Below are 68,628 nucleotides of genomic sequence, written 5' to 3' on the forward strand. Positions count from 1 at the left end.
GAGTTGCAGCTAGCAAGAAATGTTAAGAGTAACAAGAAGGGTTTCTTCAGACATGTTAGCAACAAGAAGAAAGTCAAGGAAAGTGTGGGCCCCTTCCTGAATGAGGGAGGCAACCTAGTGACAGAGGATGTGGAAAAAGCTAATGTACTCAATGCTTTTTTTGCCTCTGTCTTCACAAACAAGGTCAGCTCCCAGACCTCTGCACTGGGCAGCACAGCATGGGGAGGAGATGACCAGCCCTCTGTGGAGAAAGAAGTGGTTCAGGAATATTTAGAAAAACTGGACAAGCACAAGTCCATGGGTCCGGATGCACTGCATCTGAGGGTGCTAAAGGAGTTGGCAGATGTGATTGCAGAGCCATTGGCCATTATCTTTGAAAACTCATGGCGATCGAAGGTCCTGGATGACTGGAAAAAGGCTAATGTAGTCCCCATCTTTAAAAAAGGGAAGGAGGAGGATCCAGGGAACTACAGGCCAGTCAGCCTCACCTGGAATCAATTCTGAAGCACATAGAGGAGAAGAAAGTGATCAGGAACAGTCAATACGGATTCACCAAGGGCAAGTCATGCCTGACCAACCTGATTGCCTTCTATGATGAAATAGCCGGCTCTGTGGATATGGGGAAGTGGTGGATGTGATATACCTTGACTTTAGCAAAGCTTTTGATACAGTCTCCCACAGTATTCTTGCTAGCAAGTTAAAGAGGTATGGATTGGATGAATGGACTATAATGTGGATAGAAAGCTGGCTAGGTCATCGGGCTCAATGGGTAGTGATCAATGGCTCGATGTCTAGTTGGCAGCCGGTATAAGCATAGTTCCCCAGGGGTCGGTCCTAGGGCCCATTTTGTTCAACATCTTCATTAATGATCTGGATGATGGGATGGATTTTACCTCAGCAAGTTTGCGGATGACATTATCTCTCCCCCCAGCTTAGATACGCTGGAGGGTAGAGATAGGGTCCAGAGCAACTTAGACAAATTGGAGGACTGGGCCAAAAGAAATCTAATGCGGTTCAACAAGGACAAGTGCAGAGTCCTGCACTTAGGACGGAAGAATCCCTTGCACTGCTACGGGCTGGGAACCAACTGGCTAAGTGGCAGTGTCATAAACAGATAGCTAAGGGTTAATGTCTCTTTCACCTGAAGCAACTGACCAGAGGACCAATCAGGAAACTGGATTTTTTCAACTTTGGGTGGAGGGAATTGAGTGTCTGAGTCTTTGTTGTCTGTCTGCCTGCTTTCTCTGAGCTTTGGAGAAGTAGTTTCTACTTTCTAGTCTTCTGTTTCTAAGTGTAAGGACAAAGAGATCAGATAGTAAGTTATATGGTTTCTTTTCTTTGGTATTTGCATGAATATAAGTGCTGGAGTGCTTTGATTTGTATTCTTTTGAATAAGGCTGTTTATTCAATATTCTTTTAAGCAATCGACCCTGTATTGTATCATCTTAATACAGAGAGACCATTTGTATGTATTTTTCTTTCTTTTTATATAAAACTTTCTTTTAAGACCTGTTGGAGTTTTTTCTTTACTTCAGGGAAATTGAGTCTGTACTCACCAGGGAATTGGTGGGAGGAAGAAATCAGGGGGGGAGATCTGTGTGTGTTGGATTTGCTAGCCTGATTTTGCATTCCCTCTGGGGGAATAGGAAAGTACTTTTTGTTTCCAGGATTGGGAACAGAGAGGGAGATTCACTCTGTTTGGATTCACAGAGCTTGTGTCTGTGTATCTCTCCAGGAGCACCTGGAGGGGGGAAGGGAAAAAGGATTATTTCCCTTTGTTGTGAGACTCAAGGGATTTGGGTCTTGGGGTCCCCAGGGAAGGTTTTTCAGGGGGACCAGAGTGCCCCAAAACACTCTAATTTTTTGGGTGGTGGCAGCAAGTACCAGGTCCAAGCTGGTAACTAAGCTTGGAGGTTTTCATGCTAACCCCCATATTTTGGACGCTAAGGTCCAAATCTGGGACTAAGGTTATGATATGGTGTAGCAGCGGGTGGGATCCAGACAGAATCCAGAAGCCAGTAGGAATATTATATTTTTCTTTTCTCTGCTAAGGGCTTTTTAGCAGAGAGAAACAGTTGGTTTTAAAAGGGAACCAGAGAGAATTTTTTTTTCTGCTCTCTCTGGCAGTTTGTGGCTTGCATGTTAAGCGAGAAGCCATTAAGAGACTGTTGAGGGTCTTTTGTCACACAATAGCACTCCCATTGAGAGTCATTACCAGCACTATATGAATGCAAATAAAGTGGTTTTTCAGGTTTACTTAACATTGAAAATTAGCTAAAGGCACTGTTGCTAGGCAGACTTCAGGAGGCAGCAGAGAACCTGCAATTCAGAAGATAAACACCGGAGGGCACCCCAACACAAGAAAACAGGAACCATGACTTCTAAGGCAAAAATTGAGGCCGAAGAACAAATCAAAGAAGCTGAACACAGGCGACAGATGGAGATGAAAGAAAGAGAAGAACAAATCAAAGAGGCAGCACACAAAAGAAAACTAGAAGAAGAAGAGGTGGCCTACCGAAGGAAACAAGCAGAAGAAGAGGCGGCCCACCGCCGAGAAATGGAAAAACACCAAAAAGAAATGGAAAAACAACAAAAAGAGAATGAAGAGAAGGAAAAACAGAGAAAACATGAACTGGAGTTGGCAAAAGCTGGGCTGCATGTGCCAGCCAACCCTAACAACCCGGCGCCAATTATTGCTCCACAGCACAGGAAATTTCCCACCTACAAGGCAGGTGATGACACCGAGGCCTTCTTGGAAAATTTTGAAAGAGCCTGTCTTGGGTACAGCATTCCCGAAGACCAGTACATGGTAGAATTGAGGTCACAGCTCAGTGGACCTTTAGCAGAGGTGGCAGCTGAAATGCCTAAGCAGCAAATGAATGACTATAAACTTTTTCAAACCAAGGCCAGATACAGAATGGGGATAACCCCAGATCATGCCCGTCGGCGCTTCAGAACCCAAAAGTGGAAACCAGAGGTGTCATTTCCCAAACACGCCTACTACATTGCAAAAAACTATGAGGCCTGGATAACAGGAAACAACATTCAAACCTTGGAAGAACTGCACCTCCTCATACAAATGGAGCAGTTCTTGGATGGTGTTCCTGAAGACATCACACGGTACATACAAGATGGAAATCCCAAAGATATCGCTGAGGTGGGGGAAATTGGAGCCAAATGGATGGAACTGGCAGAAAGCAAGAAAGCTACTGTCAAGGGGAACGATTACCCCAGGGGGCACACAGACCCTAAACCCTACAACCGAGGACAGCCAAAGACCCCACATACCACCCAAGTAAAGCCACAGATACCCTACCTTTCAACCTCACCAGTCTCCAGTTACTCACCTCGGCCCAGTGACCCATCAGATGGAAGATGCTTTAAGTGTAATGAACTGGGACATATCAAGGCCAACTGTCCCAAGAACACCATGCGAGTGCAATTCATTATACCACCATCACCCCAAAGATCCCCAGGCCCGGATGCCTCTCAAATACCCTTGGAGCGAAGGGAAAATTTGAGAGTGGGCGGAAAGAAGGTTACTGCGTGGAGAGACACGGGGGCACAAGTGTCAGCTATCCACCAATCCTTCGTGGACCCCAAATTCATCAACCCAAAGGCCAAAGTTACAATTTACCCCTTCATGTCACAAGCTGTAGACTTGCCTACAGCTCAACTGCCTGTCCAGTACAAAGGCTGGTCAGGAATGTGGACTTTTGCAGTCTATGACAATTATCCTATCCCCATGCTACTGGGGGAAGACTTGGCCAACCAGGTGAGGCGGGCCAAGAGAGTGGGAATGGTTACACGTAGCCAAACCAGGCAAGCTTCCAGACCCATTCCTGTTCCTGAGCCGTCCACAGAGGCCCCGTCTGTGTTACCAGAGACCCAGACAGAGGTAGTGGACCCGGATTCCATGCCTACCACTGAAACAGCCACAGCATCTCCAGTCCCAGGCCCGGAACTGGAACAGCAACCAGCACCAACAAGTGCAACTACATCTTCAAACTCAACGCCAGAGGGCGCCAGCGAGCCAAAACTGGCAGAAGCAACAGACAGCCATACCCAAAAGGCTCAGCCAGAGCCTGAAATACCCTCAGGTGCACCAGCGGAGAGCGGTTCCCCAGCAACGGAAACAACCCCATCACCTACATCGCTTCCAGAGGGACCAAGCCCAAGTCCACAGTCTGAGGAAGAACTGGTGACCCCAGCCTCAAGGGAACAGTTCCAGACTGAGCAGGAAGCAGATGACAGCCTTCAGAAAGCTTGGGCGGCGGCACGGAGCACCCCACCGCCTCTCAGCTCTTCTAATCGATCCCGGTTTGTTATAGACCAAGGACTTTTATACAAGGAAATTCTTTCTGGTGGACACCGGGAAGAATGGCAGCCGCAAAAACAGTTGGTGGTTCCAACTAAGTACCGGGAGAAGCTCTTAAGCTTAGCCCATGATCATCCCAGTGGCCATGCTGGGGTGAACAGAACCAAGGACCGGTTGGGGAAGTCCTTCCACTGGGAGGGAATGGGCAAGGATGTTGCCAAGTATGTCCAGTCTTGTGAGGTATGCCAAAGAATGGGTAAGCCTCAAGACCAGGTCAAGGCCCCTCTCCAGCCACTCCCCATAATTGAGGTCCCATTTCAGCGAGTAGCTGTGGATATTCTGGGCCCTTTCCCAAAAGAGACGCCCAGAGGAAAGCAGTACGTACTGACTTTAGTGGACTTTGCTACCCGATGGCCGGAAGCAGTAGCTCTAGGCAACACCAGGGCTAACACTGTGTGCCTGGCCCTAACAGACATTTTTGCCAGGGTAGGTTGGCCCTCCGACATCCTTACAGATTCAGGGTCTAATTTCCTGGCAGGGACCATGGAAAAACTGTGGGAAACTCGTGGGGTGAATCACTTGGTTGCCACCCCATACCACCATCAAACCAATGGCCTGGTGGAAAGGTTCAATGGAACTTTGGGGGCCATGATATGAAAATTCATCAACGAATTCTCCAATAATTGGGACCTAGTGTTGCAGCAGTTGCTGTTTGCCTACAGGGCTGTACCACATCCCAGTTTAGGGTTTTCACCATTTGAACTTGTGTATGGTCACGAGGTTAAGGGGCCATTACAGTTGGTGAAGCAGCAATGGGAGGGGTTTACGCCTTCTCCAGGAACTAACATTCTGGACTTTGTAAGCAACCTACAAAGCACCCTCCGACACTCTTTAGCCCTTGCTAGAGAGAAACTAAAGGATGCTCAGGAAGAGCAAAAGGCCTGGTATGACAGACATGCCAGAGAACGTTCCTTCAAAGTAGGAGACCAGGTTATGGTCTTAAAGGCGCAACAGGCCCATAAGATGGAAGCATCATGGGAAGGGCCATTCACGGTCCAAGAGCGCCTGGGAGCTGTAAACTACCTCATAGCATTTCCCAATTCCTCACTAAAGCCTAAAGTGTACCATGTTAATTCTCTCAAGCCTTTTTATTCCAGAGACTTACAGGTTTGTCAGTTTACAGTCCACAGAGATGATGCTGAGTGGCCTGATGGTGTCTACTACGACGGGAAAAAAGACGGTGGCGTGGAAGAGGTGAACCTCTCAACCACCCTGGAACGTCTGCAGCGGCAACAAATCAAGGAGCTGTGCACTAGCTTCGCCCCATTGTTCTCAGCCACCCCAGGACGGACTGAACGGGCATACCACTCCATTGATACAGGTAATGCTCACCCAATCAGAACCCCACCCTACCGAGTGTCTCCTCATGCCCAAGCTGCTATAGAACGGGAGATCCAGAACATGCTACAGATGGGTATAATCCGCTCATCTACCAGTGCATGGGCATCTCCAGTGGTTCTGGTACCCAAACCAGATGGGGAAATATGCTTTTGCGTGGACTACCGTAAGCTAAATGCTGTAACTCGTCTGGACAACTATCCAATGCCACGTACCGATGAGCTATTGGAGAAGTTGGGACGTGCCCAGTTCATCTCTACAATAGACTTAACCAAGGGGTACTGGCAAGTACCGCTAGATGAACCTGCCAAGGAGAGGTCAGCATTCGTCACCCATGCGGGGTGTATGAATTCAATGTCCTTCCTTTCGGCCTTCGAAATGCACCCGCCACCTTCCAGAGGCTGGTTGATGGTCTACTAGCTGGACTGGGAGAATTTGCAGTTGCCTACCTCGATGATGTGGCCATTTTTTCAGACTCCTGGCCCGAACACCTACTACACCTGGAAAAGGTCTTTGAGCGCATCAGGCAGGCCGGACTAACTGTTAAGGCCAAAAAGTGTCAAATAGGCCAAAACAGAGTGACTTACCTGGGGCACCAGGTGGGTCGAGGAACCATAAACCCCCTACAGGCCAAAGTGGATGCTATCCAAAAGTGGCCTGTCCCAAGGTCAAAGAAACAGGTCCAATCCTTCTTAGGCTTGGCCGGATACTACAGGTGATTTGTACCACACTACAGCCAAATCGCTGCCCCACTGACCGACCTGACCAAAAAGACCCAGCCAAATGCCGTTAAGTGGACTAATGAGTGTCAAAAGGCCTTTACCCAGCTTAAGGCGATGCTCATGTCTGACCCTGTGCTCAGGGCCCCGGACTTTGACAAGCCATTCCTAGTAACCACAGATGCATCTGAGCGTGGTATAGGAGCAGTGCTCATGCAGGAAGCAACAGATCACAACTTCCATCCTGTCGTGTTTCTCAGCAAGAAATTGTCTGAGAGGGAAAGTCACTGGTCAGTCAGTGAAAAGGAATGCTATGCCATTGTGTACGCCCTGGAAAAGCTACGCCCATATGTTTGGGGACGGCGGTTCCAACTACAAACTGACCATGCTGCACTAAAGTGGCTTCATACTGCCAAGGGGAACAACAAGATACTTCTTCGTTGGAGTTTAGCTCTCCAAGATTTTGATTTTGAAATTCAACACATCACAGGAGCTTCTAACAAAGTTGCTGATGCACTCTCCCGTGAGAGTTTCCCAGAATTCAGTAGTTAAAAAGTGTTTTTAAAATGTAGAAGTCTGTTAGTTATATACTTAGTAGTATATGTAAAGGTGCATGTGTTGTAGTAATCTGTTTATTTTAAAGTTCTAGAAGGAAATCGCCGCCAGTGAGCTTCCCCACTGTCTGCAATTTGGGGGGCGTGTCATAAACAGATAGCTAAGGGTTAATGTCTCTTTCACCTGAAGCACCTGACCAGAGGACCAACCAGGAAACTGGATTTTTTCAACTTTGGGTGGAGGGAATTGAGTGTCTGAGTCTTTGTTGTCTGTCTGCCTGCTTTCTCTGAGCTTTGGAGAAGTAGTTTCTACTTTCTAGTCTTCTGTTTCTAAGTGTAAGGACAAAGAGATCAGATAGTAAGTTATATGGTTTCTTTTCTTTGGTATTTGCATGAATATAAGTGCTGGAGTGCTTTGATTTGTATTCTTTTGAATAAGGCTGTTTATTCAATATTCTTTTAAGCAATCGACCCTGTATTGTATCATCTTAATACAGAGAGACCATTTGTATGTATTTTTCTTTCTTTTTATATAAAGCTTTCTTTTAAGACCTGTTGGAGTTTTTTCTTTACTTCAGGGAAATTGAGTCTGTACTCACCAGGGAATTGGTGGGAGGAAGAAATCAGGGGGGGAGATCTGTGTGTGTTGGATTTGCTAGCCTGATTTTGCATTCCCTCTGGGGGAATAGGAAAGTACTTTTTGTTTCCAGGATTGGGAACAGAGAGGGAGATTCACTCTGTTTGGATTCACAGAGCTTGTGTCTGTGTATCTCTCCAGGAGCACCTGGAGGGGGGAAGGGAAAAAGGATTATTTCCCTTTGTTGTGAGACTCAAGGGATTTGGGTCTTGGGGTCCCCAGGGAAGGTTTTTCAGGGGGACCAGAGTGCCCCAAAACACTCTAATTTTTTGGGTGGTGGCAGCAAGTACCAGGTCCAAGCTGGTAACTAAGCTTGGAGGTTTTCATGCTAACCCCCATATTTTGGACGCTAAGGTCCAAATCTGGGACTAAGGTTATGATAGGGACCTCAATTATGGGGAGTGGCTGGAGAGGGACCTTGACCTGGTCTTGAGGCTTTCCCACTCTTTGGCATACCTCACAAGACCGGACATGCTTGGCAACATCCTTGCCCATCCCCTCCCAGTGGAAGGACTTCCCCAACCGGTCCTTGGTTCTGTTCACCCCAGCATGGCCACTGGGATGATCATGGGCTAAGCTTAAGAGCTTCCCCCGGTACTTAGTTGGAACCACCAACTGTTTTTTGCGGCTGCCATTCTTCCCGGTGTCCACCAGAAAGAATTTCCTTGTATAAAAGTCCTTGGTCTATAACAAACCGGGATCGATTAGAAGAGCTGAGAGGAGGTGGGGTGCTCCGTGCCGCCGCCCAAGCTTTCTGAAGGCTGTTATCCACTTCCTGCTCAGCCTGGAACTGTTCCCTTGAGGCTGGGGTCACCAGTTCTTCCTCAGACTGTGGACTTGGGCTTGGTCCCTCTGGAAGCGATGTAGGTGATGGGGTTGTTTCCGTTGCTGGGGAACCGCTCTCCGCTGGTGCACCTGAGGGTATTTCAGGCTCTGGCTGAGCCTTTTGGGTATGGCTGTCTGTTGCTTCTGCCAGTTCTGGCTCGCTGGCGCCCTCTGGCGTTGAGTTTGAAGATGTGGTTGCACTTGCTGGTGCTGGTTGCTGTTCCAGTTCCGGGCCTGGGACTGGAGGTGTTGTGGCTGTTTCAGTGGTTGGCATGGAATCCGGGTCCACTACCTCTGTCTGGGTCTCTGGTAACCCAGACGGGGCGTCTGTGGACGGTTCAGGAACAGGAATGGGTCTGGAAGCTTGCCTGGTTTGGCTACGTGTAACCATTCCCACTCTCTTGGCCCGCCTCACCTGGTTGGCCAAGTCTTCCCCCAGTAGCATGGGGATAGGATAATTGTCATAGACTGCAAAAGTCCACATTCCTGACCAGCCTTTGTACTGGACAGGCAGTTGAGCTGTAGGCAAGTCTACAGCTTGTGACATGAAGGGGTAAATTGTAACTTTGGCCTTTGGGTTGATGAATTTGGGGTCCACGAAGGATTGGTGGATAGCTGACACTTGTGCCCCCGTGTCTCTCCACGCAGTAACCTTCTTTCCGCCCACTCTCAAATTTTCCCTTCGCTCCAATTGGAGGACTGGGCCAAAAGAAATCTAATGCGGTTCAACAAGGACAAGTGCAGAGTCCTGCACTTAGGACGGAAGAATACCTTGCACTGCTACGGGCTGGGAACCAACTGGCTAAGTGGCAGTTCTGCAGAAAAGGACTTGGAGATTACAGTGGATGAGAAGCCGTATATAAGTCAACAGTGTGCCCTTGTTGCCAAGAAGGCTAATGGCATATTGGGGTGCATTAGTAGGAGCATTGCCAGCAGGTGGAGGAAAACAATTATTTCCCTCTATTTGGCACTGGTGAGGCCACATCTGGAGTATTGCGTCCAGTTTTGGGCCCCTCACTACAGAAAGGATGTGGACAAATTGGAGAGAGTCCAGCAGAGGGCAACAAAAATGATTAGGGGGCTGGAGCACATGACTTATGAGGAGAGGCTGAGGGAACTGGGATTGTTTAGTTTGCAGAAGAGAAGAGTGAGGGGGGATTTCATAGCAGCCTTCAACTACCTGAAGGGGGGTTCCAAAGAGGATGGATCTAGGCTGTTCTTAGTGATGGCAGATGACAGAACAAAAAGCAATGGTCTCAAGTTGCAGTGGGGAGGTCTAGGTTGGATATTAGGAAAAACTATTTCAATAGTGAAGCACTGGAATGGGTTACCTAGGAAGGTGATGGAATCTCCATCTGTAGAGGTTTTTAAGACTCAGCTTGACAAAGCTCTGGCAGAGATGATTTAGTTGGGGTTGGTCCTGCTTTGAGTAGGGGGTTGGACTAGATGACTCCTGAGGTCTCTTCCAACCTCAATCTTCTATGATTCTATGATTTTGTATATTAACTTTCCTACTAACTTGAGAATGTGATAGCATAGTAGTTGAAGTTTCTTTTTGTCCCTTAAGAAATTTTTAACTGTTGTTCCATCTCCTGGCAGCTACGATGTTACTTGAGAAAATTATTTTTTTGTGGAAAAAAATCAAAATTTCCTGAATTTTCAGTTACAAAAACCCTGCCTTTTCCCCCTTCTTTCTCTCCCCCTCCTTTTCCAGTGACAAAATGGAAAAGAGGAAAGAAAGGGAGGGAAAAATTAAAATTAAAACAAATCTATTTTTGGTATCTGAATTTTTAATTTAAGATGGAAAAATAAAAGCTTTACAAATTTCAGTGACCAAGTTTTGTTTCCTAAAAAGGCCATTTTTTGCTGACAACGAATGAAAAATTTCAACCAGCTTGAATTAAAATGTATAAAGTATATAAATCAGGAGTTCTCAAACTGGATGTTGGGACTCCTCGGGGGGTCGCAAGGTTATTATATGAGGGATCGCAAGCTGTCAGCCTCCATCCCAAACCCCACTTTGCCTCTTGCATTTATAATAGTGTTAAATATATTAAAAAGTGTTTTTAATGTATAAACTCAGAGGCTTGCTGTTTGAAAGGGGTCACCAGTACAAAAGTTTGAGGACTACTGATATAAATCAATTAGTGATAACATAATATTAATTATAAAAAGTAACCGAAGGTGGCCACTTTTTAATTTTTGAACTTTTATTTTTACTGTGAGAGTTTTAGATTAAACCTTTAAGATCAAGGTCCTGTTCCTCTACATGGACATAACTGTTTGTAAGAGAAAGGATTTGCTCCAATACGTTTGGTTCAAGAGGATTGTGCTGGATTGCAAATTTCTTCCTCTCTCTCCCCTACCCCCCAATTTCCCTCTATTTTAGTTTACACAAATAGGTTCATTATTAGTGGGTGATTACTGTTTCGCTATACTAATTACACAGCAGAAAATTATTCCAGACTAGACAGAAAAAAAAATGTGCACACCTCTGAGACCATGCCTTCAAATGCTGCCTCATATTTGCCTGAGCTGTATTGTGTTTGTCAAATGTAGGTTGTAAGCTCTTTGGGGATGAGGATGTCCTCATTTTGGTGTCTTGTGCAGTGCCCAGAGCATTGCTGGCGCTTACTAATGAGAACAGTCTGTACAGGGCCAAGCACACGGTTGTGGCTCAGCAAATACAAATTAATTTCTTGTGGTATGGCAAATAAGAGCGTAGGTTCTCCTGAGAGAGGTGGCGGGTGTGTGTGAGTGGGGAGCAGCTATGGGGACAGACGGGCATACCGGCCAAAAGCAGGAATGAATTATGTATACTGTGGCCTCACCCACGTTAAGGGCCAGGGCCAGGGCCTAGGTATATGTTTATACTATGGAAGGTCCCTGCCCACATAGGCAGCAGATTATATGGGCTCGAGGTGACCGAGCACCAGGAATATTCAGGGCTGGGGGCTGTGCTCCAGCAATATTTAGAGCTGGGTCTCTCCCCCCGCCCTGCCTGGATGGGGCTCTGGCCCCTGGGGGTCTTGCCCCTGCCCCGCCATGTCCCTGCCTGAAAGAAAGCGGTGGGTGCCTCTCCTGTGCCTGCTTGTGCTGCCGGTGTAGCACATTCCTATGCGGAGCGGCTCCCAGCAGAACTGCTGTCTAGTGCCCCCATCCCCTAATGGCAGGGCAGGCTGCCCTTACCCTGCCCTTCCGCCCTAGCCCTGAGCCTCTCCAATGCCCCAAATCCCTCATCCCCAGCCAGAGCCCTCATCCCCCTGCACCCTAATCCTCTGCCCCAGCCCTGAGCCCCCTCCTGCATCATGAATCCCTCATCCTCAACCCCACAGCCCTCACCCCTGCACTCCCTCCTATCCCACCCTCTCCCAGACCCTGCACCCCCTCCCCCTTCCCACCCCCGAACTCCCTCCCAGAGCCAGCACCCAGCACCCAAACTCCATCCCAAAGCCTGCACCCCTCCTGCACCCTAATCCCCAGCCCAGGACCTGCACCCCACACCCCCCCAGCCCAAAGCCTTAGGCAGGTGGGGGCAGAGTTTGGGGGCATAGAGTTTGCGGGGGGGGCGGGTTCTGGGCACCACCAAGATGCCACCCATGCCTGCCCAACCCTGCTCACATGTAGCAGGGATCGAGTGGAGCCCCTCACGCAGGGCAGGGGTGGGGAGGAGGAGGCCCATCCCCGGGTTATCTGACCTGGGCTATGGAGACATTTGAGCGGGAAGCAGTTGTGTGGGAGCCCCTGGTGCTCCGGGGGCAAGGGGCGGGGGGGCTCGGGCTGGCCGGCTCCGAGCGCGGCGGTGCGGGGCACGGGGGAGGGGTTAGCGGCGGTCCGCACCCAGGGCTCTGGTGGGCGGGGGCCGGGGAGAATGACTCTTCCCGCGCCCGCCGCCGGGCCAGCAACGTGGCCCCTCTGTCCCCGCCATGGCTGCGCGCTGGGAGCGCCTCTTCGACTCCGTGGGACACTTCGGCAGGTAGCGGGACGGGACCCCAGCGCCGGGCAGGGCAGCGCGGGGCGGGTGTTTTCCCAGGGAAACTGAGTCATCCTGAGCCTGCTCCCGGGCAGCGGGGGAGCTCCTGGGAAGCAGCGGATGCCGGACTCACGGCCGAGGAGGAGCGTGGCGGGTCCCTGCCCTGCTGGCTCCCCGGGGGCTGCCACGCTTCAAAATACCGAGTCAAACCTACCTCGTACCCGCCCGGCGGGCTGCGAGACCCCGCTGCCGCTTGCCGGGGGCGCACCTGCACTCCGCAGGCAAAGGGCGGGCTTGCGGCGTCGTGCATTGGTGGCAGGCAGGTGTTTCCCACGGACGTGTCTAGGGCTCCCGGGGGGAGATGTGCTGTGCTGAGTCCCACCTCACAAAAACACATTATCTGCATCTGGCCCGTAGTCCCAGCTACAGCCCAGCAGCGAGCTAAGAAGCGCTTCCAAGTACGTGCTGATTTTGTTGTTGCTGCTGCTAGTGAGAGCACAAGTTCTGGCATGTGGCTCAGCTCTCGAAGTGCCCCTAGTACCTCCTGGTGAAAGCAGTTACTAGCGCCTTAGAGACAGTTTTCTTAACTACTCTCTTCACAGCGCTTCTCGCACATAATGAGGGAAGAATTTAATAATGAGGCAGCCTGCCAACTAGTCTTGCTCCTACTCAAGTCAATGGCTGTATTTCTTTTGGCATTTGGTAAGAGTTACATTAGGTCAGGTTAGGACCTCACAGGATAAGCCCTAAATTACAAAAACTTAATAATATGTATTCAGCCTGAGCTATGCAAGTTTTCAAAAAGTTACAGCTGGAGAAACAAATAAAGTCCTGGCCTATTAGGATGTATTACCTTCCTCCCCTCCCAGTACACGTAAGTAACCTTTATTATTGTTTTTAGGATTAGCGTCATTGCCTAACAAGAATTGTTTTAACCCCAAATGAGCTCCTTCATCAATTATGAAATGGCTGCTTTAATGGTGTGTTTAATTAGTTTTGATTCATGCATAATAATACAGCTGAGAATCCTTGTTAGCAAATCAAATCTCCTCCTCTGTCAACCTATTTTTATAAGCTCATATAAATCATGTTGTGCTATATATGGTTTAAATAGTTTCTGCACGGTTAGATTCTGAGCAATCCGAACATGACTGATAGTATTTTGGAACTGGTTTGGTTATTTTAAACTCCAGCTCATACAGTAAAGAATGGCCAGCTGTTAATTTAAAAAAAAATCACTTTTAGTTAAAAGCATTAAATTTGCATGGTTAATACTAATCCTTTTTTTTATCTGGCTCCCTTTCAAAATCTACTTTGGTGCCTACAGCCATTCAAATATTGATTCTGTCATGTACATACAAATTGTTGATTTAAACATAAATGAAAATAATTTCAAGCTGGCGTTCAGCATTTCATTTAAAATATTCCAGCAGTTTCTCAATATTTCAAGTCTTTTATTTCCCTCCTGCCCTCCCCCACTTGTTCCACTCATCCCAGTTTTTGTAAAAGTACATTAATTCAAAGTTTTGCTATCACTGAAAAGTCAGATCACGGCCCTGTCCAAAGCCATTTCAAAACAAAATATGTCATTAAGGCTGTAAAAAGATAATTTGTAATACCAATATTAGAAAATTGCAATAATTAAAATAAAACAAATGTTTGAAAAGAAACACGGAGCTAATGTTAAAAAAATTACCTCCTCCCTGTTGCATATATGAATTATAGCAGTATGGTCTGCTGTTATCAAGAAAAGGACTGTGTCCATTCATGTTTGAGTTGTGCCTAGCACAATGGTGCTATGATCCTGATTGGGGCCTTCTGACACTAACTGCAATAAAAAAATAATAATAACCTGGATTCTCCCCTTCTGATGTCTATCAGAAACCAATATTGTGAAGATGAGTACGTTATTGCTGGGGGGATGGGAGTGAAGGTGGGGGAGGTTGTCTCGGGCTCATAAATTCAGGAAAGTTGGTTTAAAAGTTGTTCTCCGGCCTGTATTTGGAGTGTGAAGTCTCTGACCATTATTGGGAAGATAAATGGAGAAGAGTATGGTGTCTGGCTCATCACAGAATGGTGAATTGAGCCAGGTTTAGTCTGGAATAAATATAGAGAGTAATATATGAGCTACCCATACCAAGAGGATGGATGAGTGTCAGGATTCCAGTCTCTGATCTGAACCACTAGTGCAGAGGTGGCCAAACTGCGGCCTGTGAGACCCTCCTGCCCGGCCCCTGAGCTCTTTGCCCGGGAGGCTAGCCCCTGGCCCCTCCCCTGCTGTTCCCCCCTCCCCCGCAGCCTCAGTGTGCCGTGCCACCGTCGCAAATGCCCTGGGCGGCCGGACAGCACAGCTGCAGAGCCATGACTTGACCCGGTGCTCTGTGCTGCGTGGTGGCATGGCTGGGTCCAGCTGGGCAGCGGCTGTAGCGCTGCCAGCCACTGGTGCTCCAGGTAGCACAGTAAGGGGGCAGGGAGCAGGTGGAGTTGGATAGTGGGAAGGGGTGTGCAGGGGTGTGGATAGGGGTCAAGGCAGTCAGAGGGCGGGAAACGGGGACGGTGTTGAATGGCTGCAGGGGACCCGGGGTATGGGCAGTCAGGAAGAGCTTTCCATGAGGTTGTAGGGAAGTCTTGGCTTATACTTTAATTAAAATAGATGAGGAAAAATGCCAAGGGAAAAGGGATCAGGATTTACCCTATTTGTAGATTTCTTCGTGAAATATTTCTACATTTTGTGAAGTATAGGTTTTTTTGAATGGTAATGATCTAAATTCCTGTCTTTCAAACACTTGATTTTAAATCTGACTTCAAATTTTCTAACTTTACATTTTTTGCTTAATAAATTAAATGCTCTAATAGCATTCTTATCAATTAATAGTATAGTTGCTACTTTAATTTAATTTTAACAAAACGTTTGGTTGATGTACTTAACTTTAAAAAAATATTTTTATACTGCTGGTGTGTGGAAACTTGCATTATGTTAGATGGAGTTGCTACAATTTGGAGCAAAGAGAAACCCTGTGCAAGAACTACTCCTGTGTTTATAAATTCAGCAGGAGTCTGTGTTCCTTATAAAAACTACTTTGGATGAGAGAGTCCTACATTGGAGCTCTTCCACATCCAGACCCCCAGGTCTATACTAGTCCATCTAAGTTTTTATATGTGCCCACTGCCCTAACAGCAGTATTTGAGTTCCGTGTGCGAGGCCTTCCCTCTCCTTCCCACTTGTTGGGGCCTTATCTGTCTCCAGCCCATCCATTCCGTGCTAGACTCTCCCTCTCCGTTTCACTCAGAGCTCTTCTAGACTCCTCCTCTCCATGAATAGCCCTATATTCCCTCTCGTAAGTCATAGCTCACAGATCTTGTTGTGGCCGTACCACCCCCTGTGTAAATTATTATGTTCATAGGGCCACAGGGAATTCCCAAGGTTCACAAAAGATTTATCAAATAACAAAAAACCCCAACCATCTCAGAAGTACTCAGACACCATTCCTTCGTAGAGAAAAAGAAGATAATTGTACAGAGTGTATTTTTGATTTTCCAACCTCTCTTATCTCAAAAATGTCATGAAAGTTTACTTCCAGACTTCTTCAAAATACACAATTCTGGCAGATATGAATTCACATGCATAAGAAATTTAAGGACAATTGGGTTCGGTTCACTCAATTTACTGTGGAGGAACAGGTGGTCATAGTCCACTTTCTAACAGAGCTACGCATAACCATAACAATGAAGATACTTCAGTCTTTCTATAATCTATATAATAAGATTCCAGGATTGTCACTGTATTTGTCACTCTGAAGCCTAGAATGCCCATTGAGTCAGCGTGAATCAGTGGAAGCAACTACAAGCACCGTTCAGAGCTCTTTTTTTTCAGTATCACTAGATTGGATCATCACTGGATTTCATGGTCATTACCTTTCAGTTTTTAAGTTCAGCCATTTTGATTTTATGAATTGTATGCTAACATAGGCGTTCAGCTACTGTAAAGCATGTATCTATGCCATGCCAAGAGTCCTAGACCATTGTGACATCAGAGGTAACTCAACCAATCACCACCTTACTCTACAGCTACCTGAACAGCACGTACCCTTCAGTACCTGTGTTCCAGTTATGATTACTATTCCATGTTTCTGTTGTCCCTATAATATCCGATTTCACTTCCTGCACCAGTAGTTCTTGTTCCTCCATTTTGTTATGCCGGCTTCTTGCATTGATGTACCACATCTTATTTGTTTCTGCTTGGCTTCATGCAGATTCCTCACCTAATTTATGTAGTCATTTTACTGCCATCACCACCTACCTGACTGGTACTGTCAGTGGTACTGGCTCTATCTTTCCTTTTGTTGTCCATTCTCCTACCCTCTGTTCCTTTCTCCATTGCTGTACTCCTTTTACTTGATTTTCCTTCCGCTCAATATTAGAATCAGGTGTGAAGATTACATGAGCATCTCCCAACCATCTCCCTCAAAGTCTTAGTTTAAAGCTCTTTTAATCAGTTGTGCTAACCTCCACCCCAGAAGTCTATTTCCCTGTCTACTCAGATAGAGTCCATCCCATTAGAACCATCCTCTGTTTGTGAATGCCTCCCAATGGTTGAATATTCCAAAACCCTCCTTATAGCACTATTGTTTGAGCCATTTGCTGATCATCATAATCTTGTCTTGCCTTTTGTTCTTTTCCTCTAGGGACAGGTATAATCCCATTGAAGATCACCTGAACCTACATTTCTTTAATTGTCTTCCCTAGCCTAGCATAATCTGTCTTAATGCATCCCAGGGAGAATCTCACAGTATCATTTGTTCCATCATGAAGGACAATGAGTGAATTCTTTCCTGCTCCCATTAGGATTGTCTTCAGCCTCATGTCCACATCCTGTATCTGTAATATTGTTCTAGTTTTTTAATCAAAATGTGCAGTAGCAAGTGAAACACTTTACAGAAGTTTAATTATATTATGTCAACAACCATCAACCAAACTTCACATCTTTTTTTTGAGGAGAGTACAAGTTAATTTCACAAGATCTATATTCTATAAGTCCATGTTGATTTACATTAAATACATTACTCTCCTTTTAATTCTTTATTAATCAAGTTCCATATTGGACACTCCATTATCCTGCCTGGGATTAATGTCAGGCCTATGAGTACCTGGGTCATCCCATTTACCCTTTTTAAAAATTGGCACAGTGTTAGCTTGCTCTAAGACTTATTCAAATTCAACATTAATAGTCCAGCAATGCAAGTTATCCGGACCTGCTGATTTTAAAAAGTCTAACTTTATTAGCTTCTGTTTAACATCCCCCGGAGATACTAGTGGAATAGAAAGAGTGTTATCACCATATGATGAGACTACAGAATTTATTTTCCTCCCAAATACAGAACAGAGATATTTATTGAACACTTCCACCTTTTCTGTATTATTACTGATAATTCTTCCATTTTCATCTAGTAATGGAGAAGTAACATTGTCAGGATTCTTTTTGTTCCTAATATGTTTAAGAAACTTTTTATTATCCTAACTCTGCTGGCCATAGATTTCTCTTTGAGTCCCTTGGCTTCCCTTATCAATTTTCTACAATTCCTAACTTCTGATTTCTATTCATTACTATCAACTTCCCCTTTTTTCCATTTGTTATATATTGTGACTTTTTTATAGCTGCTTTCACTTCCCCTCTAAACCAGGTCATTTTTTTCAACAAGTACCATCGCCTTCCTTGATTGTGGAATTGTGGCTTTTTGGGCATCTAGTAAAGAGTTCTTAAATACTTCCCAATTATCAATCACATTTTCCTGATTAAATTCTTCCTCCCAGTTGCTATGGCTCATAATTGTTTTCAGCTTTGTGAAATTGGCCCTGCTAAAGCACTACGTGTATATATTACTGTTCTGAGCTTTATTCTGCATGCACATTATAAATGTGATCAAGTCATAATCACTTGTGCCTAAGCGACCATTAATTTTTACTTCCGTGATCAGTTTCTCTTTATCTGTTAAGACAAGATCTAATAATAGAGATCCAATAGGAGACACATCAGTGCCAAATACAGCGGTAATATAACCTTCTTACTCCTACTTGATATTTCCATTAATACAGCCAAGGGTCACATTAGCCCTTTTCACTGCAGCATTGCTCTGGGAGCTATGTTCAGCTGATTATCCATCATGACCCCCAAGTCCTTGTGAGAGTCACTGTTTCTCAGGATAGAGTCCCCCATTCTGTAAATAAGGCCTATGTTCTTTGTTCCTCAAAGTGTGACTTTAATTTTAATATGGCTAAATGAAAAGTTAAAAATATTTTTTTTTTTGCACTCAGCTTATCAAGTGATCCAGGTCACTCTGTAGCACTTCTGTCAGTCTTCATTATTTACCACTCCCGCAATATTTGTGTCATTTGCAAACATTACCAATGATGATTTTATATCTTCATGCAGGTCAATGATAAAAATGTTAAATAGTGTAGGACTGTGAGCTACGTTTCACAGACTGGTAAGAATCTGTAATTTTTACCAAACCCAAAAGCAGTTCAGGCACATGGGTAATTGGTCAGGCACAACGTTCACTTGAAAAAAGTCACAATGACTGTCAGTACAGAATTAATCATTATTTTGTAATGTACATGATAAGCTGCATCTGCAACATGGGACATGATGCAAATATTATATGAGCATGATGGATTATAACTGGTGCTGTATCTTAAGGGTGAGAAGAACACAGTTTCCCTCAACATTTTGACCTGGTAGCTTCAAGAATTTAGTATTATTTCCTCTGATTTGCAGGGGCTATTCCTGTTTACTTGTACAGAGCTTTGGAAAATGCATATTTATGAACACTAGCACCACATTTCTCTCAGTTGATTGCTTCACACTTTCTAGAAACTAAGTATCTCAAATCAGTGTCCACCTATGGGTTCTAGTTGGGAGTGGATGTGTGACAGAAAAACTTCATCAGTGTATTCCTGTAACATCTTAATTGTGCCAAGTGATAGCATCTGCACAGAACTGTTGCAGCAGCTCATATTTTCATGTCAGAAATCAGTAGGAGCAGTGGAACTTCAGTGATGATTAACTGTTTGTTGTCTAGATGTTTTATAAGATCTATCTGTGTGCATTCATGTGTTTTATTCCTATGGGATACTTATTGTAGGAAAACCTGATTCTCATGCTTGAAGAATTCTTCCAGATTGATTGAGCATATTTGGCATGTGATTTCTGATGTGCTGAAGATACTGTAGTCATGCTGAAGAGCTGCATGTGAGGATCTTCTTTGATGAATAATTCCCCTGAATAAAGGAAACTTGTTTTCTTTTTTTGGTTCTCTGATAGGTTCAAAGCAAGCACCACATCTTTCTGTTATGATATAAATAGCTTCCCAATAGGGGTCCATTAGGAGCTGAGCAGGGCAACTTTGCTCCATGCAGTTCTCTGACTGACCTCCTCTCTGGTGGATGCCTCTTATCTCCCTTTGTTGGTGCCAAATTCACGGCAAACAGGGGAAGAAGGGAAAGGAGACCAGGGGACATGCCATGGTAGGGCACATCTATCTTGTAAGTGGTTTTACTATTTGCACTTGTTCATGTACTTTTGGTTTGGAGGTTTTTTTCCTTGAAGGTTCTGTTGTTACTGATGTTTTGGTGTGGTACTGGCAGCTGATCTGCCTGCCAATAGGTGAATGTTGCACTAATATAATACATGTTTATAAATAGAGTTTTTTATTTCATCAAGAAAATGTATTGTTATCAGTGTTTTGCATCATATAATGTGTATTTGAAATAATAAAGGGAAACACATGATCAGGGACAATAAGAATTACTATGCAAACATTCTTCTTCTGTACAGTTAGCTAAATCAATCCATACTTCAATCACTTCCTTACATTGATCCATACTGTGAATCGGCACCCGCCTACCCCCCATTTGATAAGTGGTCATGTCAATCATAAGTACATTGTATGGCAATCAGTCACCCCCACAAGCACATTCATAAAGGTACTATTCTTCCTTTCCCATTGGGCCACGCAAGTCCATAATATGGGAGCACAATGCATCCTTGACTTCTGTTGACCAGGTGTATCAAGCTTCAGCTGTGACTGGTGCACTTTCTGGCTCAGTGTACTGATTCGGCAGCCTCTCACTGTCATAGGTCCATTCAGAAAGTAATGGCTTACCTCTGGCTTCACAAAGGTTGTGAAGAGCACAGCAAGCCCTAGTCATGCGGACAGCATTAATGACACTCTAATCCAAATTGGTCTGTAGACATTTTCAATGGGATTTCAGTCTGCCAAAAGCACATTCAACAACCATTCTACGTCTGCTGAGAGTGTAATTAAACTTTCTTTTGCCATGTCCTCAGAAATCAGGGTACAGTTTCATAAGCCAAAAGCAAAAGAGGATACATGAGGTCTCCCAGAATATCAAAGGGAACAGTAACTCTGTTTATGACAATATCGTTTGGTGGGAATAGTATCCCAGCCTATCCATGAATATAGACTCCTGACCAGTGAAAAACCCTGGCATCATGGACTTTTATGTCTGCCACCTTGGGGTAAACCACACCTCTGATTGCCTCAGAAACTTCCATCAGTAGCAGTCTGGGGTAGCCAGCTTCCAGATTGTTATAGCAACCGGCTTCTGGACCAGCAAGGCCTCTCTGATGCATGTATCTTTACCTTGGAGGCTTGGGGCAAGCTGCTCACAAAGCTCCAGAAATGTAGCTTTCTTCATGCGAAAGTTCTGGACCCACTGCTGGTCATCCCAGGTCTGCATGACAATGTGATCCCACTGGTCTGTGCTTGTGGCCCTGTGCCAGAAGTGCCAGTCTACGCAGGGGGGCATCAGCAGCTAAACTGAGTGTCATGAGCAGCATCAGCCAGTTCGAGTCTGCCACATCTCTGTCATCGCCTACCTCTCTCCTCTTTTTCCTGCTCAGTCATAAGCTCTGTTGAGTGCCTTTAGTGATTCAGGAAATGCTGCTGCAATGTCCACCAGTGCCTCATGAAGCTCTGCTCATTTCCTGACTTGAGAGTGAAAGAGCCAGCAAGAAAAGCTCTTCAGAAAGTGTCTCCTCCATGTTGCTGGCTCCAATAGCTGCGAGCACACACAGCAGAAAGTCTGCTCAGCAGGATGTATTGTCAGGCTGTTCAAACTTCCTGTAGTGGGCAGGGTGGACTGTCAAATTTTCCCACAGTGCACCACAGTCAAAGGGCTAGAACAGCCACGTTTCAAGAAGATGCTAGGGAGTCTGGGATATGTTTGGTTTGACTGAGATCTGTGTGCTACAGCATTGATGGCAGAGCCCCAGGTTTGAGCCTGGTTTGGAAAATTCTTACCGTAGGGTGAACAATCAGTGCAGATGCTCAAGCCCTGGGGTCGCTAACCGGAATCAGGTGACTCAAGTCCCACTAATCTGGGCTTACATTGCAGTGTAGACATACCCTGTTGCATTCAACGAAGTGGATATTCACCCACGAAAGCTCATGCTCCAAAACGTCTGTTAGTCTATAAGGTGCCACAGGATTCTCTGCTGCTTTGACATACCCTTAGTGCCATCTAGGTCACTTGGCCTTCCCTAGTCATATAGGGGACTAGCTGCAGGGTCCAGGCTCCTCTGTCCCAGCCTGCACCCAAAGCCACCCTCTCAAAGATACCCAGGAATATATTGGGGTCATCCATAGCAGCCCATCTTCCAGGGTCCAGTCCCTGTGCCCAACTGCCATTCCTTACCAAGGGACTCACTATCCTTTGCAGTAACTGCTGCTGAACATTCTCTTGCTCTTTGATGACGCCCTGCAGATTCTTTTGCTGCTGTGCCTACTAGGCAAGCAATGCCTGCCTCTCCAGGTGGTGTGACTGCTGGAAACCTTACAGAGTCTTGTGCATCTCCTCTTGTTTTTTCACTAGCCTTTGCAGGGTCTCCACCAGTGTCGAGGCCACTGAACCCTCCTGCTGGCTATGACCTCAGACAAACCCACCTTGTCTGACAGGGCATCATCCCGCTCCTGTCTCTTTTTTCTAGCCACAGACTGCTCAGAGACCTTCTGGTGAAACACCTTGTGCAATTCATTTTTAGTGTCCTTTGCACCGCCCTTACAGACTTGTGCAGCTCTGTATTTACAATGGCACACACTTAGCCAAGGAGCGGGGGAGACTGAAAGTATCTTCCCCCTTTGAGATCTTTCCTGGCTCCGACTCTGAAAAGCCTGTCAATCTCTCTCCTCCCACCACCCCTCTTTGGTAATGGGCTAAGTAGCTTTTGGGGCTTTCCTCAAACCATCCCAATCTATACAGTAGGCACAGCTTCCCCCTCAGGGATGACTCCTGGGCAATGTAATTGATGATTTAGTGATCAGAGTGCTGGTACAGCTGCGGTTGGCCAGCACTCTCACAGTTGCTGAAGTCACTGAACCCACAAATTAAATGAACAACATGATAGCCATTGAGAAGTCATGCAAGCTTTGCTTTTGGATAGACCCAAGCAATTGAAATTGTGCACTAAAAAGAGCTCTGTACAAATGCCTGCAATTGAACAAATCATGAGATCAACTGCATATGCCTTCCAGAAGGAGCCAGGGAAGTATATCTAAAATTGAACAAAAACAAGATAAAATTGTGATGGACTGCAGTATCATACATGGGAAAACTTGCTCACCTCCCAAAGGCTACAGCCTTGGGATAGACAATTATAGTATTGTTGGGATAGACAATAGTATTATTTCAGATCATGCTCCTAGAGGGGGGCTATTGTACAATCCACTAAAAAAGAGAAAAAACAAGGAAAGAACTCGATATTATACGATACGCTAGTGCAGAACACATAGGTAGTGACACTGAGTAAGAGAGAGATTCTGGAATATGTAAAATGAGATGATACAGTACAATCTTAAAATAGAAAACAGGTTGTAATTTATGGAGATTGCTTTAAATAGCTAGCAATTTAAAGAATAAATTATGAATTGGCTTCCTTGAAAGAGAAGAAACCAAAAGAATGGCTACTCTACATAAGGATACAAAAAGCCAAGAGCAATACAGAATATTAATAAATGTAAGGGGAAGGAAAATTCAGTTTTCTGCGGACTGAAGAGCCAAAGTCACAGTAAAGCTAATCGAAAGATTCTGCTTTAGAAAGGTCAATAAACCTGATAAGATTTTGTCTTAGCTTTCCCATGAACCCACAGGATATTTGTCTAATTGAAAACCAAGGAAGGTATGACAAAAAATCCAATAGCTATTATACCAGCTTTCAGGATTTGAATACTAATTTATATGCATCACAATGTGTAAATCCCTCAGAACAGCTAGAGAAAAACAAAAACACCTTTATTTTTGGAAGAAGATACAGTTAGTTTAGATGAACCAGTGTCTGAAGCTTGAAACAAGAAGTCCAGAACGAGACTGCTAATAAAAAAGAAAAAGCATACTTTTTAGAAGGAATCAATCATTTTATCAAGTAGGGTCTGTACAAAAATACAGGGAAGGGTAAGTTCCCAGAAACTGCAGCATGCTATCGCCACACCATTGCACAAGAAGTAAAAACCAACAGTTGACTGAGGGCCAATTTCCCTTCTGAATGTACACATTAAAATGTTTCCAATGTATCGCCAACAATATTAGAGGCAGTAGTTAAACAACTGATAGATTCATAAAGACCGGACATATTTAATCTCTGGAAAACAGTACTCAGACAATTTATGGTGTGTGTTAAATTCATCTCCTCAGCCTGGATAAAGAAACAGAAATTTGCTCTGAGTGGCCTTTTCTGATGACTTTCTTGAACTATATATTGATTTGGTCTGACAATTAGAAAACAAATATTTTATACTTACCCCCAAAATATAATATATTATTATAATAAAGAGCTCCATTAATAAAGAAATACTCATTAAAAGAGGAAGAAGACAGGGATGTTCACTTTTACCAATTTATTTACCCTAAAAATAGAACCACTTGCAGAGAAAGTTAGTGGTAATGGGAATTTATAGGACATACAAATGAAACCAGAAAGCATAAAATAGCCCTTTATGCTGGTGATACATTTAAATGTTTTACACACCCCATATCCTTAATAACTGTATTTTTACAGAAACTAGGTAATTTTAACCATATATTGGGTTACAAAGTGAATATTCAAAAGACAAAGCTACTGTATTAATGAGGAATGAAACTGAATCAGGTCAAAATTTCATGTCAGTTCTCTCAGACATCTATGGAAATAAAATATTTAGGAATAACTGAATAAATTCACTCTAAAAAACAAATTTTCCTCCTCTTATTAAAATTTCAGGGAGAAGCTAGAATGTGAAATAAACTTAATAAAATTTGTTAGGTAAGTGATAAACTGTATGTATAATCTGGTTTATGTGTGATCTTTACTAGTGTGACGTTGCACTCCATATGATTTTATGAAAATGTGGGAATATAATGTAACTGGAATATGCTTCATGCAAAAGTCTCTTGTAAGATATCATTACAAAGCTTATAATCTACTGAGTGTGGCCATCCTATTAGTATAAATGTATCGCTATTGTATTTGAAACTAGAAATATGAAATATAACTTTGAGGTCCTATTGTAATTATGCAAAGTGTGTGCCATTAATGGTGGTTTGGAATCTTGATGGCTCCCATCAACTAGGACAATTGGTTGTAAATGGCTCTGTTTACTTGCATTAGTCCTGTTAATTTCAAAATAAATGGAAGAACTTTAAAGCTGTGCAGTTTTCTATATTGAATTACATGACAAATATTCTTACATATTAGTAGTATAAGATATAAAATTACTTCATAATGATTTTCAAGTTTATCAAGTGCATGTTAGGTATTTAATGTGGGCCATTGAATATTTGGTTTTATGTTTGATATTTTTCACCTTTTTTATTACAGAGCAAGTGTGTTATAAATAGGCTCGGCAGGATTTGAGTTAAATCATTAGACATCTGTAAATTGGACACTATGACCTGACACACAGAAATAGACAAAAACAAATCCATTGATAATAGTCAATAAGTGCAGCCTCCTCCGCATATAGTGTCCCCCAGGGATCCAGTGTCACTGGTCACACAGGGAGCCCTCTGAAGCCCTGCTGTCATTGCCCTCATTCACCCACTGGCCAGGGGTAAAAGGGCTGTCTCTGGGCATGAGCCATTCAGCAGTGGTGTGGCCAGTGGCTGGTCCTCCTCATTGCAGCCCTGGCTGGGGGGTCTAAGCACCACTGGACAGCACTACAGTCTACCCCACACCTTGCACCCAGGTGTCTCGGGCCCCTTGACCACACTGGGAGCTCCCTGTAGTCTCACTCTCAGCACTGCCCTAACCCTAAGCCCACCACCCCCTTATTTTCCAACAACTGTGAACATTGAAATAGATAAAAGTAGGGAAAAATGCTTAAAACCCATAATTTTGGACAACTGAGAAAATTCAAATAGATACAAATAGAAAAATAATACTTAAAAATAAAAATTGCTCCCTGTCAAAACTACAAAAAAAAATTAATTCTTGCCAAGCCAAGTTACAAAGAAATAAAAGTGAAGTTCAGTCATTATTCATCAGGATTCGGCAACCTTTCAGAAGTGCTGTGCCGAGTCTTCATTTATTCACTCTGATGTATGGTTTTGTGTGCCAGTAATATATTTAAATGTTTTTAGAAGATCTCTTTCTATGTCTATAATGTATAACTAAGCTATTGTTGTATGTAAAGTAAATAAGGTTCTTAAACATTTTAAAAAGCTTAATTTAAAATTTAAATTAAAATGCAGAGCCCATGGGACCAGTGGCCAGGACCCGGGCAGTGTGAGTGCCACTGAAACTCAGCTCACGTGCCGCCTTCGGCATGCGTGCCATAGGTTGCCTACCCCTGTTACACATAATGAGAGAGAGAGAAAACATATTTAAGATGCTTTTAAATATGCTTATTAACAATGTGTGTTTATATATGACATATTGATAAGACTTCACTACAAAGCTACTTTAATAAAACCTATCAATCTGTTCATGTGCCTTACCAAGGAGTATGGGCAGAGAAGTAAGGTAATGTCTTGTGTGCTACTAAGGCTCTGTAACGGAACAGCTGACAGACAGACATAAAAATGCTTATCAGTTAGATCATCATGCTGCAAATGCTGTAGGACAGTATTGGGAGTGAAGTAATATTCAGGCCTGAGTCTATTCTGATAATATGTCAGAGCTCAGCATAAGCAGTGTTGCACATGCTTAAGAAATTGCAAAGTAATCATGGTTAGTGTTGTGTATGTGTAGGAGAGACATAGATTAATCATGTTTGTGAGGACAACTGAAGATACAAGCAATTACAGGGCTGAAAAAGCTGTTTAAGTTAGCACAAAACTTGTACTGACAGAGTGGGAAATTGATAGGAAAACAGGAAGCTAATACATATTCATAAGAAAAGAAAACAAAAGTTATAAATAGTCATGAAAGGTAGAGCCTTTCTTGGGGGTCACACTCAGGCAGCTTCAGATGCTTTCCCCCTTTCAAAGGTCTTTTGGGGTTTTGGTAAGCCTTTGTGGGTGGCAGAGGCTTGTCAGCTTTCCCTCTAAGTTACTCTGTAGGAAGAGTCAGCACAGCAGCTTTCCTCCTGGATGCTGCCCCTTTCTGTGACCACATCTCCTTTTTCTCCTTTCTTCATCCAGGCTCTGCAGGTATGTTTATTTGGTAGAGACTGAGCCCAGAGGAGCTCATTGGTCTTCTCCTGATTGGTATGGAGGTATGCCTCATCACACTCAGCCTCATAAAAGGAAGCTAAAGCTGACTGGTCCTGGAAGTGTATGTGGTGGTGTTCCAGTGAGCTTCCCATGTATAAGTAACTGGTCATTGCTTGCTTTAGTGTTTTTCCTTAGTAAAGATTTGTTACCCTGATCTGCTGAGTGGTGATTCTCAGTCTGCATAATTTGGGTGGCCTAGTACAAAATACTGTGCCATCAATTATAAAAGTCAGCTGATATATGTGTGTATAGGGTAAAGATTGCTTCATGCAGTGAATGCACAAACTGGAAAATGTATAACATAATTAAAGGCAAGGTTGTCCATTAACTTTGTTAAAGGAAACATTGTCCGGTAACAAAACTGAGGGTTACTGTGTAACTTCCATGAGATACCAATCAGTGACCTCGAGTGCACTTTCATCTTTCTCTGTAGCATCTAGATACTTCACATGAATCTGGTGAAGAATGTACAAACTAGCATTGGCAATAAATTTGTAGGATGTTCAAATAAGAGGAGGTGTTTGAAGGAAGAAATCCATTGTGCCTGTTCCTGTGTCAGCTTAACCTATGGAGCTGTGCAGTCATTATCTTTCAGTCAGCCACCAAGAGTCTTGAATGCTGCCGTCTCTTAATGCAGGCCATCCAGCAGAATCCCAAGGGCCTTGGCATGGCCAAATACTGAAATCCTCACTCATGCAAAGCTCATTGACCAGTGAATCATAGAAGTGTAGGACTAGAAGCGGCCTCAGTAGGTCTTCTAGCTCAGTCCCCTGCACTCAAGGCAGGACTAAATAATAACTAGACTATCCCTGACAGGAGTTTGTCTAACCTGTTCTTAAAAACCTCCAAAGATGGAGATTCTACAAGCTCCCTAGACAATTTGTTTCAGTGCTTAACTACCCTGACAGGAAGTTTTTCGTAATGTCCAACCTAAACCACGCTTGCTTCAATTTAAGCCCATTGCTTCTTGTCCTTACCTCAGAGGTTAAGGAGAAAATTTTTTCACTCTCCTCCTTGTAACAACCTTTTCTCAACTTGAAAACTGTTATCATGTCCACCTTAAGGCTTTGCCTATACTGCTCATCTTACAGTGGCACAGCAGTACATCTGTAAGGTTGGCAGTGTAGCCACTACTTGTCTACAGGAGAGAGCTCTTCTGCCAACAAAATAAAACCCCCTCAGTGAGGGGTGGTAGCTTTGTTGGCGGGAGAGCATATCCCGCCGACAAAGCACTGTCCACACTAGTGCTTTTCGACGGTAAAACTTTTGTCGTTTGGGGTGTGGGGTTTTTTCACACCCCTGACTGACAAAATTTTACTGATTGAAAAATTAGGGTTGGAAGGGACCTCAAGAGATCATCTAGTCCAACCCCCTGCTCAAAGCAAGATAATCCCCAAATGGCCTCCTCAAAGATTGAACTCACAAACCTGGGTTTAGCAGGCCAGTACTCAAACCACTGAGCTATCCCTCCCGCAATAGGCATAGCCTCAGTCTTCTCTTCTCCAGACTAAACAAACCCAGGTTTTCAATCTTTGCTCCTAGGTCATGTTTTCTAGACCTTTAATCATTTTTGTTGCTCTCCTCTGGACTTTCTCAAACTTGTCCACATCTTTCCTGAAATGTGGCACCAAGAACTGTACACAGTTCTCCAGTTGAGGCCTTATAATAGCTAATCTGCTTTTCTGTTTCAAAGACTGGCCAGTCCATTGTGAGGACTGGAAGGTGACTCGGGGTCAGGTTCTGCATAGGACATTGACAACATAGTGTCACAGTTCAGGGCAACTGCACCTGTGTTTCCAGTTTGTGGTCTAGCAAAGGCATCCACTCTAGGCTCCCGGTTCCTCAGCTATCCCTTCTCTTGGGTGGAGACCTGCGTCTTTCTCCCTCCTGACTGGGTTTTTCCAGGATGCACAATTCCCTGTCTATGCTGTGAGTTCCCTAGCAGGTCAGACTGCCTAAGCAAGCCTGCTTTGCTTTCTCCTAAGAGACTATAAACTGTGTAATTGCCCAGTTACAAGTTTCCACTCACCTCTTTCCAAACAAGTATGTTTATTCTTAAAGTGAAAACATTACAGGGAAAACATTTTAAAAACAATAAAAGAACCTACATACATGCTAATAAGCTTACCAGTGATCACCCCAACCCCTTAACTGCAGAAGGGGCTCTGGTAGAGGATCAGTCCTTCAAAACTTTTAAGGGTTGAGATCCACCTTGGACAGAATGTCCTGTCTATTTTCTGGATCAGAAGGAAGACGCTGAAACATTTAAAGTCAGGTTGTTTTTCCAGAAGTCCTTTTTTTGTCTGTGATCCCTGGAGAATCCAGTTTGAACTAGTATTTGTGATCCTCTCTGGAGGGGTTATAACCTGAATAAATTTGCCTAATCACGCTTCATTGTTCTTAATTCCTGGAGATCTTGGCCCACAATGATACATAAACTTTATACAGTACCATCTCCTAAAGGTTCTGCAGGAAATTGCCATATCTGTCACACAAAATATGGTTGATCATTGTGAGTGAGAACTTCAGATGTTCTTAATGAATTCTGTTAGCCAGTTAATGATCAGAGGCTGACTGACTTGCTTGCTTCTTATTATCACAAAACTTATACCAGGTTGTTTCATGAGCTATGAGGACAGCATCAGAAGCTGACTCTTCACCCAGTCTTGATAAGTTTTTTGTTTTTTTGTTTTTTATTAAGTTTATCTGCAACCCACTTCATCAACACATACATGATTTTCAGCCAAGGACATGTACCCAGCATTAACTTCTCTGGTGTTACATTTCACTGGGACATTGTGTATCTTAAATCACCTTTAGACAGAGTACGCTAGTCAGTAGGACAGGCTGCTGTTGCTGCAGTAGAGATAAGAACATGATGTGTAAGGTTAGACACCTAGCACTTCACTTTGGCAATACAAAAAAAAGATCTTCATTAATATAGACTTGTATATAGGGCCCTTTTAAGGATTTCTGATTAGCTCTGACTAATTTTGGGCTTGCTCAGGTAGAAAATAAGTAGTCAGTGGTTCTGGAGCAGGGATGTTTTGTTCGTGCCAGGATATTTCTTGATTAAATATATTTTAAAAATTAAATGTTAATTATTCCCAATATTAAGCAAATGTTTATGTAAAACATTAATTTATTGGTTTAAGTACAAGTGTGTATGGTCCCATTAGCTTAAAATTTCACCTTTCCTGTAGAAAGGGACAGAATTATTTTTATAGGAATTCAATGTTTTTCAGTGGAATTCACCCTGCAGAGCAGGATGCCCCCCATTAGGTGGAATTTAAGACTCCAGGATTGCTCACAACTACTGGCATTAGTAATATTAAAAGGGAAAATGGCATGTCAGCAGCCTTACCTTTACAACAGAAACAGGATTGGTCAGTTCTTGTCATTCAAGAGCATGAGGGGCCAGTTTTAAAATCTATACTGTGTGTTCTTTTAAGAGTAGTATAAGCTTCAAACAGTATTTTAACGGATTGGCAGTAGAAAGATTGAAGATGAGTAAAAATAAAAAAAATCTCTATGGATATAGTTGCATTAATGAAGTAAGTTTCATGCTTTTTCACTAAAAGTGAATTCTCCACCATTCCACTGAGTTCTTCTGGGTGCATGGCATTAGATGGCAAATGCACTCTGCTTTTCGAAGAAATATTAAATAAATTAGATTAAGTACTTTGTGACAGTAAACTAACTCTCATTTCTTTTTTCCTAGTTAATAAATCTTTAGCTAGTTTATTATAGCATTGGCTACAGGTGTCTCTGGTGTGAGGTCTAAGGTGCAGTTGACCTTGGGTAAGTGACTGGTCCTTTGTGACTGGGAGTAACCTGAATATTGTTGTGATTTTTGGTGCAAGGGACTACCACAAAGGCAAGTTTGCCTGGATAGAAAGATAGATCGGAGTACCTAAGGGGACTCTGTGTGATTCCATGGTTAGGCTGCTATAGTGTTAAAGGAGTTCACACCTGTTACTTGGTTGGTGAAATCTAAGTATAGAACTCACAACCAGTTTTTTGATTTGTGCCCTGCTTCTTGACAGTCTGCCCTGAGTTTGGCACTCACGCTCTTGAGCTTCTCCAGACAGCTTGACAGTGCTTATAAATTCTGTGGGTTTAATTCTGTTCTCAGGTTTTAACATTGGTGTGACACACAATTGACTTAAATTGAGTTATCCAAGATGCACATTAGTGTTCTGAGTGCAGAACTAAGGTGTTTCCCTTCATGATGGCTGTGGACTAATGACCAGATTTTAGTGTGGGATGAGCATGTAGGGCTCATATTGACCTCAATGGAAGCTGTATATGAGCATCAATGGACAGAATTTGGATCACAACTCTTCTTCTCCACCTAGAGAATGGAGTTAATAAACTGTTAAAAAACAAAACAAAACACCTAAATAAGTGCTCTGCTCTTAGATTAATGTAATTCTGTGCACAGATTGTCACAGTCTTTTCTCTCACTGGGCCCCAGAATGTCATTTCTAGGACTTTCCTGATCACCACCGGTTTTAAGAATCAGGCTGCATCTGTGCTGGAGGAGCTAACACGTTTAAATGTTGTCAAACAAAGCAGCACTCTCCCGCTGCAAACCAGCACTGAAAATGATCGTTCCACTGATGGAGTGAACCAGGTTCACCTAGAGATGTAGAACAGTTGGCAACTGTTTTAAAGTCTGAGGAGGGAAGGAAGTCTGCCATTTGTGACACTCAATGTCAAACAAAGTAGTGTCTATTGTAGGCTTGAGGGTACTCCCAAATCTACATTTCTGTAGTATAACCAATATACTGCTGCTAAGTCTCTCATTCAAACTCTTTTTATCACCAAAAAATAAAGTTTAGTATTTACAGTTTTTTGGTTTATAGATGGAAGAATGTTGTACATTTTTCACTTCCTTAAAAAGGGGGGTTAACGACAGTCACTGGAAACAGGTTATTACAAGAATAGTCAAGATTTTACTCTTTCTCCCTTTGAAGCTACCCAGTCAAATGTTCACTGCACCATGTTTTCTAAAAATGAGCAATTTACTAGTGGAGTGATTGGAAAGACAAGCAGGAACAGTAATTTTAGTTCTCATAAAACTTGTGGAGTAGTATGAGCCTCTTTCAAATTACCGGGCAGCTTTGCAGGTCTCTGCCATGGAGCTGTAGAAATAAGGAGCATGAGGTATTATCTTTTATTGCACCAGCTTCTGTTGGTGAAAGAAACACAGAACTTGCAGCAGAGTTGTATAGCTTTAAAACTTGTCTCTCTCACCAACAGAAGTTGGTCCAATAAAAGATATTGCCTAACCCACTTTGTCTCTGTAATATCCCGGGACCAACATGGCTACAACAATGGAGCTGCAGAGATTTTTTAAAAAAAATTTATAGCCTCTTAGTGGTGAGCAGCATTTTTTTTCAGAATTAAGCTGTTTTTTTAAACTTTCACAAAATATGCCATATTATCATATCATATATTAGTATCTGACACTACGTTTTGTCTAAGGGTATGTCTTCACTACTGGCCGTATCGACGGGTAGCAATCGATTTCTCGGGGATCGATATATCACATCTCATCTAGACACAATATAGCGATCCCCGAACGCGCTCCTGTCAACTCCAGAACTCCTACAACGCAAACAGCAGTAGCGGAGTCGACAGGGGGAGCCGCGGACATCGATCCCACGCTGTGAGGATGGTAGGTAACTTGATCTAAGATACTTCGACTTCAGCTACGTTATTCCGTAGCTGAAGTTGCGTATCTTAGATCGATCCCCTCCCCTAGTGTAGACCAGCCCTAAGTTATAGATTGCTGTAGCTCCCTTAACTTCAGTGGAAGTACACAGAGTTAAAGCAGCTGAGGCTCTGGCCACTTACCTTGACATCTAATATGTTAATTTTCTTTCCAGATACTGAAACTACAAGATTGAGAGTAGCTTTTGTTGCAAATGTAGACATAAAACAGAGGTACATGAGAGACTCTAAAAAGGTTATAGTAAACCAAAAGTCCCTTTTACTCTAAATGGAAGAAGGATGTTTTGAGAGAAATTTAACAGAAATATTTATAGAAAAGTTAGACCAAGGATATTTTCATACAGTATCTTGAGCAAGCATTTATGTGGACATTTTATACTCATTTCACTTTGGGCATTCATTAAAAATCTACATTTTGGAATATAACGTAAGTAGTCTGACCCAGCCTTTTACATTTGACACAATAAGACTGACAGAACCTACTTCCCAAATAATTGTCCCCCACTGCAAATCATTGAGGTAGAAAATAATAATATGCAAACACCTCATGAAAGGATTCAACGTGGCTGAAAGTATGGATCAGTATATGCAATTGAAGTTAGTTACTGCCTACTTTTTCCCTCCTTAATTGTAGTTAATGTACATTTTAAAACTGAAGGTTATTAATAAACATAAATCAAAATATATGCAAAATTCCTGCAATAAGGTTAGACATCTAGATTTAAAACAAGAACTAGGTTAAAGTTGTTTTTTGGACACATCTCTTTTTCATAGCAATTACTATGAGTCTCTCTCTCTCTCTCTGTGTAAGTAGTATAATGTTATATTCCAGGACAAAAAAAAGTTATAGTTTAAAAAAAATGTTTTGGAAATTGATGGTTAAGTTCATCTGTGGCTATTATTTCAAATTAATTTTTTATTTTTTGAAAGTTAATAATTGAAACAGTGAGTATGCCTAATATAATGTGTGTGTGTGTTTCACTAATTAATCTATCTTGTCTTTTGTATATAAATCACTTAGCCAAAAAATGCCATTTGTTCTGAGGTCAATGTAATATCCAGGAAGATAAGTTATGGCAGACTTTGGCTAGAGTAGCTTTGCTTTGGTTTGTGAAAATCATATTTTTAATGCTACGGTAATGTCATTTTCAATTTGTGATACATATTAGAGTATACACAGAGAGTACATTTATAAAGTTTGGGGACAATACCAAGCTGGGAGGAGTTGCAACCGCTTTGGAAGATAGGATTCAAAATGATCTTGACATACTGGAGAAATGGTCTGAATTAAATAGGATGAAATTCAATAAGGGCAAATGCAAAAGTACTACATTTAGGAAGGAATAATCAACTGCACAAATGCAAAATGGGAAATGACTGTATAGGAAGAAATAGTGAAGAAAAGGATTTGGGGGTAATAGCGTGGATCACAATCTAAATATGACTCAACAATGTAATACTGTCACAAAAAACATCATTCTGGGTTAAATTAGCAGGAGTGTTGTAAGCAAGACACAAGAAGTAATTATTCCACTCATCACTTATAAAGCCTCAACTGGAGTACTGTGTCCAGTTCTCGGCATCACACTTTGAGAAAGATGTGGACAAATTGAAGAAAGTCCAGAGGAGAGCAACGAAAATGATTAGAGGTCTAGAAAACATGACTTATGAGGAGAGACTGAAAAACTTGGGCTTGTTTAGTCTAGAGAAGAGAAGACTGAGATAAGTTTCTTTAAGTACGTAAAAGGTTGCTATAGAGAAGAGGGTGATAAATTGTTGAGGACAGGACAAGAAGTAATGGACTTAAATTGTAGCAAGGGAGATATAGGTTAGACATTTCCTAACTATAAGAGTAGTTAAGCACTTGGACAAATTACCTAGGGAGGATTTTAGGAACAGGTTAAACAAACACCTGCTAGAGATGGTCTAGATAATGCTTAATCCTGCTGCCTCAGTGCAAGGGACTGGATTCAATGACCTGTCGAGATCCCTTCCAGTCCTCCATTATGATGATTCTATGATTGTGAACAACAAACTCTCTTATGCGAAATTAACATTGGACCTTAGGAAGAGAGTGGCAGAATTATAGAATTAAGTCAATCATTTACAAATCATAGCAGACACAGCACTGACTTTTACCTATGCCTGGGACTCAGCCTTTTTCTGGAGAGTCTGCAAAGTTCATGAAAAATGAGTCATGCAAACATTTAAAAACAGTAACCTAGATGCAGAGCTTTATGATAATCGAATCATAGAATCATGATTTGGACTACTTATACATCTTGGCTATCTGAAAACTTATTTCTACCTTGAGTTAGATGTTAAAGATCAAATTCTTCTTCAAGTGCTTGTCCACATATATATTCCATTGTTGGTGCCTGTGTACCCAATACATTCAAGACAGATTCTTTTGGCAGCAGTGTCCATTGGGCGTGGTACTGTATCCTGAGCGTCCTTGTGCTTCCAACTGAGGGCATAAAGGGTGGGGCAATTCCAGTTGCCCCTCAGTTCCTGCTCACCATCCATTGCTATAAGTTGGAGCTTGAAATTACGGTCACTTTCAGATTTGTTTAAACAGATAGTTGGATATTTGGGCTACATCTAGGAAATATGGGGTGTGATTCCCAGCTTGTCTCGTATACACATACTCGTGCTGACTCAATGAGAGCTATTACTTTAAATAGTAGCATAGTCATGGTAAGATGGGCAGTGGTGGCATGGCTTAGCCATGCTGAATGCAAACTCTCCTGAACCCCCTGGCTTTGTATTCGGCCATGCCAGACTGAATCGTAGGAAGTCTGTGAACAAGTAGCAGACTTCATACAGCAAATTCTACTTCCGTTTACTAATTAGGTCATAAAGTAAACATGGACATGCCAATACAGATCCCACAACAAAAAATAGAATTCACTGGGGGTATTCTGGACTATGCAGCACTGATAGTTTATCTACCTCCAGAAAGATTCCAAATCATACTCAACTTATATACCCATCTCCAGGCTCACCCCTGAACATCAGTAAGAACAGTTCTCAGACTGCAGAGCCATCTCTTCAGAGGCATCTCGCATCTGGCATGCTGAGTCATGAAGATCTCACCTGTGCTGCATGCAAAAAGGGTGGTTGAAGCCTTTACATCAGCCATGCAAATAGTATCCTGATATGTTGGTTCGCATTCCATCTGTTGTCATAAAAGTGGTGGATGGACCCAAAGAAAGTCTACTGTAGAAAGTTTGACCCAAGGCATTCCTTCTGGCATTGGCCACTGTCAGAAGACAGATACTGGGCTAGATGAACCTTTGGTCTGACCCCAGTATGTCCATTCTTAGGTTCTTACAATATGCACAAATCCTGTTATATCAAAAGGAGCTTTCTAAACACTTCAATCCAAGCGCACCAGTGTAGATGAAACAAGTTTATTAACAACAGAAAGATAGATAGATTTAAAGTGATTACAAGTAATACCTAACTTAACAAGCTAAGTGAATTCAAAGCAAAAGTCTCTCTCACCACATGTTCTAGCACAGTGGTCACCAAGATTGATTGCAATCGACTGGTCGATCCTAGAGGATCTCCCTGTCATTCGCGATCTCTGGCAGCGCAGCGTGGCTATCACTAAGGCAGACTCCCTGCCCACCCCAACCCCACACCGCTCCTGGAAGTGACCAGTGCAGCCTCATGGCTGGGGGGCAGGGCAGGAGTTTCCCTCCATGCGCTGCTCCTGCCTGCAAGCACCGCCCCCACAGCTCCCAACCGCTGGGAGTGTTGCAGGGGCAGTGCAGCGCCACATGCCCCTAGACTCCTCCAGGAGCTGCAGTGGTGTGTTGGCTCCTTCCAGGAGCAGTGTGGGGCTGGGGTAGGCAGGGAGCCTGCCTTAGCCTCGCTATACCACCTACTGGGAGCCGCTGGAGGTAAGTGCTTCCCGGCAGGAGGCCACACCCCAAGCCCGACCTTGAGCCCCCTCCCAGAGCCAGCACCCTGTACCCCTTCCTGCACCCCAACCCCTGCCTCAGCCCTGATCCCCTCTCAGAGCCAGCATCCCATAACCCCTCCTGCACCCCAAACTTCACCCTGAGCCTCCTCCCGGAGCCAGCATCCTGTACCCCCTCCTGCACCCCAACACTCTGCCCCAGCCCAGAGCCCCTTCCTGCACATACACTCCCTCCTAGAGCTTACACTCCTCACCCCCTCTTGCACTCTACCCCCCTGCCCTAGGCTCAGACCAGGCCCCCTCCCACACTGCGAACCCCTTAGCCCTAGCCCAGAGCCCGCCCCTCCCGATCCCCAAACCCCTGCCCCAGCCCTGTGAAAGTGATTGAGAGTGGAGGTGAGTGAGCGATGGACATGGGGGGGATGAAGTGGGTGGAGCTTTGGAGAAGGGGTGGGGCCTCGAGGAAGGGGTGGAATAGATCCTGGGTTGCCCTTAGATTCAAAAAGTGATTTGGGGCATAAAAAGGTTGAAGACCACTGTTCTAGCACGTTTTTACTGGCTGAATTCCTTTCTGCCGAGATCTCTCCCCAGTCCAAAGATGCTTCCTTTTTCCTTAAAGTGCTGTGCATAGAGATGAAGCGAGAGATACCTTGGGGCATCCGTTCCCCATTCTTATATCTTTTTCCTCTTCTTTGAGAATTCTCTCCAGCTGGGGTTCAGGAGACAGAAAGTATGTGGGGATGGGAACCTCTATCTGTTTCTTTGCCAAAATGTAAATTTCTAACTCTCACCTTTTTCTTGCCAAAGACTGGCCACTTAAACAGGTAATAGCCCATTTGATTTTGTTGACACCTGGCTTTGGTGTCAGTTTGCCTTTTGTCTCTGAGGAAATGGTTTGTGGCTGCTTCCCCAGCTATGGACCTTAGTAACATCATACTGTAGTATCTTGTAACTTTAAATACAATATTGCCACACACATTTTACCAGGACAGTAAATATCAGGACATCATAAGTTTTCAGATGATACCGTAGAAGGCCTACTTTGTACAAAATTTATCATAGTCTTGAAAAAAGGGTGGACGCAGGGATGCACTGTCACACCCACGTTCCCAGATCATCCCAGCAATAACTCATCTCTGCCCTAACTATTCCTTTGAGAGTGTTATGTAATCTCTTTCTGAACATGTCCAGTGATGGCACTTCAATGACCTTTCTTGAAAGACTGTTCCAATGCCAACTTGCTCTGTTAAAAAATGTTTTATTATATCTGATCTTGATGTCCCCCTCTTTAGTTTGAGGTCATTAACTTCTTGTAATGCATCCTTGGGCAACCTTGAATAAATCTTCCCTTGCTATCGTTTCTGTGTATGGTGCTATTAAATTTCCCCTTCTTCTTATTTCTTTAAACTGTATAAATTACAGTTCCTTAACCTTTCCACATTCTTCTTTTTATCCTGTAAAACAGCATCTATCTCTTTAAAAAGCAATAAAAAATTTATTTTAAATATAAATTTGTGTCATTTTTCATTCCCTCAATCTTTCGAGAGTTTAAATTAAAACTGGATACAACTGGTTCTTGTAAGTGGAAAGGGATTTTTTACAAAGTATTATCCAAGCCACTTCAGTTTTAATAAAAACAACTCTGCTATCATATCTTTTTTTATAATCATTATTATTATTGTCATCTATTTGCAGAACCCAAATGTGAAGTCTGCATAGTCAGGATAGTGGATGGATCAGAAGATTGGTAAGGTTGGGATCCAGAAACTTTAAGATTTGGGTAGCTGGTCTATATTTACCCCCAGATTGGTGGTAACCAAAAATTTTGCCATCCAATGGTTGTTGAGAGAAATGACTCTCAACTTTTCGAGACTACTATACCCCTTTCAGGATTCTGACTTGTCTTGCATACCCCCAAGTTGCACCTCACTTAAAAACTGTTTGCTTACAAAATCAGACATAGAAATACAAGTGTTACAGAACATTATTATTAAAAAATTGCTTACTTTCTCATTTTTACCATATTATAAATTGATTGGCATATAAATATTTTACTTATATTTCAATGTATAGTATATAGAGCACTATGAAGTCATTATCTGTATGAAATTTTAGTTTGTACGGACTTCGTTAGTTCTTTTTATGTATCCTGTTGTAAAACTAGGCAAATATCTAGATGAGTTAACCCCTGGAAGATCTCTGCATACCCAGGAGTACATGTATCCCTGTTTGAGAACCACTAGTTTAGAGGCCTTTATAGTAAGAATTGGTGGCCCTCAGTGTATTTCCTGATGCACAAGTGCCCAGAGTACAAAATAATACCAACATTTTTACAACCTTTTTGGCAGTCTTAGCAAAAAGGTTGAATGAAATGTAGACCATAAGGAAGTATGTGTAATGTAAATAAGCTGTGTCTTCATAGGAAGAAAAAAGATGTTTTTACATCAAGATAACTATCTCAGAGTAAAATCCTAGAGGAGACATGGCACTCCAGTTTTTAATGTCAAGCTCGTCAAGGTCAACCCCAGGAAGAGGAAACAGGGTTGATTTCAACTAGCTATATCAAGATGAAAACTACTTGTGTCTTGTCCCCACTAAAATTTTACTTTGAGAGAGTTATAATGTAAAAAGAAACTTTTATTGCAGTGAAGACAAAGAGGCATTGATGGCTGCGATACAATGTTATGAAGTTAATACTACAGATATACAATTTAAGGGCCCAATTCTGTGAAATGCTAAGTACTTCCTGTGAAGCATTAAGGCCTCATCATGTTCAGTGAGAGCTGGGGAAGCTCCGCAGCTTGCAGGGTTACTTCCTAAAAAAGATGTTATTGGGTATTCAGTAACTACTGCCAAGTTCCCTCCTCTGGGTCTTGCGAGATGTCCACTGTCACGTGCAGGATGGTGGTGGGATCGTCACTCAGTATGGCATCCAGTACAACATAAAAGCAGCAGGTCTGGGGATCAGCTCCAGATTTTCTGTTGGCATCACTTATTTTTTGAGAGGGCTGCCAGAGTACCTTCCCCTTCACCTGGCTTTGCTGCTTATCTGGGTGGTTCCCGATGAGTTGCTTCATGCGCTCTGCAATGTCCAAATATACATCTTTATTACTGTGATTATTTCTCATCTGAGCTTGCACTGCTCCTTCTCTCCTAGGGTAATCAGGGTGAATGAACAGATCAGGTAATCATACATCCCCTGTCGCCCATTCCCAGCTTCTGGCAAATAGAGGCTAGAGACACCATCCCTGCCCATCTTGGCTAACAGCCATTGATGGACCTATCCTCCATGAACTTATCTAGTTCTTTTTTGAACCCTGTTATAGTCTTGGCCTTCACAACATCCTCTGGCAAGGATTTCCACAAGTGGACTGTGCATTCTGTGAAAAAATGCTTGCTTTTTGTTTGTTTTAAACCTGATGCCTATTAATTTCATTTGGTGACCCCTAGTTCTTGTGTTATGAGAAGGAGTAAATAAACATTTTTTTTATTTACTTTCTCCACACCTGTCATGATTTTATAGACCTCGATCATATCCCCTCTTAGGTGTCTTTTCCAAGCTGAAAAGTCCCAGTGTTATTAATCTCTACTTATACGGCAGCTGTTCCATACCCCTAATCGTTGTTGCCCTTTTCTGAACCTTTTCCAAGTCCAATATATCTTTTTTTTTTTGAGATGGGGTGACCACATCTGCATGCAGTATTCAAGATGTGGACATACCATGGATTTATATAGAGGCAATATGATATTTTCTGTCTTATTATCTAACCCTTTCTTAATGATTCCCAGCATTTGCTTTTTTGACTATTGCTGCACATTGAGTGGATGTTTTCAGAGAACTGTCCACAATGATTCCAAGATCTTTCTTGAGTGGTAACAGCTAATTTAGACCCCATCATTTTATATGTATAGTTGAGATTATGTTTTCCAATATGCATTACTTTGCATGTATCAACATTGAATGTCATCTGTCATTTTGTTGCCCGGTCACCCAGTTTTGTGAGATCCTTTTGTAGCTCTTCACAGTCTGCTTTGGACTTAACTATCTTGAGTAATTTTGTATCATCTGCAAATTTTGCCACCTCACTGTTTACCCCTTTTTTCCAGATCATTTATGAATATGTTGAATAGGACTGGTCCCAGCACAGACCACTGGGGACACCACTGTTTACCTTTCTCAATTCTGAAAACTGACCATTTATTCCTACCCTTTGTTTCCTATCTTTTAACCAGTTACCGATCCATGAAAGGACCTTCCCTCTTATTCCATGACAGCTTACTTTGCGTAAGAGCCTTTGGTGAGAGACCTTGTCAAAGGATTTCTGAAAATCTAAGCGCACTATGTCCACTGGATCCCCCTTGTCCACATGCTTGTTGACTCCCCCCTCAAAGAATTCTAGTAAATTGGTGAGGCATGATTTCCCTTTACAAAACCATCTTGACTCTTACCCAACAAATTATATTCATCTATTCGTCTGACAATTTTGTTCTTTACTATAGTTTCAATCAGTTTGCCTGATACTGAAGTCAGGCTTACCGGCCTGTAATTGCTGGAATCACCTCTAGAGCCCTTTTTAAAAATTGGCATCACATTAGCTATCCTCCAGTCATTTGGTACAAATGTTTATTTAAATGATAGGTTACAAACTACAGTTAGTAGTTAGTAGTTACAGTTAGTAGTTCCGCAATTTCACATTTGAGTTACTTCAGAACTCTTGAGTGAATACCATCTGGTCCTGCTGACTTACTACTCTTTAGTTTATCAATTTGTTCCCAAACCTCCTCTTATGACACCTCAATCTGAAACAGTTCCTCAGATTTGTCACCTAAAAAGAGCGGCCCAGGTCTGGGAATCTCCCTCACATCCTCAGCCATGAAGACCAATGAAAAGTATTCATTTAGTTTCTCCACAATGGTCTTATCATCCTTGAGTGCTCCTTTAGCACCTTAATTGTCCTGTGGTTCCACTGATTGTTTAGCAGACTTCCTGATTCTGATGTACTTAAAAAAATGTTTTGCTATTACTTTTTGAATATTTGTCTAGCTCTTCTTCAAATTCCTTTTTGGCCCTCCTAATTATGTTTTTACACTTCATTTGCCAGAATTTATGCTTATTTCTATTTTCCTCATTCAGATTTAACTTCCACTTTTTAAAGGATGCCTTTTGTCTCTTACTGCCTTTTTTACTTTGTTGTTTAGCCATGGTGGCACTTTTTGGGCTCTCTTACTATGTTTTTTAATTTGGGTTATAAATTTAAGTTGAACCTCTATTGTGGTGTCTTTAAAAAGTTTCCATGTAGCTTGCAGGGATTTCACTTTTAGCACTGTACTTTTTAAAGTTCTGTTTAACTACCTTCCTCATTTTTGTGTAGTTCACCTTTCTGAAATTAAATGCTACAGTGTTGGGCTGCTGTGGTGTTTGTCCACCATAGGGAGGTTAAATTTAATTATTTTATGGTCACTATTACCAAGCGGTCCAGCTATATTCATCTCTTGGACCAGATCCTGTGCTCCACTTAGGACTAAATCAAGAATTGCCTCTCCTCTTGTGGGTTCCAGGACTAGCTGCTCTAAGAAGCAGTCATTTAAGTTATCAAGAAACTTTATCTCTGCATCTCGTCCTGAGGTGATGTGTACCCAGTCAATATGGGGATAGTTGAAATCCCCCATTACTACTGAGGTTTTTTTGTTTTTATAGCCTCTCTAATCTGCCTGAGCATTTCACAGTCACTATCACCATCCAGGTCAGGTGGTCGGCAATGTTCCCTCTAATTTTTTCCATCCATGTGTGGAATAAATTTTGTTATATGTACCGAGGTATTTGCCTATATGCGCCACCTGTAGAAACACAAAAATCTAGATATAATATATATTTTTTAAAAGTTACCATAGGGATAATTACTCCAGCCAGGACAGGTTGGCATTTAAAACTCAGTACTCAGAGAATTACATTTAAGTGGAAGAGAAATAGAAATTATGAAATGCATAGACCAGTCCAAACACTAAAATAACACTTTGAAAGAATAAAATTACAGAGAATATATATGCATTGCAGGAAATACCAAGAATAACAATAATACAAGTATGTGTTGGGAGGGGAGTGCAAAAGAGACTCTGTGTGTGTGTGTGTGTGTGTGTGTGTGAGAGAGAGAGAGAGACACTTTTGTAGTTTAATAAATTTATTTTTGCTTTATCTAAACCAGTGCGTGAAAATTATAACTCGGGGTAGGAAGCCATTTTATATTCCTCTCCACATTGACGGAGGAAGTGAATTTTATGATCTTATGCTGTACTGTTCCCTGTGAAGTGCAGGACCATATAATTTTGAGTTTATACTCCAGAGTGGGGGTGTGCCTGAGGAGCTAGGAGGTGCCCTAGCTGAAGCCTTCCCATGCAGGGCCTGTCAAAGAGCCTGCCTGCATGTAACTGCAGCTGGGTGTATCCGTACCTGTATGTATGCTGATGAAAGTACAGGCTGAGCCTGGAGGGCTTGTCAGCTTGTCACAGCAGTACAGTGTAAGAGAGAGCCCAGGCTGATGGATCAGGGGAGGGTCAGTGGTACCCCAGTTCCAGGTGGCACCCCAGAGGAAACCCATCACAAAAGTATACTCTGATGTTTCTTGGGAACTGAGAACATTACTTGTGTGGCACTCTGCTGGTGTTTGGTCTCTTGCAAGGTTTAATTAATTTAGCACCACTACAGAACAAACCACTAGATAGCTAATTATGACTCCTTTTACAAATTTTAAAAAAAATAGTAGATTGATATTAGCAACTAAATAATTTTGGTAGTTTTTTTCTTTTATGTATGGAAATCTCTCAGGTATTTTTCGCTATAAATTTTTTTTTCACATTACAGATTCCAAGCATGTGTCTATTTTGCATCTGTCTTTCAAGCTATCTCATGTGGCATTCATTACTTGGCTTCCGTATTCATGGCTGTTACACCTAAATTTGTATGCAGTGTCCCTGGAAATGTGACTAGTATACTGTTCAGCAATTCCTCTAGTTCAAGAATAGAGGATATTTGGACACTGTGGACATCAACAAAAGATTACATTGTGGTCCAGCTGGAAAATGGAGAAATTTGGGAACTTGATCAGTGCAGCAGGTCCAAGCGGGAGAGCAATTTGTATCTTGCATATGAATATAGTGGCAACAAGTCTGTTTTTTCTTGTTCTGATGGATATATCTATGATCAAACAACATGGAAGAGTACCATTGTTACAGAATGGGATTTGGTCTGTCACCGGGAATGGCTTGCAAAATTAACTCAGCCCACATTCATGCTTGGAGTCCTGTTTGGAGCAGTGATTTTTGGAGATATGGCTGACAGGTACAGTGCCATCCTCTTAATACTGTAGTTTAAGAGTGCAATAACTCTGTATGTGCCTAAATGCTTTGCTCTTATATGAGATATTAATTTAAAAGAAGTTTAATCTAATTGTCGTTTTATTAACAAATGTGTTCTTCAACATAGCTTATATTTATCTTTCTCTGATACAGATGATTTGTGTTTTTCTATCAGAAAACTTAAAAAACTGTTGATAGAATTTTTTTTTAAATGTCATGCATTATATCATATGTAGGCCCTGATGCAGCGAGCTACCCCATATATGTGGCACCTTGTACCTAAACATAGCTTTCTGCAGGATCAGGGTCATAGTGAGTTTCCCTGGTCATAGTTCCTCCTTTCCCTCTACCCATTCTCCTCATCTTATTTATAATAAAAAAGAGAAATGTTTGTGATGGATATGATGAATAGTTAAACCTATGCTGTAAGGTTTAAAAAAAAATTTTTTTTAAACAAATTTCCTGACCTCTGTCATTACTACTACTTTATGGGACTGATGCAAAGACTTGGGGATTTGAATTTGGTTCTGTATGACTAAAACTAAAAATCTACTCTATTTTTCACCATTATTGGTTTACCCTTTTTTTTTTTTTTTTTTGGCATTTCAGTCTGTATGAAGGAAGAAAATAGACCAATCAGTTTCCCTTTAGTTTGCCGTCAGTTTCACTTCCTCCAGCAGTAGTATAAAATATTTCAGTTTTCAACACATTATGTAAATACATAAAGAGAAGCTTATTTTTTCAGTTGGATTTTATAAAAGTATGGAATTGGTTCTCTTAATCTAAGGTTTTGTAAAACTTTAATACAAAACCTGAATTTAGAACCTAAATTGAACCGATAGTGTCTCTTTAAATCAGTTATAATATTTTCAGTTAATATGCAGACACAGATAATGACATAAATCTCAGTTAGATTAGCTCAAGCTCTGGACAGCCATTTAAGAGAATAAACATATTGTATTTATGGAGTTACAACAAAAAGTTTTACATCTGAAAGTTATTACTATCTGGCAGCTTTTGACTGGTGGGAAATAAGTTGGTAGTTTCAGTCCAGTTTTCAGTCAACAGATGTTCCCAGCAGAAGAATGACCACAGCAGAACTAATTAGCATATCCGCTGAGAATTTTGGCAGAGATTAAGGATTGAATGGGCACGAAGACAACTACCTCCTCCATTTTTCCAAGGCCTGGTCTTTACTACATAGTTAGGTGGACATAAGGCAGCTTACATTGATCTAATTATGTCAGTGTACACACTACAGTCTTGCTCCCGACAGTGTAAGTGCCCTACTACATGGACATCATAACACCAGCTCCATGAGAGGCATAGGGCTTAGGCTGGAGTAGTTAGGGAAACGCTGTGTCTGTGCAGACACTGCAATACTTAAATCCACTGTTGGCTGTCTTGTCAGTTTCAGGGTTCCATGCTGGAGCCATGAAATTGACAAAAAAAGCCAGGCAGTTAGAACCCAGCTGCCCCATTTCCCCGCTCGCAGGCGAGCTGTGCTCGCCTGGCTCCCCCGCTCTGGCTGGGAGTGGGGACCCCTCCCCTCTTCAGTCGGTGGAAGTGATCCTGGTGAGGATGCGCACCACCGACAGAAGGAGGGACGTGGACCACCACAGTAATTACTGTGGTGGCAGCTCTAAATTGACCTAACACCTGTCGACTTAAGTCTGTAGTGTAGACATACCCTAGGTCAGGGTTGAAGCACATTGGCAGGGCATTGTAGGGAAATTTGCAGTGCAGCTGTCTGGGCTATATCTGTTCTGTAAGACGTCACATTCCAGTATTATTTTAATGTACCAAATTCATGTGCAAAAAACCCAAAACCGACCCCAAACCCAAATCTCCAAAAGCTGCTGCTGCTGAAGATAGAAATAATACATCTCTACATCAGAGAATAAAAATGAAACAGTGCCTGTTCCTTATCTAGTCGACACCTGAAACATACTCTTTATTAATGAACATTGTTAAACAAAATAGGACAGAGGTAATCTATAAATAGATTTTATATCTGTTAGAGTTTGTTTTCTCTTCAGTTGAATTTATTGGTGTTGACTTCTTCTGGTTATTTGTTTATATACAGCATGTTCTAGTAGATCAACATGTTTTCTACCTGAGATGATATGGAAACTGGAGAAACAAATTTAGGATTCCTTTTATGTTAAAGACCTTTGTTTCAGAATGAGGAATGACACATAATTTAAGACCTGGCTTGTAATATTTATAATAAGAAGCTAACATTTCACATAATTTTATTTTCCTGCTAGTGTACTTATTATATATGTGACATTTAACATAGGTGGGCATTCCTGGTAGTGAGTTTGTGTGTGCATTTATGAAATCAGAGAATTCTGAGGAAGTATCTGATTACCATTTATTAGATATTTTATCTTCATATAATTCGGAGGAATTAAGGTAAAAAAACTTTCATTGGAACCCACATTATATTTTGAGATAGTAAGAGATAGCATGAGTTATTGCGTGCTAACCTGTGCTGGAACACATTCAGTAGCTGTTACTTAAAATGTCCAAGAAAGAGAGAAATAGAATGGAGTGAATCTGTGGAAAATGGCAAATTACAGATGCAGAAGTTAAATGTAAAGCTCAATATGAACATACATAGTGCCCTTTTCTATGGAGACCTTTCCTTTCAGTCATGGAAAGTCAGGTGGAGCTCCCTTTCATCAGTGCTACTTTTAAAATGGCCACAATGATAGGTACAGAAAAAATAAAAGTTTTTCTCTCACCTGGAGAACAATATATCAGTGCTAAGATCAAACCTGGGGCTACTGTGGTAGTGCAGTGCCCTAAATACAGCACTCGTAATACTTTTCATATTTACTATAATTCTTATTGGTAAGATTTCCAAAGTTGCAGTTGCTTTTTAGTACAATATTTATCACATGCCACCCCATTGTTCACTCTGTGTGTTTGTTCTATCCTTCCCTCACCTTGTGTCTATCTTATATATCTCCATTATAAGCTTTTTGAGGCAGGGATCCTCTACAGCTCTGTGTTTGTACAGTGCCTAGCACAATGGGGTCATGTTCTTGGTTGGCCCTCAGGCACTCTCATAATAAACATGGTTAGTAATAAGAAATAATTATGATGTTTTTATTGTAATGTGCAGAGTGGGAAGACGGTATATAATGTGGTTCACAAGCACTGGTCAGTTTTTATTTGGCATTGCAGTGGCGTTCACATTTGACTACTACAGCTTTGTGATCATACGTTTTCTCCTTGCTATGGTAAGTATAGATGTTCATCCTAATTCTTTTTAAATGCAGTTTCCTAACGTTTCTCAGGAAAGCCCTCCATAATTTCTCCCTATTCTGTCCCTTCTCCAGTTTTTAAAAGCCTCATGTATTGCCACAACACTCTCTTTAGCAAAGGAGTGAGAATCCGAACACTGCTGCTTCTTCACCCTTCAGTGCCCTTTCTCTTTGTTTTAACCAGAAAGGGTGCATATGAAGCAATATTTGGTGCTTCCTTCATCAAGGACTGACGATGCTTCTTTTAGCACAGTCTCAACCCCAGCTAGACTGGTAGTTAGGTGAGAGACAAAGTTTGAGTAGCAAACTCTGGTTCCTGCATAGCAGCTTGCATTGCATTGTTATTTATGGTGTATTACTAGAAATAGACTTTATTTTTGTTAAAATATAGTCATGGTTTTACCTCAGCTATGTTCATGGGTAGGGGATAGTTGCCCTTTTTTCTGATATGCATCTTTTCTGTCTTTTAAACTACATCTAAAATGCTGGATACATGTGTAAACAGATAGGCTTGGTAAACATTCTAAAAGCTTCTACTATACTTGTGTCTATGTGAGCATATATAATTTTTTAGCAATCAGTTTCAAATTGCTACCCTATATACTTTTTGTGGGCTTGGCAGTTCATAGCCCTGGTGCCTCTGGGCTTGCTTAATCAGTTATGAATGTAAAAAATTGCTTGAGCCCCAGCACCTCTTTCGCTACAAATTAAACACTGACAGTGATGTCAACAGGAGTCTCTCTGGGCATTGGATGAGGTTTGAGGGAGGTTGAGGGGGTTTATAAATGGAAGTGCTAGAGATTAAGACTCTGATCAAACAAACAGACCCTGCATGGGCACAGAGTCCCACTGAACTCACTCTGCAGAGGCCTAAGTATCTGGCCACAGGGATCCACTTACAGGACTGGGGCTTTAAAACCCTAATTTTACACCATTGAAATCAATGAGGGCGTTCCAATTACCTTCAGTGTGCAGGATCAGATCTTAAAGGATTATTTAGATGGTTAAGTATAATGCATATATATTTTTCACTTTTATATGGGACCTTATTAATTGGCATTTTTATAACTGGAGATTTGATTAATCAAAATATATGGGAAGCATCTTTAAAAACACACAATTAGAAAATCTAAAGTTTTCAGATGTCTAAAGCACTAGATATCTGCAAGAGAAATAGAAACAAGTACATTCACTAAATAAATACTTTAATGCAGAACCTTAGTATGGTTAGAAAACTTATGGGAGCTTATAGAAGTGTAAGGAAAATTCTCTTTAAACTTCGTAAAATATGATTTAACAGGTGTGATGAGGCAAGGCCAGAGGGCTACAGTAAAGTAGTGAGGAACAGGTATGTTAACCCCAGGCTGAACAAATCCTTGGTCCTATGGTAACCAAATGGCAGTTGCTCCAGGTTAATCAGGACACCTGGGCCAATTAAGATCCTTCTAGAAGGCAGTGGAGACAGCTAGGTTGATTGGGACACCCAAAGCCAATCAAGGGCTGGTTGGAACTAGTTAAAAGCCTCCCAGCTCCTCAGTGAGGTGTGGGTGTCAGGAGCTGTGCTGTTGGAGGAATGAAGCAGTATGAATCCATATGAGGTGTAAGGAAGGAGATATTGAGTAAGGGCTACTGTGGGGAAGTGGCCCAGGGAATTGTACGTGTCCTATTTCCAAAAAGTCAGCTATCATGGCTGCTAATTTTAGGGTCCCTGGGCTGGAGCCTGGAGTAGAGGGTGGGCCTGGGCTCCCCCCTCCCTGATTAATCACTGAGACTGGGAGACAACAGAGACTGTGTGAGGGAGGATTGGTTCTCCTCACCTCTGTTGTTGGCTTATGATGAAAATGGCTCCATAAGCTGTGACCCTTGCCTCTGAGATAGAAGGGCTATGTGGACAGAAGGGCTATGTGGACCGTCACAGTGAGCCTCTGAGGCTAGCAAAAATCTGCCAGGAAATGCAGGAACCATTTAGTCAAGGACAGAACTTTGTTGCACAGGGTAATATACCAAGGGGTGGAATTCAATTATTTTGAAATATGCAGTTCTGTAGTATGCAGGTTATTATGCTTAAAACTAAAGCCAAGATTTTCAGAATTGCTATTGGTTTTGGCTGCTTCAATTTTTCTAGTGTCCAACTTGTTTCACCTTCAAGGGGCCTGATTTTTAAAGGCTTTTTAAAAAGATACTACACACAAAGGTATCCAAAGTCACTAGCCATTTCTGAAAATCGTGACCTGATATTTTACAGGTCTGAAATTAGTTTTGGCAAATGTTGATTGTTTTTTTTCCAGGATTACTGTTGCTCACTCTCATCATATTCCAACACAGGGCAAGTTAGGGGGCTCTTAAGACTTCCAGCATAAACAAACATGGAAGTATTAGCCACCTGTTTTTGGTGTTGTCACTCAAATGGAATAGACACAAGCTTTTCTCTGTTTTTTTTCCCCTCAGGTTTCAAGTGGCTATCTGGTTGTGGTTTTTGTTTATGTGACAGAATATGTTGGCATTAAAGCTCGAACATGGGCATCCATGCATGTCCATGCTTTTTTTGCTGTGGGAATCATGGCTGTGGCACTGGTGGGATTTTTGGTGCGGACCTGGTGGATATATCAGATATTCCTTTCCATAACAACTCTCCCCTTTGTCTTGTGCTGCTGGCTGCTCCCAGAGACACCTTTCTGGCTACTGTCAGAGGGAAGATACGAAGAAGCACAAAAAGTAGTTAATATAATGGCGAGGTGGAATAAAGTAAGCATGCCTTGTAAAATCTCTGAACTGTGTTCAGTCCAACAAGATGATCTAGTCTGTTACAGAACAGGTGGTAATGACATTTCTACGGCGAAGAAGCACAGCATCTTAGATCTGTTTTATAATTGGCACATTGCAAGAAGGACCATTACAGTCTGGCTGATTTGGTTCACTGGAAGTCTAGGATACTATGTATTCTCCCTGAGTTCTGTCAATCTTGGAGGCAATGAATATTTAAATCTATTTCTCATAGGTAAATATCTGATATATTTTATTCTGCTTATAACAGAACTAGAACTTACAAATTATAAATGTCTAAAGATCTAACAGTCAATTTCCTGACCCTCAATTACCTGTACCATCACCAACCCCATTTAAAATTGCAGATTTAATTCTTGTCAACTTGAAATGTAGTTATTTTACAAAAGCAAGCTTAGAATATGTTAAGGTACTATATTGTCCTTGACTTCTCCTGCCAATTTTCCTGCTTGTAAAACCACATTTTCCTATTTTTTTAAATTTTCTTTCTGCCTGGTTGTTCTGTGAAAGAACCACACAAACAGGGAAAATTGACTAACAGTACAGGGGAAACTATTAAATTGATTAAATACTATCCAAGTAAACACACTGAGAAAGAGATTTTCTTTACTCTTTTTTTTAGTGATGATAATATTAGATAATACTGGTAACACTAAGCTCATAATTTTTAAGTTTGTTAGAAATGTGTTGTTTTAAATCTAAGGGTCAATGTTTCTTCAAGTTAGTCTTTAATTTAATGTGGTTGCAAATTTTCTCTTGATAAAATTGGTCAGCACATAATGGGGCTTGATCTAAAGTCTTTTTAAGGTCGCTGGAAAGATTCCCATTGAGTTTGGTGACCTTTGGATCAGGCTCCAGTCCTGTAAAGGACTTAAGCACATGCTAGCTTTAAGCGTATGAGTAATCACAATAAAGTCAATGTGACTATTCGTGTGCTCATAAGCACTTTGAAGGATTGGAATACTAGTGAATTAATTTTAAGTATTATTACATGTTAGTAACTTGACTGTTGTGTTGAGAATAGGATGCTAATGTTGCTAAAATAACTGTTATGATACAGTACTGTAAATAAATCACTGTGTTAGCAAATTTCAAAGACATTTTCTTTGTCTTCTGTGACCCACCTCCTAAGGTCCAAGAGCCCAGGCTCCAGCCTGAGGCTGACATCTACATTGCAGTTAAACAGCCCCTTAGCCCAAGCCCAAGTCAGCCTGTGGGTTTTTTATTGCAGTGTAGACAGACCTGTGCAGATATATCTCCCCATCATAAAGGCAGCTGCAGCTGCCTTGTGCCTTATAGCCTCTTTCCCTTATGGATTTCTTATTCCCCACCACCACATTTATGCCAGTGTAAGCCCTCCACTGACATTTTTGCCACCAGAGGTTTTATCCCAAAATATTGGTGAAATACATCTTTCACCTAATGCCTATATCTTTTAAAACCAGTTTAACCACTAGACTGACTAAATGCTCATAAAAAGCAAATCAGAATTATTTTTAAGTGCATTTGCCATCATTATCATGGATTAAAACCAGATAAATTCATAATGACAGGTGCCGTGGAGCTTCCTGCCTATGTCGTTGCTTGCATTGGGATGGACAAACTGGGAAGGAGAAACACATTGACTCCATTTCTTATATCAAGTGCAGTGATCTCTGCTTTGATTATGCTGATCCCTCAGGTTAGTCACTTAACATTTAAAATGTACTTATATTGTGGGGAATCCGAGATACGTTAATGCAACATCTCTTTCTAAGGCCTGAGATTAATTAAATGTAGTTTAGAAATGAAGCTGGATTCTTTTTACAGTAGATTTTCCATATTTTTGTTAAGGATTCCAAACTAGCATTTTTAGCTCTTAATTAAACAAAGGGTTGGAAATAAGCTGATTAGTAAACAAAACAACCTACTGCCATTATTTATTGGTGGAAATAATCAGAAAAGTATGGAATAAGTATTGCTCTCTCTTTACAGAAACATCACAGTTTACAGTCTAAATTTTTCAAAATAAATGAATGGCATTGAATTTGGAATGGTGAAGTTTTCTGGTGCTTTATATATTTGTGCTCTCTTTGAATAGGATTTCAGTATATTATCTGTCTTAGCAAATATGGCTGGAAAGTTTGCAATTGGCGTTGCATTTGGCCTCATTTACCTTTACACGGCAGAACTGTATCCAACAGTTGTACGGTAAGAACTTTAAAATAATTTTGCCATATGTTTTTCATTATTTTGCTATTTCTTCCTTTCATTTGTTATGCTTTTGGAGCCAAATCCTGCACCCACTGAAGTCAATGGTAGTGCTCCAAGTGACTTTGCTAGTGTAGGATCAGTCTCTTTTGTTACAGAATTCTCTGGTTTTGGCTCTGCAGTAAATGCATTTATTTTCTGTTCCCCTCTACATAGACTGGTTCCACAGAGGTACGGGAAAAATGCTCCGTATTCTTAGTATTCAGTTCCCTTTTTCTGAATGTTCATGGGCATTAAGAATATGATTTATACTGAATGTTCAATATACTTTTTATTCTATTTTTGTAAGCAACCAAGTTCACTGTAAGATAAATTTAGATTAGCATAACTGTATTTTTATAAGCATCTGTGCATTTCTAATCCATTGCTATGTATATCTGATATCACTCTCATTGGGCCTTGTGTTGTCTTGTCTTACCTCCAGGTCACTTGCTGTAGGAAGTGGGAGCATGATGTGTCGTGTAGGGAGCGTAGTTGCTCCTTTTTGTGTTTACCTGACTAGTGTGTGGATCTTCATGCCCCAGGTACGTGTTTGTTTTGATAGTCAAAAAAATTATCCATTTTACTGAGACTTAAAGTTGAAGTGCAGATATGTTCAAAAGGAAAGTGAGTTAAATATTCTCATTTGTAATTTAAATTCTGTTTTTTAGCTATCTATTTTTAAGTATACAAATCTGAACACAGGAGTGAGCCTTTGAGGCACTGAAATCTTCTTCTGAACAGTTGATATTACAGGCACTTTAAAGAAGACAGACGTATCTTGTATGCATTGAATACTGGTATAAAATTGTAACTATCTTTTGTATGACGATGTACTGTATCATTCATGTATCAGAGGGTTAGCCATGTTTGTCTGGATCTGTAAAAGCAGCAAAGAGTCCTGTGGCACCTTATAGTCTAACAGACGTTTTGGAGCATGAGCTTTTGTGGGTGAATACCCACTTCATCAGATGCATCTGAAGAAGTGGGTATTCACCCACAAAAGCTCATGCTCCAAAACGTCTGTTAGACTATAAGGTGCCACAGGACTCTTTGCTGCTGTATCATTCATGTAATTTGGAGTAAGTGTCTCATTCCTAAATTGCAAGTGTTCTATTTAGTCAAGATCTTGATTGATGGCAACGAGAAAAGACAGTTGCTCAATCTCCTTTTGAAGAAGCAGAATAACCTAACACGGATGATGGGGGAGGGAGCAAACATTAAATCCTGCTGATGACAAGATCCTCCATCTCTATCAGTCAAGTGAAGCATAGATGCCATGTTAGATCACATGAGAGGAACTGGAGCCCTCTATGGAGAACAAGCCTAGCAAATCTAAGCTTTCATGGACCACCAGCCTAACTATGATCAAAATATCCTCCTGATATGGAGTGCTAAAAAGAATAAGGACAGAAGCAGCCAAATAGTGGGGCAGTGAGATGTTGAGGTGGCATAGATGGGGTAGTCAGAGTATAACCAGGTGAGAAATAACTCAAGAGGTGACTGCAGAAGAAAATGATGCTATCATGATGCTCATTAGGACTCTGACAATCAATAAACCTTGGATTCAAGAGACATCACCTTTTTGTAGGTGGCTGCAACCTCATTCCGTCATGTGATCCAACAGTCATCTGTAACTTTAACTGTCCCATGAAGATGAGATAGGGCAGTTACTTTGTAGAAGAAATTGGGCACTTCCTTAGCGTTATGTGGATTTTGGAGTTCATTTTGTCCAAAATTATTTTTAACAGTATAGTTATATTCAATGCATACAAGTTATCCCCTATTCTCTTTATGAAATCTATTATGTGTGCTGCACAGAAATTCTACAATTGCTTAATCTTGCTTTTTCAGAAAGGGTAAGTTTTTAGGTTCATATACATAAATGGTTAGGAACCTTATATTGAGGAGTTAAACTGATAATGAGCTTATTTTACTTTTTTTTTCTACTTTGAAAAAACTTTACAACTCACCTTTAATATCACAGCTTGTATGTAAATTACAGATGTAAAGAAGGTGAAAGCGTATTGGCCTCAATTTTCAACCTCTCTTCCCGTGTTTCTGGTTTTGTGCACACACACACAGAGTTAGGTTTTCCTACAAAGGTAGAATAGTGTCCATTTGATTTTAAAAATATAAAATCTACATTTGTGAATGCTAGAGACTGGTTTGAGAGACTGTCTGAAAACTTGGCCCATTATGTAAGTAACCTATGTTCAGTGTTTTAGGATTCATTTGTGATGGTGGGAAAGCAGAGTAGGAATGAATAAATAAACTTTCTTAGCAAGCACTCATCACACCAAAGAAATGAACCCAGAAAATACATGAAAAACAAAATCTGAAGAGCACAGTAATCATGGGAGAACAGTCTCCTTTGTCTCTTCTTTACACTAGCAGTGATAAGGTTTATCTGTTCAGAACTCCTGCAGTTAAAACAGCTGGAGGAAAGTTTAAACATTTGAGAACACTGTAAGTGGCACTGCAAATATGGACAACTCTCAGTACACTAAAAACACTCACAGTGTGAAACTTTGTTACAATAGTGACTGTAAATGTGTGTTTTCATAACAAACTTCTACCATCAAGCATTTGTAAGTTCACTAAAAACTTGGCCTTGGGCTGACGCTTATCATGAAAGGTCTCGCTAACACATTTTTGCATAAAATTTTTTAAAAAAAATCTGACAGGTTATGTTGAAACAGTATATTGTTTATGCCACACATCCTGTATTCCGTTAAGTTCTTATTGTTACTCGTCTTCACCATAACTCATTAGTGGCTCTGTCTCCCAAGAGTAATGCAAACCATCCCAAAGAATGCCACTAAATCTTAAATACCCGCAGTTCTCTTGTTCATGCCACACATTGTAGAGAATTTGTGGGTTTAAATTAAGGCTCCAGTTCAGTAAAGCACTTAAGCTTGTGCTCTAGTGTCATGAACATCAAGAGAACTTAGTTAGTAAAAGTGTTTATGCTAATAAATTTTTATTCCATAGTCATTGTAAATATTTAAGGCATATAATATGTATGAGACATATCAGCAATCCCTGCATTATATGAATAAAAACAATACACACAAAGGCTTAAAACATTTATTATGAATAAGCAGAAGACCAGATTGTGCATTAACCCCTCCGCCCATGTAATCTCACTGGTTTCAAACAGCACCATATGTAGCCTCTCCCCCCAAGAATTTGGAACAAATAACAGTTACTTAAATAATAAACAGTTCTACAGCTTGCCATTTAGATGACGTTTTAAATATCAATTCATTAATCATGAATCCAATATCATCCAATTTATTTTTCTATTTTATCCTGTCTAGGAAATACCTCAAAAATACTTTATAGGAAGAGAATGCTTTACAGCTCTGAGTACAGCAGCTCTCATATCAGTAGGGGAAACTGCCGCATGAGGATGGAATAGAGTAAATAGCTGACAGTAAAAGATAGTAAAGAGGAGTGATTATGCTTGTACAATAGTTGCAGTTAGGAGTGGAATAGATACATGCAGGGGCAGATTAGCGTATAGGCCCATGGGGCCTATGTCCAGGGGCCCTGGCCATTTCGGGGGCCTCAGCAGGATCATTGGAACTCCACCTCCCGCTCCTCCTCTCTGCCCCCAGGGCCCTACCGCCCTATTCCTCCTCATCCTTTTTCCTCCTGAGGCTCTGCCCCCTGGCTAGGCCAGACACAGGAGTTGTAGGATGAGCATGTTCCCTCCTGCCAAGCTTCCCCCCCCAGCCCCTCCCTTCCACATGGAGCTTCCCCCCCAGCCCCTCTCTTTCCCCCCCTCCCTCCTGCACAGAGCTGTCCCCACAGCCCCAATCTCTCTCCCTCCTGTGCAGAGCTGCCCCCACCAGCCTCTCTCCTTCCCCCCCTCCCTCCTGAGTGGAGCTGCCCCCTCCCAGCCACTCTTCTTCCCCCATGTTACACATGGGTATAGTAAAACACACAGAGGTTAAGTGAATTGCCTGCAGTCAAGCACAAAGTGAATCAAGTATCACTGCTAGTTAGAAAACTCAAAAGTCTAGCCTGCAAGTCTCCAACTCTTACCAATAGAAAATACTGTTTTAATAGAAAACCTCATGTCTCAACTATTACAATATTTGGCACTTAGGCAGAGTTTTCTGGCATAATGCTGTATTATGTGTGCAGACAGCTACAGCTGTCCACACTCACTCACCTGAAACTCAGGTTCTAAAACTACTGTTACAAGTACCAGCAGGGTTATTAATTCAAAACCAAACAATTTATTCACAACAAGAAGTTGGGGTGCCCAAGAGCAGCCCCCAGCCCATGTCCCTGCCCCCCCAGCATGCCATCCAGGACAGGTAGAGGGTCCAGAGCTCCCCACAGCAGCCCAGGTTCCCTGGGTGGCTTTTACTGTGGCTTGACTTGAGGCAAGGCCATGGGGGGGAAGAGGAGGAGCAGGGGGCGGGGCCCCATGGTGGGATGTCAGGGGAGTCCAATGTTCCTTGTGTCCAGGGCCCCAATAAATCTTAATCCACCTCTGGATAGATGTGCTTAATGGCGGGGAGAGGAGGGTGAGTATGATTCAGAATGAATTGGAGACTAACTGGAACAGTACGGAGGGATTTCAAAAAGCATTCAGCACTGGCCTACTCCTGTTCCCACTGAAATGACGGGAGCCTGATTTGCATTTATACTAAGACTCTTTTGCACCACAGTGGTGTTGTAAAGATGCTTTAAAGTGGGAGTACGTTTCATTTACACACACTTTCAGCCCTTTGCACTGTGTAAAGGAGCCTTAGTGCAGATGAGAATCAGGACCTAGAAATTTTACCATTGACGTCAGTGTGACCAGGAAAAGGCCAAACCTGAGCACTTTTGGAAATTCCACCTAAGAGTTTAAAGGCAAGATCTAAACAGGCAGTGTGTGGAGATTTCCAGACAGTTAGTGTGGCAACACAGGTCAGAATGACTCTAACTGTGGACAGTTGACTACAGGATAAGTGAACAATTTTCAGCTTTAAAAGCATCCATTGGATGCTTTTACAGATTGTGTTGTTTTTCTCAATTTGTTGTATAACAGTAACATTATGATGGCAGAAAAAATGAGGGAGCTGACAGCTCTTTTCAAGGAAAATATTGAAAAATATTAAAGATGGAATCTAGCAGTTAGTGTATACAATTAATCCTCCCCTTGAAATAATCACTTCACTCATGTCCCTCCTATAACTGTATACCTGCCTGCAGAGACCTACTCCAGTCTGGCATTCATTCCTGCTGTAGTAGTAATGTTAGCCTTCTTTTCTAATTCTTCACTGTAGAAATGTAACAGTTTTACTTTAATTGTAGGACATAGCATTCAACAGTATTTTGCTTAGTTTTTTACTCTTTTAGCTTCTGCACTCGATGTGAGTGTAAGAGAGAGAGTGTTTGAAACAGAGGTAATTCTGCTTCTCCCAGAAGATTGCTTAAGACAATTTGGTGGCTCTGGCCCTGGGGAATCATATACAGCTTGGTGTCTCGAACTGAAAATAACTCTGGTCAAGTTACTGCTGAGACTTCAATTTTGAAATCTCCTTTCTGACTTCCAAAGAGCTATTTTCATTTAGAATTAGATGATGGTTGCTTGGCAGTGTGCCCATATCTGTCTGAAGTGCTGTGTTATGAAAGTCATAGCCACAGCCATTTCATATGTTCTCTCTCATGTTCAGAGGGAAAGTATTAAACAAAATGGATCAGAGCTTGGGATCAGTACAGAGCAAGATGAGAATATCACAGTATCAAAATGCACAGCGTAACAGTTGTAAAACGGAAAAAGAAGCCTGCTAGAAATGGTGTATTAAAGACATGTATTTATTGAGAAGTAGAGTGAGAGCACAGGGAGCATAATGGGATAAGATTGAAGATTAGTGTGTTAATGCCTGTACAGTGCTTTGAAGATGTTAATTGCTAAGTATTATCATTCTTATTGAACAATAAAAATTAAAGAAAAGAGAAAAGAAGGAAGAATTTTTGAAATTACCGATTTGAACAGAGCAGTGATTTTCAACCTGTGGTCCACAGACTCCTGGGAAGTCTACAGACTGTCTCAGGGGACCATGAAAGGTGACTATGAAAATAAAGATTGAGATCCAAGAAGAGGCACTCCATTTTTCTGATGGATCAAAAGTACAGTATGTGAATTCTGCCACCTACAGGTCTGAACCTGAAAGTGGTGGTGGTGTCATAGAAGCCCATAGTTCAGCGCCGTTTCTCAGACTGCATCAAATGCCAGGCCAAGCACCTGCAACATTTATAGTTGAATTCTGTTCAGTCAGTTTTCAGTCTAAGACTTCTATGGTGAGAGTCTGCAGACCACAGGTTGAATTTCCACAGGGGTCTACCCCTCCATTCAGAAAGTGTTAGGGGTCTCCAAATGGAAAAAAGGTTGAAAACTACTGGTCTAGAGCAAAAAATTGATGGGAAACGATCTGTTGTTCTTTGGGAAGGCATCTTCCTGCATGTGTGCACCTAGCACAGTGGATCCTGATCCTGACTGTGGTCTTTGGCTACTACCACAATAAAATAAAATAAGATGATGATGATAATAGTACACTCTGAAATCACAGTGCACATACCCAGATCATAGACGCGATGCATGGGTCAGTTAGAAGCCAGGCCCCCATCAGCTTTCTCTCTCTGACTCAGGACGACATTCCTATTCAGAACAGCACAAAAGTATGTACTTAAGTCCATTCCTATGCAGGAAGATGCTTAAGTGCTTTCTTTCATCAGGATCTCTATGATCACAGTTAAGAGATCCTGACCTACAGCTTGCATTGGAGAAAGGTGCCCAAATACTATGATGATGGGTAGAGTAGGTAGACGAAGAGCCAGGTCTACAACTTCTTTTCCCCCCTCTGTGTGACAGCAGGGAAGTTGTAGTCCAATAAAAATGCTTACATTCATTTTACGTTTAATTGTACAATTACTTTTAAAACTACTATCAGCTAAAGAAAATAGGTTTTCAATGAAGTTGCATGCATTCTATTCACTTCTGCAAAGTTGTTCCAGCTTATACTGGAGCTGTATTTAGCTTGTTGTGTAAAACATTTTACTTGGTCTGTGTTAACTTTGCTGGACAATGTCATTTATTTATGTATTTAGTTTTGTTTTGTTTTTAGCGATTGCAGCAGGGAACATTTAAGACTTTTGATCTTTGGTTTTCATTGAAGTTCACTGTGTACCCAAATTTTAAAAGTATCTTCGCAAGCAAGACCAATGTTTTCCATGAAGCCAAAGACATGTTTATCTGTTACATTAATTGTTTATTTCTTCCAGTTGCTTGTTGGAATCATGGCCTTTCTGAGTGGAATGCTAACATTAATGCTCCCAGAAACTCTTGGAAAACCATTGACTAATACTTTGGCGGAAGCTGCAGAACTGGGAACAAACAAGAACAGCTGTTTGAGAAAATCACCCCCAGCACAGAGTGGTGCAGTGTTAGAAAAGCTAGAGATGCATAACCAAGAGTCACATGGCACCGATGAATAAAGCAACATCAAGATTGCTGTCACCCGTTTTAATCCTCATTAATTCTATAAAACCATTTGATTAGAGCAACCTGACCATGTTTTTAATGCACGCTTTTCTTAATTTGTATGCAATCTTGCCTTTTCTAAAGAGCAAATATTAAAAGGTCTGGTAGAAAAATTGAAAGGATTTTTAGAGCCATTCTCAAACTTAATCATACTTTTATAAATCTGGTTCATTTGCTTTGACTAGTTGGAGTGATTATTATTCATTTGGAAGATACCAGATTTTCCCGGATTCACATATTTCCTTTCACTGCTTTAGATTTTCTGCAGCTGTGCTGGTAATCTCATCATGAAATCCCCTGTCAATAATTGCCATATTACAACTGACAGACACAGACTTGTGACTTATTAACATGGTAAACTCAGGCACACGCTACTCATTCAACAGAAAAGGCTCTTAATTACTGTGAGAGGTTAAACAGAAGGATTTCTGTTTTTCACACTCTTCTGGAGAGACTACCATTGCTAAAAATGAAAATATTCTATGCAATGCCTTCTGACAAAAAAACATTTTTAATTTGCAGAATGTGCAAATGGTATGAATACTGTTCATTTTGTTTAATGTCAAATGTATTTTTTGTTGTTGATTCAGAGAGAAAACTGCTTTGGGACTCTGTTGCAGTATCAGTAAAGTCTATGTATACAGATAAAATCTGGTATTTTTGAAAACCTTATTCATTCCAGACTGTTACATTAAATGGTCATTTCTGTGCAGACCTATCATCAGTTTCTTTATATCATCCTAGGTTAAAACTAACCCCTTTGCAAAGCATTCACACAAGGCTTATGTATCTCTTTCATGCTCAAAATAGGATTTAAGTAGAACTTAAGTAGAGCATAGGCCTTGTGCACGGCTGGGCACTTAGGCTTAGATCCTCAAAAGTATTTAGGCGCCTGATTCCAATAAGAGTCAGGTGCCTAAATACCTTTGAGGAGCTTGGCCTTAGTGAATAAGTGATATATAACTGCTAGCATCAAAATGTTGTTTTTCTCATGGACCATCTATTTGTAGTTCCATTTATTCAACACTATACAGCCCCAAATGCTAAAAAAAAAAATTGAATTTTGGTGTAAGAAACTTATCAACCGTTAGAAATGGATGCAACAGTCACCAATTCCTGCAGAAGCCTGTGAACCATCCAGAGCTGGTGCTAGCCTATTGGGAGCCTTAAACAGAAATATTTTTGCTCCCTCCAACACACTAAAATAGGCAAGTTCTTATAATAAAAAGTGAAGGGGGGGACCCCCTTGAGTTGCTTAGGGCCCTATGCAATTGCTTAGTCTACTTACATCTAGCACTGGCACTGAAAACCTCTCCCTGTTATATCACTCATGCTGATACACATAAGTGATGGAGACTGTAGAAAACACTAGCAGGGATAGATTGAGGACATCATTTCACTCTAGCTGCTATTTTTATAATTTTCTATCCCAGCCCTCCCGTTTTAGTCTACCTCTAGAGCTAGCAATTTCTTCCATACCTATGCAGCCCTCTGTATTGTGCATAAAAAGTGTACATGCTATGCCAGTAATGTTTTGGACTCTGCTCATAGTTACATCTGTACAGCTCCTCTGACTTCAGTGAGTTCTGAAAGCAGAATATGATTCAATAGCTGTTTGGTTGTTGTGGTGGTTTGTTTGTTTGAAGGACCTTGTGCTGTAGCTGGCAGTTGGAGGCTGAGCTACCAAGGAAGGTTTGAAAGCTAGAAGCCTCTGGTAATTGACTGAGCCTTAACCAGTGGGCGGGGCATTCACTCAGGCCAGGGCTTTATAAAGCTGCGCACAAGCAACCAGGAGCTGCTAACAGGGAGTTTCGCAAGGGAGTTCTCCAGGTGAAGGAGGAGCAAATACATCATCTGTGGGGTAAGTGACTGTCTGCAGTGTGTGTGTTTGTGTTACTTGCTGTGTGCTGAGCTTGTGTTTGTCAGTCTGTTTGGTGGTTGTGGTGGTTTGTTTGTTTGAAGGACAATGTGCTGTAGCTGGCAGTTGGAGGCTGAGCTACCAAGGAAGGTTTGAAAGCTAGAAGCCTCTGGTAATTGACTGAGCCTTAACCAGTGGGCGGGGCATTCACTCAGGCCAGGGCTTTATAAAGCTGCGCACAAGGGACCAGGGAGCTTAGTGAACAGGAGCTGCTAACAGGGAGTTTCGCAAGGGAGTTTGGAAGGGGAGTAGGAAGGGAGTGGGGGTCCCTTGTTGGTCTCATCTGTGACCCATTGGTCCCCTGAACCTATAAACCAAGCCACATCCAAAACCTTTCTGTTTAAAGCAGAGAAGAGCGGACAGGGAGCTGCGGACAGGAATTTGAGAGAGTTTGACAGAGGGAGGCTTATGATGGTTAGGAGGACCCGCAACACCTGTGGCAGCACTGCTTCTGTCTCCTCCACCTGCGCCTGTAGCCAGACAGAGCACCAAAGCATGGATGCTTTTACCCAGATTCTGGTGTTGGTTTGCAAAGACTGTAACTTGCAATTTCCACTTACTGATATCTAGGCTGGGGGTGGCATCCAATGTGAAAGGTGCCTACTGGTGGAATCTCTCAGGCAGCAGGTGGGAGAGCTACAGGAGGAGGTGGCTAGGCTGAGGAACATCCGTATCCATGAGCAATTCCTGGACAGTATCCATGTGGAGACAGGTGACGTAGCTGTCCCAGTTCACAGGACTACTGACACACCAGTGGAGGAGGAAGATGGCTCAGGGTGGACACTGGCAGCTGGTTACTTCTGGCAGCAGGCAGTGCTGCACCCCTGCTGCAAACCCTCCTGCTGTGATAATAGATAACCATTATGCTCTTCTTGATACAGGAGAGAAGGAATCATCCCCAACAGTTAAGGAGGGGAAGCCTCGTACACCTAAGGCTGGGAGGTCTGCTGCCACCACTGATAATAAGAAACGTAGGGTAGTGGTGGTTGGAGACTCTCTGCTGAGGGGGACGGAGACACCCATCTGTCGCCCTGACCATTCATCCCGGGAGGTATGCTGCCTGCCAGGGGCCCATATCCAAGATGTTACAGAGGCATTGTCGAGAATTATCCAGCCTTCTGACTACTACCTCATGCTACTCATCCATGTGGGCACAAATGATTCTGTGAGGTGTGACACTGAGCAGATCAAGAGTGACTACAGGGCTCTGGGAGTACAGGTTAAGGAGTTTGGAGCGCAGGTGGTATTCTCTTCGATTCTTCCTGTCGAAGGTAGGGGCCCGGGCAGAGACAGATGCATCGTGGAGGTGAATGCCTGACTGCGAAGATGGTGTCGCCAGGAGGGCTTTGGCTTCCTCGACCACGGGATGCTATTCGAGGAAGGACTGCTAGGCAAAGATGGCCTTCTCCTTTCGAGGAGGGGAAAGGCCTTATTTGCGCACAGACTGGCCAACCTAGTAAGGAGGGCTTTAAACTAGGTTCAACGGGGACAGGTGAGCAAACCCCACAGGTAAGTGGGGAACAAGACCTGGGAGATGAGTTGGAAACAGGAGGGAGCATGGGCTATAATGGCAGAGAGAAAGGAGGGTCAGGGCAAAGCTGGGAGGCAAGATCAAACCAGTATCTTAGATGCCTATATACAAATGTGAGAAGTATGGGTAATAAGCAAGAAGAACTGGAAGTGCTAATAAATAAATACAACTATGACATTTGTTCACATTACTGAAACTTGGTGGGATAATACACAGGACTGGAATGTTGGTGTGGATGGGTATAGTTTGCTCAGGACAGATAGACAGGGGAAAAAGGGAGGAGGTGTTGCCTTATATATTAAAAATGTACACACTTGGACTGAGGTGGAGATGGACATAGGAGATGGAAGTGTTGAGAGTCTCTGGGTTAGGCTAAAGGGTAAAAAACACGGGTGATGTCGTGCTGGGAGTCTATTACAGGCCACCTAATCAGGTGGATGAGGCTTTTTTCAAACAACTAACAAAATCATCCAAAGCCCAAGATTTGGTGGTGATGGGGGACTTCAACTATCCAGATATATGTTGGGAAAATAACACCGCGGGGCACAGACTATCCAATAAGTTCCTGGACTGCATTGCAGACAACTTTTTATTTCAGAAAGTTGAAAAAGCTAATGGGGAGAAGCTGTTCTAGACTTGATTTTAACAAATAGGGAGGAACTCTTAGAGAATTTGAAAGTAGAAGAAAGCTTGGGTGAAAGTGATCATGAAATCATAAGAGTTTTCAATTCTAAGGAAGGGTAGAAGTGAGTACAGCAAAATAGAGACAATGGATTTCAGGAAGGCGGATTTTGGTAAGCTCAGAGAGCTGATAGGTAAGGTCCCATGGGAATCAAGACAAGGGAAAAACAACTGAGGAGAGTTGGCAGTTTTTCAAAGGGACGCTATTAAGGGCCCAAAAGCAAGCTATTCCGATAGTTAGGAAAGATAGAAAATGTGGCAAAAGACCACCTGGGCTTAACCACGAGATCTTGCGTGACCTACAAAATAAAAAGGCATCATATAAAAAATGGAAACTAGGTCAGATTACAAAGGATGAATATAGGCAAATAACACAGGAATGCAGAGGCAAGATTAGAAAGGCAAAGGCACAAAATGAGCTCAAACTAGCTATGGGAATAAAGGGAAACAAGAAGACTTTTTATCAATACATTAGAAGCAAGAGGAAGACCAAGGACAGCGTAGGCCCACTGCTCAGTGATGAGGGGGAAACAGTAACGGGAGACTTGGAAATGGCAGAGATGCTTAATGACTTCTTTGTTTCGGTCTTCACTGAGAAATCTGAAGGAATGTCTAATATAGTGAATGCCAGGGCCGTCCTTAGGCATAGGCAGAATAGGCAGCTGCATAGGGCTTCACTCTGCCTGGGGGCACCACTCTACAGGCAGCCCAGACAGTGTAGAAGCAGGGCTGCTGGGTCCTAGAGAAAGCCGAATGCAGCACAGTCTGAGGAATGGGATTGGCTGCTGGGGTCTCTGGGAAGGGGAGGAGGTAGGGGTTGGGAAAGGAGCTCACCTGTGAGTGTGACTCCCCCCGGCTGAGGTCAGGTGAGGCAGGCTCTGTGGCTCTGGAACCAGTATCCTTTGTTGTCTCCCATAACATCCATTCTTCTCCCCCCTGCCCCACGGAGCACCCCCTCCTTTCTCCCTCCTCCCCAGGAGCACCCCTCTCTCTCTCCTCCCTCCCCTCCGTCAGGGCTGGGTTGGGTGAGGTGCTGGGGGTAGGTGCGGGGAGGGGAGGCTGGCTGCCTGCTGAGGAATGAAAGTGAAAGTAACTCACTTCCTGGGCAGGCAGCCAGAATTGGACTGTCACACAGGGCTTGGCTGGGGTTAGCCAGATGTATGAAAAATCAGGATAGGGGATTGGAGTAGGGTGAGCAGATATCCCTATTTTATAGGGACAGTCCCAATTTTGGGGTCTTTTTCTTATATAGGCTCCTTTTACCCCCCCACCCCCACCCATCCCTGTCCTGATTTTTCACACTTTCTGTCTGGTAACTCTAGGTGAGGGTAATTGGTGCCTATATAAGACAAAGCCCCAAATATCGGGACTGGCCCTATAAAGTCAGGACATCTGGATCTATCACCCTAGCTGGGGAGTGCCTCTCCCCCGGGCTGGCAGCTGCCAGCGATCCATCTCATCCGAGGGGAGCTGCACAGGGCAGGATGAGCTGCTGTGGCTCCATGGGTGCCCCGTCCCTGAGATCAGATGCTGTGCTAACTTCACCATGGTCTGTTGGGCTGGCGGCGGTGCCCATTGGCGTGTGATTGGACCTGAGGGTTTGCTGCTGCTGTTGCCACTCTGCACCCCAAGAGGTGGATTTTGGGGTCCTGCAGTTTTCCACCTATCTCCTCCTCTACTGCAGCTGTTGGACCAGCAGGCTAGGGGGTGAGCCAAGCATGAAAGCAGTACTGTGTTGCCATTTAGATTGTCATTTAACAACTTTGTTTGCCAAAAATTCTTGCTAACAATCTTGAATCCAATTTCAATGTTTTTTTTTAAATCAATATCTTAGCCAAAAACAGAAAATTAAGTTGTTGACAATTATTAGTGACAGGTTTGGTTTGAGGCAGGGAGTGGGTCAGTTTTCATCAGAGAAACAAAAAATGTTGACTGACTTTCCTATAGCCTGTTACTCCTGATAAGAGCCCTCCAACAACTGTAATATGCTCATCTCCTTACTAGTGTATAAAGCAGGGTTCGGCAACCTACGGCACACCTGTCAAAGGTGGCAGGTGAGCTGATTTTTGATGGTATGCAGCAGCAGGCTGAGCGGCTCAGCCCATCACTGCTCGGGGGTTCCGGCTGCTGCCCTATTGCCAGCTGGGATACCAGCCATCGGCCCCACTCAACACCTGCTGCTGGCCTGGGGACCCCCAAGGAATCCCAGGCTGGCAGTGGGCTGAGCAGGCCAGTTGAACCACTCAACCTGCTGTCAGCCTCGGGTTCCATTCACTCAGCCGGCAGCGGGCTGAGCGGGCTGGTGGCGGGCTGAGCAGGCTGGTGGGGGGTTGAGTGGCTCAGTCTGCTGCCAGTCTGGGGTGCCAGCAGCACTCAGCCTACTGCTACTCCGGGGTTCCGGCTGCCGGCCCCTTGCCAGTCAGGAGCTCAGCCGCCAGCCCCACTCTGCCTCCTGCCAGCCTGGGTGAGCAGAGTCCTAGGCTAGTAGCGGTCTGAGGGGGGGTTGGCGGCCGGGATCCTGGCTGGCAGGAGTTGGTGTTCAGAACCCCAGACCAGCAGCGGACTGAGCAGGGCCTGGGATCCTTGTCTAGGGTTCCAGCCACCAGCCTGCTGCCGGTTTGGGGTTTCATTTACTCAGCTGGCAGTGGCCTGAGCAGGACCGGTGGCCAAGACCTCAGATAATAACAATAGTTTATTTATATGATATAGACATAGAGAGAAACCTTCTACAACATTAAAATGTATCACTGGCACGAGAAACCTTAAATTACAGTGAACTTGGCACACCACTTCTGAAAGGTTGCTGACCCCTGGTATAGAGTGACCATATGTTGTACTAAGATTCTCCTGCTTTTTTTTTTCCCCTGTGAGTCAGTATAACTTTTGCCAGCCCAGAAGTTGGGCAGCCAATGTTTTACGTTTTCACAATGTTTTCTCTAACTTTCATAAAGTAAATACATAGTTAATATGAGTTAAAAAGGCCAGGGACACTTCTTTGTGAAGAATCTGTACAGCAGATCATGCCCATAGACGATCCAGAAAAGAAATTTGAGGTTGAATTTTTTAATGTTGTGATGGAAAAAGCAGTATCTGCTGTTGATGAAAGGTTTAATACCTTGCAAGTACACCATGAACAGTTTGGATTTTTGTATGACATAACTAAATTCAACAAAATAGGAAAATGAGCAACTAATGACAAAGTGCAAGAATCTAGAGAGCCTCCTGAAGCACGGTGATAGTTTTGATTTAAATGGACTTGAACTGTACGAAGAATTGAGTACACTGTCATCAATGTTGCCACATGCAAAATCGGTGATGGACATTGTACAGTTTATTCATACCCGCAAACTTGTTGACATATATCCTAACGTGTACATTGCCACTCGTATTCTACTGACAATTCCTGTAACAGAAGCATCAGGAGAGCGGAATTTCTCAAATCTAAAGCTCTACAATGAGTCAGGAATGCTTGACTGGTCTTGCTATTCTTGCGATCGAACAAGACACGACTTTGTCTTTGTCATACGATGACATTATTACTGATTTTGCAGCCAAAAAAGCCAGAAAGATTGCTTTTAATTAAAAACAAATCTTTGTTTCAATGCCTCTTCATATAAATTTCCAATAAAATTTTGATAAATTAAAAAATATATATATTATTTGCATCATTCTGTCATATCAGAATTTTTTCTATAGTGCTGCTTCTTTAGTGCTAGTCCATCAGCATTACAGTGTGCTTAATTAAGTTAAACTGGTTTTAATAATATGAATGTGGCAAGTTTTCCAATACTATAAGCTTATGTTTGTGTTGCTAAGAGCAGATCAGGCACAGGGGCACCAGTTTAATAATCTCGCCTAGGGCACCATAAATCCTAAGGCCGGCCCTGGTGAATGCTTATGGGAAGAGGGTAGGTTTAGAAGATAAAATAAAAAAAGAGCAAGTAAAAAATCACTTAGAAAAGTTAGATGCCTGCAAGTCACCAGGGCCTGATGAAATGCATCCTAGAATACTCAAGGAGTTAATAGAGGAGGTATCTGAGCCTCTAGCTATTATCTTTGGGAAATCATGGGAGACGGGGGAGATTCCAGAAGACTGCAAAAGGGCAAATATATTGCCCATCTATAAAAAGGGAAATAAAAACAACCCAGGAAACTACAGACCAGTTAGTTTAACTTCTGTGCCAGAGAAGATAATGGAGCAAGTAATTAAAGAAATCATCTGCAAACACTTGGAAGGTAGTAAGGTGATAGGGAATAGCCAGCATGGATTTGTAAAGAACAAATCGTGTCAAACTAATCTGATAGCATTCTTTGATAGGATAACAAGCCTTGTGGATAAGGGAGAAGCGGTGGATGTGATATACCTAGACTTTAGTGAGGCATTTGATACGGTCTCGCATGATATTCTTATAGATAAACTAGGAAAGTACAATTTAGATGGGGCTACTATAAGGTGGGTGCATAACTGGCTGGATAACCGTACTCAGAGAGTAGTTATTAATGGCTCCCAA

General features: G+C 42.3%; 1 protein-coding gene across 1 annotated transcript; it reads left to right on the forward strand.

Moving 5' to 3' along the window:
* The first annotated feature begins 12,309 nt into the window (after positions 1-12,309).
* Positions 12,310-60,699, forward strand: SLC22A16 (solute carrier family 22 member 16). Its single transcript, XM_050951381.1, has 8 exons — positions 12,310-12,427; positions 43,657-44,133; positions 47,284-47,401; positions 49,874-50,423; positions 51,763-51,890; positions 52,290-52,399; positions 52,884-52,983; positions 59,729-60,699. The coding sequence occupies exons 1-8, from the start codon at positions 12,378-12,380 to the stop codon at positions 59,939-59,941; spliced, it is 1,746 nt and encodes a 581-aa protein (XP_050807338.1). The 5' UTR covers positions 12,310-12,377; the 3' UTR covers positions 59,942-60,699.
* The last annotated feature ends 7,929 nt before the right edge of the window (positions 60,700-68,628 follow it).

The sequence above is a fragment of the Gopherus flavomarginatus genome, chromosome 4, assembly GCF_025201925.1.
Source record: "Gopherus flavomarginatus isolate rGopFla2 chromosome 4, rGopFla2.mat.asm, whole genome shotgun sequence".
Classification (NCBI taxonomy): domain Eukaryota; kingdom Metazoa; phylum Chordata; order Testudines; family Testudinidae; genus Gopherus; species Gopherus flavomarginatus.

Bases quoted from the DNA above. Each gene is read 5' to 3' on its own strand.
- SLC22A16 (XM_050951381.1), top strand. From the start codon at position 12,378: ATGGCTGCGCGCTGGGAGCGCCTCTTCGACTCCGTGGGACACTTCGGC. The intron at 12,428-43,656 runs GTAGCGGGACGG...TTCACATTACAG, and splicing joins TCCGTGGGACACTTCGGCAG to ATTCCAAGCATGTGTCTATT. The intron at 52,400-52,883 runs GTAAGAACTTTA...TCTTACCTCCAG, and splicing joins CTGTATCCAACAGTTGTACG to GTCACTTGCTGTAGGAAGTG.